The 65,577-nt window shown below is 37.5% G+C and overlaps 1 protein-coding gene across 1 annotated transcript; it reads right to left on the bottom strand.

Annotated features, from left to right (window-relative positions):
* Positions 1–8,553: 8,553 nt before the first annotated feature.
* LOC145772559 (protein mono-ADP-ribosyltransferase PARP14-like) lies at positions 8,554–58,358 on the bottom strand. Its single transcript, XM_082584421.1, has 36 exons — positions 58,256–58,358; positions 46,359–46,482; positions 45,410–45,485; positions 45,100–45,184; positions 43,149–43,253; positions 42,568–42,652; positions 42,229–42,377; positions 41,492–41,598; positions 41,144–41,267; positions 40,244–40,299; positions 38,512–38,689; positions 37,829–37,996; positions 37,096–37,169; positions 36,083–36,162; positions 34,907–34,937; positions 34,344–34,473; positions 33,497–33,693; positions 32,661–32,916; positions 31,967–32,178; positions 31,264–31,432; positions 27,205–27,337; positions 25,997–26,210; positions 24,720–24,827; positions 24,267–24,383; positions 22,722–22,823; positions 22,475–22,561; positions 21,911–22,159; positions 21,518–21,653; positions 20,302–20,550; positions 19,094–19,419; positions 17,358–17,509; positions 15,549–15,747; positions 15,169–15,316; positions 14,582–14,712; positions 14,201–14,387; positions 8,554–9,935 (listed from the first exon to the last, which is right to left on the bottom strand). The coding sequence occupies exons 1-36, from the start codon at positions 58,341–58,343 to the stop codon at positions 9,655–9,657; spliced, it is 5,313 nt and encodes a 1,770-aa protein (XP_082440547.1). The 5' UTR covers positions 58,344–58,358; the 3' UTR covers positions 8,554–9,654.
* Between the last annotated feature and the right edge of the window lie 7,219 nt (positions 58,359–65,577).

Here is a 65,577-nt window from a genome sequence, read left to right as displayed (position 1 = left end):
TCGGCACCAATTAAGAGCACTCAGCTCAGTGGCGTAGCTAGTGGGGCGGGGGCGCGTCTGGGGGCGTAACCGCCCCGGGCGGCACGTCTGGGGGCGGCGCTTTCAGACTACGATTTTTGATTTTGATTATAATCTGATAAAAAAACGCATTTCATTTTCACATGCTTTTTCTTGAAGGGGCGGCAAAATCTGAATCCGCCCCGAGCGGTACATTCCGGTACATTCCCTAGCTACGCCACTGACTCAGCTGACTTTTAACAAGACGCTTAATGGTATCCTTGAACTTGGACACAAAGATTGGCTTTTCCGATTTCTATTTCATTCTAATCTTCCGACACTACACGCAAACTTGGGCACAATAGCAGTCGGATGAAACAAATAGCCTAGGGCCCAGGGTTGTCCAAACTTTATGGGACGCGGGACGCATTCGGCAAGGAAATTAGATCGCGGGCCGCAGTTGACATTTTTCCTCTTATACACTGTCTCACCGTACCAGATGTAAAGTAAAACACGTACATGTGTAAATGAATCTTTATATTTATCATAAAAACATATTGGGGAATAGATTAAAGAAGCTAAGATGTGAATACTACGAATAAGAGAGTTTTGGAAATTTTAAGCAACGTCAGTAGACCAGGAAACCTTATAAATAACTGACAAGTATGAATAAGAATAAACCATAAATTTATTCGTAAAAAATATTTAAGGAAGTACGTAAAACGGTACAGTTTACTTAAAATTCAGTGAGATGGGTGTGCCTGCATTTTGGAAGCCAGCTCCTTTGTGTCAATGTCAACTGAGGTTAAGGCTAAACGAAGGCAGGCTTCGAGAGATGTTTGTTTAAGTAGATTCCTCTCTTTGGATTTAATCGACTTCATTGCGGAAAATGCTGCTTCACAAAGGTAGGTACTGCCAAACATTGACAGCAAGTGCAATCCAAAACGGCGTAAATTAGGATAATGCTCTTCAGAAAGAAGAGGCCAAAATTGAGTGATTGGCAGTGTAGCTTTGCTTAATAAAAACTGGTCACTTTGCAAGTCACACAATTCAAGCTGCAAATCGTCATCGGCTTCTGATATAGTTATAGTCAGCGGAGCATTGAATACATTGAAGTTTTTTGGATTTAGCCATCAAAAGTGATACATCATAAGAAGCAATGGTTGTAGAAGACGAAGGCTTCACTAATTGAAACATGTTTTCTTGACGCTTACGCAGGTTTGATTTGAGATCATTGAGTAGGGCTCGCCGCGCCTCACCAGTGTATTTATCATAGCCAGTGACATGAAGAGTGCTGTAGTGTCGTTGTACATTGTACTCTTTCATAACAGATATCATTTCATTACAAATTAAACATAAAACTTATATGCGGATTTTTATAAATTTACCATTTTAAGGTTGTTTTTCTAGGGTCGGCTTATATGCGAGGATATGCGGTAATTTTTAAAAGTTTTCTAGAAGAGGCGGCGGGCCGCATTGAAGGAGGTCGCGGGCCGCATGCGGCCCGCGGGCCAGGCTTTGGACAACCCTGGCCTAGGCCTACTTCTTTTTATTTCTTAAATTGAGTTTCATGAATATCCTCTACGTGTAGTTAAAGTTTCAATAAGCCACCTTTAAACACTATAGCCTACTATCTTTAGCCTACAACTTCTCCTGACTTTAATTGCTCGAAACTTTACATTTTCTTTTCTAAATTTTCAATACCGGTAGGCTACAAAATTTATCTTTAAAAATACCTAACAATAATTAGCTACCTAAATCTCAAGCGTGTAATAAATTCTAAAAACGATTACAACGTTAAAATCACAGTTTGAATTATGCTAAAGGCAGACAAGCCGATTGCACATGCAATCTCATTACGTACCATTACAAGCATAAGCACAGATATATGGCTGAGAAATACAATTGCAATATGATTGCTATTGTTTCATCAAACCTGCCATCCCCGCTTAGCAAGGAAATAGATTCCTGCATGGTTTCCTTTCCATTGTATTCTTTGTGTCAAGCGATCGTCGATGTCTTAAGAAATAAACAGTCCGTTGGTTGAATCAATGTCAAAAGTTGGGATTGTCGTATCAATCTTCTTCTTCATCGTGTGACACACGGCAGTAGCCCAGAGCATCATGCAAGCTCTTGCTCTATCGTTGAACTCGGCCAAATCCTGCGCAGAGCACCTTGCTTTTAGGTCAGGGCATTCGAGTAGATGTTGCATCGTTTGCTCCTGTCCGCATTTGCAGCTTGTGCTCCCCATGTAGTCTACTGAAATTATTTATGGAAAGTTAGGTGAAAGTACAGAATTAATCAAATAATTTTACATTAGTTGGCCTGCAGGCTAGTTTGAATTTAATTGCATAACTTACAAATGCATCTCACAAATTACAATTACAAAAAATGCATATTATCACTCGGATAACCTTGTGATAGTTGCTTTTTTCACAAGAGTGTATCATTTTTTAAAATTTATATTTGTTTCTCATCTTGCTAGCGATTGCATGCATACGATCTATCTAATCACATCTCTGTCTGGGGCTATTCATTTACCTCCAATCCCCGAATTTAATGTACATTTAAATATCAAGAGCCATGGTAGCTTGGTTACTGTCATCGTTATCTTAAAACCAGTTACTTGAATACTATAAGCCTACAACAATCATGAAAGATAGGTATTGAAAATTTCTGTTAAAAGTACTGACTAAGTAAATTATACACTATAGCCTACAGAGTCCAAAAAGCAGAAACTTAACTCATAGGCCTATTAGCAAACGTTATATTTGATTTGTAGTAGCCTATTGATGATAAAAACAGTTTTCTTGCAAATTTTGATAACATGAGGCCAGTTTTCGCTTTTTGACGTCTGTATTTTTACTGTCTTATATAGATCAATTATTCTAATCATTTTTTTACTAATTTGCTTCAGTTCAATTTTTTTTTTGAGAGGAGACTAACCTAAGCGCATTGAAAGCTACATTACACAAAAACACAGCTGGAGAGCTTCATAGGAACAACGGTAAAGTATAAAAATTAAGTTCAGTGAGCTACAAATAGAACTATGATAGGAAATGTTCTAGAAATAATTGCATGTTTACGATAGCTTTCCTTATTCCTACTGATCAAAGCTTTTCATGCAATTCATCGGATAAATCTGTGTGGATATCACGCGCTCGCTTCAGCTCAGGAAAGATTCATTCTTTTTGCAAATTGTATTGTTTTCAGTGAGCATGTTTCATCAGTTAATACGATAAAACGTCGTTAGTTTAACGTTGTAGACAGCAGATAAATGTCTTCAAAACACATTTATTGGAGAAAAAAAGGTCGTCTTAGAGACCTGACCTAAATCAAACTACCGTGATCTATACTAGTTAAATGAAATGAAGCAAACAATGGGATACAATGACTTCTCCATACTTGCCTTGATGTCTAGTTCAAGTCACTTCCACCTTCCAGGGAAAGTGAATGGCAAAGTTTGATGACTAGGGGATGTCCAAAGCGCAGCCGACGGAAAGAATGTAGGCTACGTATGCTACATTAATCTGGGCTCATAACCTACTTCAGTTAGGCAGAAAACAATAACAATTGTAAACAAATTGTTTAAATTATTGTAGTGCAACTAACCTCAAAGCAGAGAACTTTTAAAGTGTGGTTTCAGGAGAGAGTTTGCTTTTTTGTATCAAAGACAGGCAAGACACAACAATACAACAGAGTTGGGAATTATAACAATATATTTTACATATTTACAAATAGTTTTAACAGTCGAAAGTTTTCAGCTTAACTCAAGCCCTCATCAGGAATCTGAAAAAATTAAAAATATTTATAGCATTTTTGTAAATATTTTCAGATTCAACATTGGTGTATCCATTGCACAGTAGGCTATAGTCAGCGGCAAAATTTAGTGATTTTTTCTATATTAGTTTCATGTAACTAACCTATAAATTTCAAGTTTCTATTTTATTTATCTAAAAAGTTAGAACAGTTACTAACTACAAGGACGGCTTGCGTCAATTGACGTACTTTGACAATTATGCAGAAAACCAGGTTCCGCGAAGACGAATTTTGCTTCTTTCTACAGCTAATTGCACGTTATCAATTTAAGTCACCCGTAAAGAAATTTTGTTTCTTTTTATCGAAATAGGTCACCCAAAGTAATCCACATAAGGTAAACAGCTGCTGCTTACACTTAGTTGTGCGAAATAATCCCAGTTTCCAGCTGAGAAAGATGAACGTTTTTATTTGACATTTGGGAAAACAGAGAACATATGGACTCCACGCTACAGATCTGCAACAATCATCAGTAAGAGAAACGCAATTCAACAGTCTGTTATAGACCTATCATGCATTGGTAGAGTTGTTCAAGATAACAGTGGTGAAATGCATAGCTTAGCATTGTCTGTGAAAGTAGTTTAGCACAAAGGATACTAAAAGGATGTGTCTGAAGTTTATCTAAATTATCTTGTGACTTTTCAGACTCAATATCCCTATAGGCTACCTGCGAAAAGAATAAATTAGCTTATAGCAAAATGTCTAGTCAAAAATTTGCAGCAAGGCCGCATTAGAATTGTTGCAAAATCTTCTTTCAGACTGCTCTGATGACGATGGTTCTGACATTGAAACCGACGCAACAGTAAATGCTGCAATAACCAGTGTTCAGCAGACTGGAGTGTCAGAATCGTCAGATTCGAGCGAAGACGAGTCTGATTCACCTGGCCAAGCTGCATATTCTACTGCAGAAGCAGGAACAGACCTTGTTCAACAAAGAGATGGATCAAGACAGCAAAAGATTGCTGTATAACCCGCTACTCAAGGCCCCTCACAATACTGTATTTTTCGTCTTCAACTTGGGCCAACATGTAATTCAACCAGTTGAATAGTTTCTAGTAGCCCAGTTTCTTCATTTCGAAACTATTTGATGAACCAATGTTGAAAAACATAAGAAAATGAACGGCTGAAAAAGGACAAAGAAAAACTGGAGATCAGGCTAGGGATGTAACTTTGCATGAACTAAAAAAATTCATTGGCTTGGTGGTTGCTCGCTGCGTGATAGGAGGTTGCAAGACAGGTTTTAGGAAATCATGAAATTCCTGCGTTTCAACCTATAAACGGAGAGACGAAGAAATCTTGTACACGACAAGTTTGTACTCGCTTCACAACTTTGGAATAGTTTTATTTCTAACTGTCAAAAAGCATTCATTCCACAATGGAACAATACAGTGGAAGAACAACTGTTGCCATGCAAGGCACACTGTAAGTTCATACAAATATATAAAAAAAATTCTGGTTGACAGATGAAGTGGAAAACAATTCTTTATGCAACGGTATTCTTTACGAAGGCAAGATGATACCAGGGACCCAAATGTGAGTGTTCCAAGTGATGTTGTATTGAAACTTATGGCTCCAGTTTCCAGGCAGGTTACAATGCCACACACGATAATTTTTTGACGTTCCTTGATCTGGCATTGCGACTTGCAAAGAAGAGTGTAGGTGTGTAGCCTCGTTGGAACATTGCGCAAAAACAGGAGAAAAGTCCTAGAAAAGTAGGCTACAAGAAGAAAAAAGGAAATGCGCAAAACCGAAGTTTTTAGGCATGACGGAGAACCAGCAATTTACTCATTTTATTTACTAAAGAGGGAAGTCGCACCACTGACAGATATCAAGCTTCTATGCAACCAGTGCGTGGACGATGTGCTTCGAAAACATGCAGAATGTGTGCATAGCAAAATTTTTGTTTGAGTAAGAACTTATTGGTTATTTCAAACGGACAGCTTAATTTGAGTGTGTGTTCGGTATATTTACTAAAAATACAATAAACATTTATTGAAAGCAGATTTTAGAGTCGTAAGTGCACTTATGTGAATTTAATGCTTTAACTCTGAGCTGTCCAACATTCTCCGTCAATTGACGCATCCCGTCCTTCTAGGTATGTCAAAACCGACGTCCTTCTAGTTTTAAGCCAAAAACGTTTGACTGTTAAAACTGTTTTTAAATATGAAAATGTATTGTTATAATGCTCAACCCTATTGTATTGTTGTGTCTTGCCTGTCTTTTAAAATGTGCTCTCTACTAAAAAGGTACTTTTTCAACCTACAAAGTATCAAAGTCCCGAGTAGGCTATCAAGTTAAAAGTCGCAGCGTTGAATATTTGACAGATGAAACGTAGAAAAAAACGTCATGAATAACACAAACAAGACTACGTAACTTAACTTGCTTCAAATGGCAGACAGTGCGAACTGATGACCATTTTTCTTCTCATTTAGTATTTCCACCACTACGCACATATACGTGTGGTGGCATTATGTGAAAGTTTTGGATGAAAAACCACAGCTACGTGTTTCATGTAAAAGGTGGTCATTGCGTTGTTATGAATTGCTTGTATGATAGTCTATAAACAAGAATTATGTTGTGTTATAATTAGTTATCCTACATTCCAACCTTGTGCTTAAGCCGATATGCAAAGATAAAATTATTGTAATTGTGAGTTAATCCGACCCGAAACGCGGCCCATGCCTAGAAAACTTTGGGCACTCCTGGCGATTGAACTGTCGAAGCAAACCATGGATACCAAGAGAAATGCTTTAACGATCTTTTAATAAGCACTTTTAAAACTAGCATTACTAAAATAGTAGCCTACGCGCGAAAATGTTTCAATTAGTGGAATAAAATTAGTTTATAGATCAAAGAGTTTAAACAAATTAGCCTATCTTTTCATTGTCTTAAAAATGATTTGTAAACAAAAACATGCAGAAAAAAAAGCAGAGCATATCAACAAAGCAAATCCCAAGTAGTGGACCAACATGAAATTCACATGACGATTCAAATACAAAAAGTAACGTAAGCTAATAAACTTAAAAAAAAAAAAAAAAAAAAACGAAGACTAGTTTGCATAATAATCCACTTAGGCTATGCCACGACGTGCTAAAAGGCGGTTTTGAAAATATGATAGACCTGGACCCAATTAGCGTTTTTCAAAGTACTGTAACCTACCTATTTTCAATACACATATAAATTCACTGGGTGGGTGAATGCATTGTTGTATCAAATATTCTTGTGCAATTCTAAATAGACAAACAAAACAAAGTAACCTTAGCGGATTTAACATGTTTTATTACACAGAGATATAACATAATTAATAAAATATCAACTCAAACATTTTCGACACGTACGTGTGTTCTCATCAGGAATTATTTAAATTGGCAATATACATAATATTAAAAGTATAAGATAAATCTGAATATGCACTACAACTGGGTCTGTAACGACACCCCGGACTGAAAAGCACAAACTGAACAAGTGATACAAGACTTATTAGTTACAGTCGGGAATCGAACCAGGGTCGAACGATTAGAAACCGAACGCCTTATTCGCTACCGGTATACCACCATACTTGCTGGTTCAATTAAAGCCGTACCGATATTTAATTCGTTCGCTTTACTGGCGCTTTTGAATGCAAATTAGTTCAAATCTAACGTTGTTAGTTAACTTCTGGTTAGCTTTTGTTATTTAGTCAAAATGAGATTACTCAACTTATCTATTTTGCTTTACCTAATATTCATATTATATAATTTTATAACGTAAATTCTGTAATGTATTTCTACTACCACAGCAAACTCCGCATCAGGCTAAAACTGGTGGTTTGTATCCACATTGTAAAATAAACAACGATCATGGTGCTAAAAGCGAAAGACAATCTATCCATTTTATTGTAGCCTATGACGTTTTATGAAGCTAGTGAAAGTAATCCGGCAAGGATGTGCCATGAGAAACTTTCTACTCAACACTTCACGTAGGCTATTACTCACCAACATTTGTATCAACCATTGTTTGCGACTTTTAGAAAATACTATTTTCTACTGAAGTTGGCTACCCCTTTTGCTCTTTCTTCGAATGTTGTGTATAAGTTTAGTTGTTTGCGAGACGCAAACCAGACATACAAACAGACATTTGTTGACAAGGGCCGGGAAGCACTTAAACCCAAACTTAACAACTGAAAGTGCAATTAAAGAGCATATCACCTCTTGTGTAACGTGCACTGACAATGTCTCGATCGACCAATTTAAACTCTTCTCTAGAGGCAGATCTGAATTTCAGACTAAGATCATTGAAGCCATTATTTCAAACGAAATAATGCGTCTCTCCATAGACAGTAATTCGCCTGTGGCTCATCGTTCCTTTTGTGTGTGTTCCAATTGTTTGTCACATGTCTGCACTTTACACCTCATGTGATCTGTTTCCCGTCCTATAATTTACTCGTAACCATTCTTGTATCACTTGTTCAGTTTGTGCTTTTCAGTCCGGAGTGTCGTTACAGTTATATAGTGCATAGTCAGATTTATCAAAATTTTTATTTATGATTTTATTTTATGTATATTGCGGATTTAAGTAATTCCTGATGAGGACACACGTGTCGAAAACGTTTGATTTTTTTTTAATTATGTTATATCTCTGTGTAATAAAAAATGTTAAACCCGCTAAGGTCGCTTTGTTTTGTTTCTCTATGGTTCAACAAAGCAAACTCTCTACCAAAGCTTTATAATTCTAAATAACTTCACACAAAGTAGGAGAAAATACCTTAACACGCAAACGTACCTTCTATTGAAAACAAAATATGAACTGAGTAACTACGCCATGATGATGTTAATGCCAGTAGGCTAATCAGCACCAAGTGTCTTCTAGCAAAAGAAAACAAAATACAACGTTCGCTGGGGCGACTAAAAAATCAAAGAGAAGTACACTTTTTTAAAGTTATACAGAGTTTGAATGCTTTAGTGTACAAAAAATAACAACATCTTACAATCTAATCTCACGGATCCTAAAAATCAGTTTTCAAAATTCAAATAGAAAACCAATTATTTTACAATGAACTGATTTGACGTGGTAAAGTTAGAATCATCTGGAGCGTAAAAATGACCCAACTGGTTTCAAAAATATGCATTAAATACAAAATTGGAAAGATTAAAAAATAAGAGATTTTTCAAGAGCAGAAAGTTTAGTCAGCTTCGAGAGATAAAAACATGAGGAATCACTATCACACATTGCATAAAATGCGAAACTGAGTCGAACAAAGAAAAAGTTTAAAAACACTCGATATAATGAATTTAATTTACTGATCAAGAAGGTAGCGCCTATAGCCATATACACTACACCGACACTACACTATGTATACACTACACCGACACTACACTATGTATACACTACACCGACACTAACTTTGATAACGTTTTATCTGCAAATTGCTGAGGTTGAAGAGCACAGAGTAATGTTTTAGGGTACAGCTCTTATGCCACCTCAACTCGTGCACAATATCATAATTCCTTCAATACCTAAGATTGAAAACATATATTAACATTGAACAATATAAGTAGCTTCTTTCATCATAAGCTACCGCAATTTAATTTTTAGAAATACCATTGATCATCTGATGAAGTACAAAGTGTAAACAAATGATCACTATCAGGAAACAAGCTAACTAATATGGTAACATTGTAACTTTTCAGCATTGCATTTTTTGCTGTATCGTGTTTGTACGCATTTTGCAGTAAGATAAATTACTAAATAGCAAATCATTTTTTTATCGATGCAGCAAACTAAACCACTGGTATCATAAAAAAAAATAAAAACAATAGGATCACATTGTCACCATCACAAACGACGTACAATCGTAGCCCACTACGTCTTGTACTTTAGAATATACGCTGGATAGACGCTTGCGTCTTTGAACACCACAAACATGCCAGGTTGATTCATTTGATCCACGACACTGTCATATCGCTCGTTGTTGGCGGTATCCATGAAATGTGGCGTTCTGAGCGAGGGATCACCTTGGTGGAATTCTCCAGTGATGACTTCAGCTAAAAACATGCGGCAATATCGGTGGGCATCGGCTCGGGCGAAGCTTTGCGAATACTGACATGACGTAGCGAAGTAAACGCCTTTTCCGTACATTGTTGCTGCAAATAATCATATGCGATTAATAATAATGCTTAACTAATTATACGGTGCTGTGAAATTGATTGAAAATGAATGATCTTTGTCATTGTGGTTGAAGTGACTACCGAACGTTGATGAAGATAGGTTGAAGAGAAGACTCATTGATGGAGATACTGTACGCCGATTATTTGATTTTGTTGAGTGACACAGTGGAAGATCTGAGAAAGAAATTTGAGAAGTGGAAGGAGCCGCTTCAATCTAAAAGTATACATGTCAACATCAAAAAGACAAAAGTGGTAATAAGTGGAACGGAAGGGGAAATCACAAAGAGCAAAATCGACCCTTGTAGAGTATGTGGAAGAAGGGTGATAAGGGTGAATGTGACATAAGCAAGAAGATTGAAGAAAGAATGGTTAGTCCTGTTGAAAAGCTGAATGATGAAGTGGAATCGGTGAATGCCTTTTGCTATCTATGCGATAAGTGGAATGCCAGTAGTGGTTGTTAAGCGGCAGTGACTGCAATAGTAAGGTTTGGTTGGGTGAAATTCAGTGTCGAGAGTTGTTATGTGGTAGAAGATTTTTGTTGAAAATGAGAGGAAGAATTTATACTGCTGTAGTTGTGTAAGATCTGCAATGCTGTACGGAAGTGAGACATAGTGCTTATGGGAAAACGAATTGGAGGTTTCAAAAAAAAAACTAAGAAAACGATGGCGAGGGCAATATGAAGCTGATGGACAAAAGGAATACAGAAGAACTTATGCACTTGCTTGGGTTGAATGAGAATGTTGATAAGTTAGCGAAAGCCAATGGAGTGCAGTGATATGGGCGTGTTTTGATAAGGGATGAAGAGGATATTTTGAGAAGAACGCTGGAGTTGCGAGTGGAGGACGTAGAATACAAGGAACACTAAAAAAAACGTGGAAAAGACAAGTTAAGGAGGAAAGCAGCAAGGTTAACTTGACAAGAGAGGACGCTGTAAACAGATCGATGTGAAGGCAGCGTGTGAAGGGGATTGTGGCATGTGGAAGTGGATTCGGCCAACTTCGGCAACGGGGACATCACCGGATTAAAACTGGACTACTCCTACAGTGTGCAAATGCTTAAAATATATGTTCTGAGTTACTGCAAATTTGAAAAGAATCTAATTTACACTATAACAGCTCTTGTTGATGCAAAAAGGTTACAGACTTAATTATACTATATAGAGTCCAGTGCTCTTCAACCTTTTTGTCAACACGGAAGAACCCCTCATGTACTTTCGCGTTTGTCACGGAACCCCACTAAAAAAAATTTACAAATTACGAATTGCTTGGTCAGAAAATTAAATATTTCGTTATTACACTGTTACACTTCAAAAAATAATTAGACATTTCAAAACATAGACAGTTATTACAAAAGTTATTAAGTCAGACACTTAATGACTCTGTTGTTGTTGCTTATCTTTTATAATCTTCTTAAATCGTGGTTCAACGTTGCTTAATGCAATTCTCATACACATATCGACACCCTTCAAGCAACTTCTGTTTTTGTTCTTAATTGTTGTTAAAGCAGAAAATGCTGTTTCACACAAATAGGTATTTGGAAATTGACACAACAGTTTCAATGCTTCCTTTGAAATTTCTGTCCCTTCTTTGTACAGAAAAATCCAAAAATATTCCTTTCCGTTTTTTTCAAAGATTTTCTCCAAATGAATATCATTGCAGATATCCAGGAGTTCTTCATGTTGTTGGCAAGGGAAAACGAAAGGATTAACCACCCACTTTCGCAAACGGAAAATCTCAGATTCTTCTTCAGGAAAGTAGCGGTTGAAATTTTTCCTCAATAGCTTCAAATGCTCCAACACTAATTCCTTTATTTCAGCTGTATCTTCAACTTCGGAGTCCTCACTTAGAAATTCATTCAAAAACCGAAAAGGAGAATAATCATTTTTTGAAACTTTATTGGCCCAGCAGTCAATTTTTCTTTTAAAGCCATCAATTTGGCCAACTTGGGAAAATATATCTGATCTTTTCCCTTGAAGGCTGGTGTTGAGTGTGGACAACACATCGAATATTGAAGCCAGATATGCCAGCTTGCAAACCCATTCATGATCAAGAAAATTGGTAGCATATTCATGATTTTTTTCTGCAAGAAAAACTGATATTTCCTGTCTTAATTTGAACACCCGAGCCAAAACTTTGCCACGAGATAGCCAACGCATCTCTGTTTGCAGCAAAAGAGTGACATTATCTGACTCCATTTCTTCACATACTTTTTGAAAAACTCTTGCAGATTTGCCTTTGCCACCACATTTTATGTAATTCACTGTTTTCACAATTATATCCAAAACCATTTCTAGTTCCGTTTTTCTCTGCTTGTCAGAACTAAGCGGTTTTACAGCCAGAGCTTCACGATGAATAATACAATGTTTTAATACACAGTTAGTAGCAACTGCCTTGACACGAACACCAACTCCTGAAAAGCGTCCAGTCATCACAGCTGCCCCGTCTGCAGTTAGAGAACAACACTTTTCCCATGGTATTTCTTTTTCTTTCAAGAATTCGTTGAGCTTACTAAATACTTGTTCAGCAGTTGTGCTCACATCCAAGTTTAGGCAACACAAATATTCGTCAACAATGCTGTATGAATCAATATCAGGAATTCTTATATACACAAGCAGTTGTGCTCTACTCCCAATATCAGTTGATTCATCCAGTTGCAGCCCATAACATGGAACATTTTTGATTTTATATAAAAGTTGTTCCAACATATCTTCAGCCATATGAAATCCCCTTCTGCTTACAGTGGTATCAGACAGAGGTATGCTTTGTAACATGCGTTCAGTTTCCTTGTCAAGGAGCTCCTCTGCTACTATTTGCAACGCTGGTTTAATAACTTCCTCGGCTAAAGTAAATGGTTTCTTTGTTTTGAGAATATGATGTGACAGTCGATATGAAGTCAACAAGATATCTGGATTGGTTTTCACTGCTCCTAAGAATGACTCTTTTTGCTTGTGCACGCTTCTTTTCATATGTTTAAAAAATGAGAGTCTTTGTCGCGTACGCAGAATGATTTGTTTGTAAGTGTCTTTGTAATTTAGCCGGGACCATGGCTGAATTAGAAAGTCTGTTACAGCAAATCAAACATTCGGACTGAGGAGCTACATTCAAAAGTTGGTCATCCGGCAAAAAGAACCCGTATCTCAAATATGCGTCGTCCCATTTTCCAACCTTGACAATTGAATTACATTTGGTCCGCTTCGGCGGAGGTGTCTCTGTTACAACTGAACTACAAGGCTCATTTCCGCCCACACCTTCGCTGTTGCTATTCTTTGGCTTCATATAAGAAAATATGCTATTTTGTTTCATCTGGCTTGACTAAACAATAAAAATTTGGTTAAAAACTGTTTTTACTTTATTCTCACAAAGGATCAACAGCAGCTCAAGTCTCTACTCAGTCTGCTTGTACTTCTGTGATCTGTACACCGGCTACATCCTATGACTGTGATGCAACAATAACGTTATTGTTAATGGAATAACAATGAACAACCAGTGACACAACAATTATAGCAATGTTTTATTCGGTTGGTGACTGCAGTCAACCCCTCGTTTAACAAACTGGCCTACTTGAAGTGTGAATGAGGTGCAGTGATGTAAAAAATCGGAATGACGCATCAAAATGCTGAAGCAAGAAATCAATTTCCCTAAATAAAACAAGGAACCCTTGCGGAACCCTTAAAACTCACGGAACCCCACTGCATGTTCCGCGGAACCCTAGGGTTCCGAGGAACCCCTGTTGAAGAGCACTGAATAGACGATAAAAGTTACTAATTATGAAGCATTACGCAATTTTAAACAAAATTATGCTGCAAATATTCTAAAAAAGAAAAAATTGAAATATTAGGACATACAATACGAAAGAATTCATGACAAAGATCATTAATAGAAGGAAAGAAAATGGAAAAATAAACAAAGACAGAAAAAAAATGATGTGGACATTTCAACATCACAAAATAATCAACATGATGATGACACCCATGGCTTGATTGTTGATACCTCTTTCTTGCTCGACTGCATATCTCGAGAAATTGACCATTGCTGCTAAATCTTTCCGTTTCTTTATCCACAAATATGTTTCTCGGCAGCCGATGTGTAGCAAGAATTGACAGCGATAGACACGTGTTTCGCCCACGAGGCTGGGCATCAGTATCGCACCGTATTCTGCCACAAATTTATTCGACCACCGCTTTTACCAGTCAGTTTAACTCTTATCCACAAATGGTAACCTTTAAGTTTTGTCATACTTACCATTCTTCCCACAATGGCTTCGATCAAATCCGTCTTTGTAGATGCTTGCACAGACGTCTTCGGTGGTGCCATGGAATAATTGTCTAGTGACAGGAAGTGTGGACCCTTTCGCCTTCATTCGGGCTTCAACTTTCCGCTTTTGGGCTTGAAATTGATGGTAAAGCGTTGGGTTTTGAAGCCGCTTAAGCTGTCAAGAAAACAAAAGACATCTTTTAATAACTCTGCAAAACATCACTGAACGTAGAAATATTTTAGCAGTGGAGTAGTTTGGGTTCAGGTATGCGCAATTGAGCATCTTATTTATCAAGTTCAAGTAGTGATTATAGTATAAATTTAAAAAAAAAAACTTCCGTGATCATAACGGTCTCAACTCATGCTTACCGAAACAGGACGACGTATAGAGCCAGTTGCATTAAATATTGCCAGCACATCCTTGTATTCCTGACTGTTTGAAGCGACAAGAACGTTTTTGAATGGTTTGTTACCAATGTCTCCCCATTCGGGTGGAAAGTCTAATTTGTGGAGCAACAGTTTAAAAAAAGATGTTCAAAAATATACTTCATTATTTCAAGTAAAATTCATGCGTTAATTTATAGTATACCGACAACGATTAATATCTCCAATTACGTTTTCAGTTAAGAAAGCAAAATACAACGTTATTAAGAGTGCAAATAGCATTAAAGGTAATTGAAACCAAGACAATGCACCTCTCAGGCTTCTTCAGCAAAAGCACTGACTTCTACTTAAATAAAAAATAAAAAGTTTTTTTATACATCTCTAAATATGATGCTCGAAGGAAGATCATCTTGATTGTAGAGAAAAAATCAGCACGTTATTGTGTAAACGTTTTTCCTATCATCGCTACAGAAACCTTGAGGTTAATTAAAGAAACTTGAAGGCACAATGTGAGCAATTTGGAATTGGTAAACTGGCAGCAGATGCACAACGATGAAAAGGCTTGAACTCACTTTCAACGGAAGATTTTTGAGAACGAACAATTTTTGTGACGTCATTACTTTCCAGACTAGTTTCAGTCATCAACGTCAGGTTGATGGAATATGTTCGTTTTTTGCCTTCATTGAATACTATGATGTTGAAAGTGCTTTTTGGATCTTTCTGTAACAAAAAATTCAGCGTTTTTTTATAAATACCACTTCATTTATATCATGCCGCTGTATCGTAAGAAATTGTAAGTAAGTTTTAGGACCACAGATAAAGATACAAAATATAGCTACGTACAAATTTGGGGGTCATAAAATTAACTAAAAACCAATTGTAAAAACTGAAAACCGGTAATCTTATCGTGAAAAATGCTCTATCTTCCAGCAAGAACAAGAGTATAATTTACTTTATAAGCAGTTTCTATCTGAAAACTCGCTGTCAGTGAAAAATCGCTGAATTCATTGATTCTTGGGTCTCGATATTTCCAAATCACATTTTCTGCACATATAAGAGCTTGCTTGTATTCTTGGATAAGCTCCGTAGCTGAAGTGTAAGCTTCCATAACACCGTCTTTAAGTCCAGATATCACAAGCTGAATTGACGTGCTGGAAAAAATCATACTCATATGACTTTCACGTAGCCAGAGATGGACAAGATCACTAATTTTGTGATATGTGATCTTGAAGATCAAGATCAGATCCCCAAAAAAAACGTCATCTTAAAGATTAAAATCATTTTCAAGATCAGTTTTTGTGTACTTAAAAAAATGAAGTTTTCGATTAATGATGTTGCAAAAAACAAAGTTTACTACAAGCAACCTGGTTAAAGGTAATTGGTAGCCTATTGCTAACTGTTGCTTTTAACTACTCGATCGCTGGCCTAAGAATTGTAATACGTTAGTGACTTGCTATTAGGCCTATCGATAGCTGGCGTAGTTTACATAGAACCGCAAGGTCACACCCAGGGCTGAGGGTAATTACAGTATTAAAAAGTCACAAAATTTGCAATTAGTTTTATGCTTTTTATCAAATAAAAAAAAACACTCTTGAACTGCATCATTTTTCACCAAATTTTTGTCTAGTTCATACGGGAAGCTTCTATTCGTGTTACTAAGTATGTTCAACTTTCACTCGAATACATAAATGTTTATTGCATGATTTACCCATCTGGCAACCTTGATAGCCTACTGTTGTCTGCTATCAAAAACGTTCAGAGTTCTACGGTCAGATAAACCGCTCCGAACAAAAATAGGAATGCCATACAAACCAGAGGCAGCATATGTTATCATATTTAATGTTGTTTATGCTCAGACCCTAAACAATTATAGATCTGTTTGATTAGCTGCAATAAACCATTTTACATGACTAAAGTCGGCTGTAAAGTCCAGTTTTTTTAGCACTGCCATTCTACTGTAAACTTTTTAAACATCTAAAATTGGGTCAAAGAAAACAAACATTTTTTTAGAATTCACAAAACAACAAAGTTGAATCATTTTTTTTTTATCATACGTCAACATAAAGTATATACGGAAGTTGACTTCTTTATTATGACCAACTCAGAAAATTTTTTAAATTTTGAAATGACAACACTGACCAAATTAGATTGAAACTTAAAATCGAGTTTTGTCATGCTGACAATGGCTCAAAGTTAGTAATTGTCACTAATAATTTACTTTATACAGTTCGAGCTCTAAAAAAGTGCCTATATCGAGTTACTAGTCAGTAAGCTTTAATTTTAAAGTGATCATGATCTCATTGTTCTTCAAGATCAAAATCACACAAAAATAGTGATCTTTAAGATTAAGATCATGCCTATCTCTGCACGTAACTTAGGTTGAAATAAGAGTGCGGTTCATTCAATTATTTAACGCCCTAAGTACTGACTTATTAAAGCAAATCTTCATGGTCAAACTATTGTGATTAGTTGTAACGATTTCAACTACAAGAACTGAAGTAAAACGCCGACAAATCACACGTAGCATTCTATTTATCTGTAAAAAGTGGTTTATAACTGCGTACAATGCGTAATAATTTCATTAAAAAAGTGCTGATCGATCTCTATTCTAGTGTTTTAGCTTACTAATAGATCCTAACTGTCGCCTCACAAGCGTCGGTTTTTCATTTAGCATGTCTTCAAATAGAAAGTTTCATAGTTGGGACCGCACTGAAAGCTACATAAAATGTGAACTAAAAAATCATTAACGTTCCTCGCTTACCCAGCGGTTTGTCTTCTTCGTATCATGACGTTGTGCTTCTTCTCCAGAGCCATCACTTCTTCTTCGACCTCCTCTCCGAAGCTCTCGATATCAACATCTTTCGTCTTCCTCAAGCTCTTCTCTTTCACATGGTCTCCAATCCGTCTCCGAGCCTGTCAGAATGACAAATGTTTGTGAAGCGGATGGTGAATAGTGACAAGCATGGTACAAAGATTAATAAGAAACAGGGTGCGATTGGTAAAAAGTAAAAAAAATACAAAGTTGATTTCAAAGCTCAGTCAATCTTGGAAAAAACAGCATGGCCAAAAATCCAATATTTCTAAAGTCTTTTTGCAAATGTTTTATAAAGTGTTAATTTGCGCTTGTAATTTTCCATCCAAAATGTTAATAACCAACATCCAAAATGCATAAATAACATGCTGCGTTCTACTGATGCAAATTAAGCTAAACTATCACAAGATGTATAAAGTGACAATCTGCTTTTATTCCGACGTTTTTTCATCCAAAATGCATATTTCTATAAAGAAATATATTGCGGCTGGGGCCCAATATGTTTGGAATCCATTCTTCGTCTAAATTTCTTACATGTCATCCAGTCAAGTCATACTACCAGCATCAAGATATGTCTATGATGGAACAAAGTTGCGGCAACAATCATTGTAAATCATCAATTAGAAAACACGGGGTCTCACAACATTACACTGTGGCTCTTATGTAACAAAAACACTCCATAGAAAAACTGTCTAACAGGTTGGTTTGAGAAGTATTGTATTGTATATCCGCTAGAGATGCAGCGAACCCAAAACTTTTATCCGCACACCGCACCGCAACTGAATCATCTATCCGCACACCGTACCGCACACCGCAATTTATCTGGAACTTTGACACTGCACCGCACCGCACACCGCAATTTATCTGGAACTTTGACACTGCACCGCACACCGTAAATTACAAAATTTTCAGAAAATATTTTAACGCGTTATTTTTTAGAAAGTCAATTGTGGCAAAAAGCACCCATGGCATATAACTGGTACCGTAACCTACCAGTACAGTTGTGCACTAATTGACTAGGTTAACCATCTGGATCATATTCTCTTATCAGCAATGCATCTAAGTTCTAAGACATCATGCTTTTTCAAATAGAATGTTCCTGGATCCAGTATCAGGACTTTTGAACTCTTTTTGTAAGCAATAATGCAATTTTAATGTATGAGCTACACACACAAGAGTAAAACTTATAGCCTGAACTCACTGGGCTAACTGTTATATAGTAACTAATGCGGTAGTTGCGCTAGGCCTATAGCCTGGTAACTGAGAGCTGAGCTTATCATCTAGGATATTAACCAAAAACACTCGTACAGCTTCCCTGACAAGCCAGTCCCAAAACCCTGTCAACTGCAAGCCAATAAGCCATTGCCCATTTGCATAGCTTTCCAGCTTAGGGTTTCCGAAGGAAAAAACTGATCCGTGTTTCCAATTTAAATTTGAAGTTTCATAACTGATTTTCTTGAAAAGTTGAAAGTTTACGAAAGTTTAATTTCTTGAAAGTTTACGCGGCAAGCGGCGCGGCTTTGTCATTTCAACCTTCCACGCGGCGCGGCGCGCGGCAAAAAAGTCAAAAGCGGCCGCGTACGCGGCGCAGCGCGGCTTGCATCACTAATATCCGGCATCTAAATCATATAAGTTTTGTGGTTTCAGCTATCACACGGTAGGCTATGAAGACACTAACGGCAAACCTCGTTAACATTGCTTTGTGTGTTGGAACATAACAACATTCGAACTTGGTCCTCGGACGATGTTTGACTTTCAACGGGAATCTTAAACGTTGTTATCTTCTTGGGTTTTGGGGATACAAAAGGTTTTTGAGGACTCTGTTGTTTCGTCTGCGCCTGCGTTGTGTACTGTTGACCAGTCGTAATGTTTGTTTGAAACTCTTGAATGATGTTAGTGTCAAATATGACGACCTCAATTTTCTTGAGGTGTTGTGGTTTTGAGGCTTGTAAGTTTTGAAAGGCAGTCTGCATCGCTTTGGCTACAAGCGTGCTGCTTAGGCCGGCTTTTCCTGAAAAACAAATAAAAACGTAAGCAACAAAAATAATCACTTTTCTGCCTATGATTACAACGTTTATCCAATGAATGCGAATGTGAAGCAGAAAGATACGAATGGTTTCTTTATTTCACAGACGTTTTGCGTACCATGGTAATGCGCATCCTCAGGACGAATGACGTACAACATAAAATCACGAATTTTTTCACTGTGGTACGAGTGAAGGCAAGAGAAAAAGTTAATTTGAAAACATTATGATGCACTGGTTACATTATACGTGGGATAACATGAAACTTTCGAAAAATTTAGCACAGGCAGAAACAATGGAGACAAACAAACCATTCGAGACAATAGTAATTGTCGTGCTCACATACATAAAGTATTGAACACTACAGCTCAGTTACAAAAAACAATGCTTGATTCAACACAAAATAAAAACAACAAAAAAAATCTTCTGACAGGAAAAATCATTGCACACCCACAATAGTACTCAGTAGAGTTGACAGGGAGTACTTTTGAATCAGAATCCGGGATAATTTTAGGGACCGTTAACTTTTCCAGGAGGCCAAAAAGTTGAAGAAAATCTTACATGTTTTGTTTAGCAGTGCTTTGTTTTAGGGGCTTAAAGATGTTAGTGATTCCGGTTCAAATTAGCCTGTCGACGGCCCAGACAGTACTAATAATACAATAACTCAGATACTAAATTTGCAGGTATAAAAAAATAGACAGCAATTGTTCAAACTCGCAGAAGCCAGTTCAATTATTATCAACCAGTTTATCGAGAAAAATAGTTAGCCCTAGTCATACTTTGGTCGAAGATAGCTTGGCCTACAATACAGTTCATTTTGTAGCACATCCATCTTCAGCGTGGTTGAACACTAAACCATAAGCACTCACCGCTCCCGATAGCTGGAATAGCAACAGAACTCAGCTTCATTGTTGCATCAATCAGTGTGAGGATGCTGGTCAAAATAGGAATCAGCGCATTCGCGTCCCCGGGAGGAACAACGTGGACAAGGAACTTGCAGTTAAGATTTCCACCACTCGTTACACGAAAGTTAGTACCCGAATATTTGGGATTAGTTTGGCATTCGGTGACAATAGAATTCCCAGCTCTGTTGACAATCAGTTGCGACAGAGGACTGGCTATTAGGAAACAAAAAACATATCAGTTCAATCACAGTTCTCTAAGGTGTACGTTTTTGTATTTCTGACCATAAAAAATTGCAGTGAGCAGCGAAACTTGTACAGAAATCAACGCACAACCGGCGTCATTTTTTAGAGATAATGCACAAAACACAAAAAGACTATCAAAAACAGGTGAAGACCTTGTTTATTTTTTTAGAAGTCATGTGGAACTTGAAGGAAGATAAAACAGTGTCAGTGAAAGGACGTTACATTTGAGAAATTTGTGAGGCAATTGTAGGGGAATTCAGCTGTCAGTGTCTGGCAACACTGACTTAAGTCAAGTTTGCCAAAATTAAGAAACACTTTAGAGCTGTATCGAACCGAGGTCCAATGCAACTGCGCAGTTAGATTCTGCCGATGCACCACGTAACTCGACGAAAAAAAAACAAGCTTCATGCTCTAGTGGCGAAGGAATAATAGCCTCAGAGACTATGGCTACCACATGTGCAACTATACCCAATGCGTAGAAATAATATAATACAAACTGCACGTGGTTGAATCTACCAAATACAAAAAAGTATCTTATAACTGCTATAATCATTAAAGCGAGTTAATGCATTTGATGAGATGGATAAGATTGACGTTGCTTCACAGGTATATCAATTCTGGAAAATGTTTTGGAAAGAAACTCGCGCAAGCTAAGTCAAGTCAAAGTTGCTAGTGTCGTAAGTTATGTTATGACAAAGTCAAGTACGAAAGCGCTAACACAAAAAACCTGCTCGGGTTAACAGACAATTTTTTCGTGTACCACTGAAAAAATGCGCATGCCTAGTTTAGAGCATGTGCATTGTGCAATTGCGCATTCACTGCCTGCTGTAAAACAACAAAATTTTCAAACTAATCTAAACCGACTGTCAGGGAAATAAGGATGCAATAGAATAGAGCAATAATGATATAATTTTCAAAAAGAAAGAAAATAACATACTTATCAGTTCAAAATTGCCAGTGGTAGTGTTGACAACAGCATCACAGTGCGACTGCGATATGTCGCCTTGTTGCACCGAAACCACTGGAAGAATGGGAGATCTGGCTTGGCTACTGCCGAACACCTTGTTGAACTCCTACGAAGCATGAAACATTAAAAGTTGTCCAAACAGTTTCTGTTTTCAGTTCATGTGTTATGACACTCTTCAGTGGAATAAGTGTCTTAGATCGTAGTAAAGAAAAACCAAAAATCAGGTAAAGCAAGACATCAACAAGATAATCGTTAAATTTTTGCAACTTGCACAAAAAGTAATAATACAAGAAACAAAAATAAACTCCACAAATATTAACCACTGCACAATATGAAACAAAAATCTTTTTTTTTTTAACCTACGTTGATGGTGCTTTGGTCACTTGGGAATAGAATAATGTCCACATTTCTCAACTTGGCTCCTTTGAAGTTGTCGATTTCGCGTTTCAATGAGGAAGCTACTAGGTTGGTATTATAACCCATCCCGCCGGTGCCTATAGCCGGAAAAGCTATCCGTGAGTATCCGCTGTTTTCCGCCATGAGTAAGCACTTTTTGATGACACCAGGAATGGAATTAACTGCCACACGCTTATCCAACATGATGTGGTAGATCTAAACACGCAGACATACATGCAATATAACGAAACCAGTAAACTACGAACTCATAATATCAACCGTACTTGTGATGTAGAATAAAACAACAAATTCCTTAATGTCTGCGCTTTAGGAGCATGTTGCTTTTATTTTTAACTGTTTCAAGTTCTCAAATGCAAATTGTAACATACTCCTAACCAAGTAACACATCAGCGCTGTTTGAATTGTGGCAAGATGTGGTCCTCAACTTTGACTCCCATGCCAAAACCTTTTTTAGCATTGTAATTGGCAAATAAAAAAGTAACACTTGTTAATTCTTATTTAGAATCTTACTTTCTGACATCCGACACCAAACCCTGGTGTTTCAAGCACTTCACCCGACTGTAGCTGTGATGAAGCAGCCATTTGTTGACAAGTGCGCTGAAAAAAAGCAAAAATATGTTCATAGTAACCAAAAATGGAAAGTAATAATGGACACTATGATAAACGATATGTTAGGTAACTATGACACAAACACATATTAAACATTTTGTCTATCGTGTAATATACTCGTCTGTCTGCATCATCATCACTTTCATACCTGCAATAGCTTTCCGGCCTTTTTCAAAATAGCGATGGAAATGGACGAACCTTGTGCAGAGGCAAAGTGACTCGGTGGTGTACACGTCACAATGACATCAGCCTGATAACAAAAAAACAACTCTGGTACTCGCTATAGCAATAAATGTGATGCAAAATAGCAATCACGCCGCATGGATTAGGGCTAGATTTTAAATAACAAGAGAAACCAGCAACTCCGACAAGTAAATCGATCGTCGTTTTGTAAGGTTGCCAAAACAGCAACAGCAGGTTTTCCAGTTGATGTAGCGATTATGACGTAATACTCATCTTAACTTTCCTCACCGAGTTGTGCTCGTGTATGAGAAAGTGCTGCTATCATTACTTCAAAACAGGGTTGAGAAAAACCCGGTTTTTTTTAAAAAAGCCCAACCCACCCGGGTTTTTTTTAAAAAACCTGGGTTTTTTTGGGTTTTATTGGTTTTTTTTAAAAAAGATGCAAAAAAAGGTAGATTCATGCTTATTTCACCTCAAAACTACTTTTTACGAGTGAAGTGCCTTTCACTCACAGTACATGCTTGCATAACTCAATAAAATAATGCACTAGGGCTGTTGTTGCTTGAATGTTGCATCATCCATTAGTTTCAAGATCAAGTTGGATGTTGCATCATCCACTGATTTCTATACTAAGTTGATGCTACTGTGGTAGAAATCACATTATTGCATCATTTGTTTAGATTTGAAGGCAAGGAGCATTTATGCCATCATGTTTAAATATTTTTTATCATTTATATATATATTATATATAGTAATGGATGAGCAATTGAGCGATTGCGTGGCCAATTAGGCAAATGCTCTGAAACAGCCATGCGTTAGAATCCAGAACCTGTAATTGGTAAATAGCCTCCTAAATTGCATTTCACATCATATATACAGACTACAGTAAAGTAGTACTTTCACCAATTTAACTATAAGGCCTTCTTGCATAAATGAGTTTTAGTGTAGTATACACAAAATGACATTACTTGATTTTTGTGTACTGTGCAATATCCACTGCGTTTTCAGTTTTTCTTGGAAATTACTTCACAATCACATCCTTAAGTCCTAATTTAAAGTTTGTTGTAAGTGCCTTGTAGTGTATTTGTAAATTTTTTTAATTTTCCAATAAAAACTGGACAAATATGATGCTCTGGGTTTTTTTAAGTGGGTTTTATTAAAAAAACCCACCCGGGTTTTTTTGGGTCGGGTAAAATACCAACAACCCTGCTTCAAAATGCGCAAGTTGAATTGATATGATTTAGATGCGTATGGGGCCAAACATTAAACACTGGGCAACAACATGTGCCGGCCGTATCAAATCCATCGCGGGCCAAAATCCGTCTGCCGGTCGGACTTTGGACACCCTTGCTCTTAGAAATATAAACTTGCGTGAAAAGCTAAACTTAATCGCACAACTCTTTATTATTTGCAAGTTCTTAAATAAATTTGTAAGGGTTACTGGAATACTATCAAAAGCATTTATGGAAATTTGTTGCGTGGTAAAATTGGTTTATTTTAGCATATTTACCGTGTGAGACGCGATATCTTTCTGCAAAATCGATAGCTGAGGTGAAGATGGAAGCCTTGATGTGGATGGTCGTGGCTGTTGATTGTTGGTGGAAGCTGATCCACGATTTCCAAACATCTGTGACATGTACAACAGCTTGATTCAAGACATGGCTTTCAAATCAAATTGAGATAGAGTTTAATCGAAAACCACGTTATTGCCACAACCAATCACTGAGCATTACTACTACTCTCATACTGACTTTACTGTGGTACATTGCATGCTTCTGTTTGTAACCGCTGCAATCTGTCAAACTACTTAAACCTCTAAAATTGTGTCATTGCCAAACCAACAATCAGAAAAGTTTATTCAATAAAAAATCTTTTGATGGTTTTAAAAGGGTTTTGTATTTAATAACATGTTAATTATAATATTTAGTGCAATGATAGTATTTTTGCATATAAAAGGCTTTACCGTCTGCACAAAACTGAAGAAACTATGATTGTTGTTTTGTTTTATATTTGTGAGTGCTTTCTTGAACTCTTCGAGCACATCATCTCGCTGCATCTCAACCAGGTTAACCTGAAAAACACATGGTATTCATTATTAAACAATAGGATCAAACTTAAGAGCACTCGCGTTTACTTTGTAAAATTATCGCAGCGAAAAAGAAAAAAGCTAGCAAACATAAAGGTAGATTAATTATTATATGACTCCTGGATAAAAACGAAGATAAAATTTTTAAAACTGTCGACGAGTAAACTTGCAAAATTGTTGGTTAAATTTCCAATTTTGAAATTTTATTACTCATTAATACACTTTTTCGTTTAAAGAAAACTCGAAGAAAGTAAATTACTTGCCAATTTGCATAGTGAAACGGCACGTTAATAAACCATGGAAAGATTGATGACGTAGCTTATTGGGATAATCAAACTTTAAACAGTCAGATAAATGATCGAATAGTTCTACTTGTGAGATGATAGATGAAAATTCTTAAACTGACGAATAGTTCACCAGTTTCGGCACATAAAGAAATCAAATTCTGAACAGCAAACGACTTCGTTGATTTCAAAATAAATATACACTACTACTTGCAACAGCTACTTTACAACTGGCAATAACTTCCACTTTACAATCTATTCAATATCGGCTAGAACTCTACAATCGCCTTCAATATACTTTTCATTAAACTTCTAATTCCCATAATACACAACTCTAATAATAATTGTAAACAAATCACGCGGCTATTTATAACAGATTTGCTTGGACCAGAAGCTTCCAGAGACTAGGGTAAATATTACATCATAAAAATTCACTCTTCTCGTCAACAACAAAGAGTTTCCAGAATGTCACGTACACAACATTTTCTAGAAGCAGATTTCACAATAACAAATTGCGTAACAAAAGGTCACTATTGGCCAGTAATCGTCGAAACACCACAATAGAATACGCATTAAGATAGTTCACCCATTCTAGAACAAAAATGTAGCTTACCGCCCGAGCTACGCATATTGACTGTGACGGTAAGCCAAAGGTATAAGATAACTTACATTGTTACTTATGGAACAATCAATAACCACAAACCATACGGGAAAATGTGAAAGAAAATTATTTGCATTTGTCCATACTGATACAGTCTTTCAACATAAAATATGATGTACAAACACACAGTTAACATATCTTTGCCAGCTCAACAACTGTCAAGCAACGCCATTAAAGGTACGTTTATGAACACAGTGTAACCAACTGACCTCTGTGATACTGGACGAAGGGTTGTTATGGAAGTAATGCAAGACAGCATTTACAATCAAATTAGAACATGCTTTAATTGGCCCGCCGAAATCACCGCAACTAATTGCAGGAATTGCAATCGATTGTAAATCATTTCCGTTTGCTTCACCAAGACAAGCAGCAACGCAGTCTGACAAGCATTGTGAAGCAGAGCCTGCATTATCATTTGTCCACCTTCAAAACATAGCAATTGTTAATAAAATAAAACAAGAGTTGAAGTTTTTTGAAGTATTGTTATAGGTTAGTGATTACATAATTACGAAAACGATGAGAAATAATAAAAAAAGACACACAGAATCAGAGGTACGGATCATGCGCCTATTGCATCCTAATGGAATGAGTTTTTATTGATATTTATAAAACTTTATGAAATATTTAGAAAAAACAGCCATGATGAAAGCAAGTCAAAATTTTACAAGTAAATGGGTTAATATCAAATTTAACGTTATCCCCGACGAATACATTTATTAATATCTCTGCAAAAAATTGCTTTTTTAAATTCACCAAAAGGTCAAGTTGACAATTACAATTATTTACAAATTTAATAGAATAACATGCTCTGCATTGAGAATAGTGGGCTTCTTCACCTCAGGCTTGAAAATTTCATATTACAATAGTCCCCGCTTATTAAGGCCATGATTAATAGGCCCACCCGCTTATTAAGCCCAATTCAGTGCGTCCAGAATTACTCACGTTTATTGTAGTAAAAAAAAACGCTTTATAAGCCCAACTGTCGATTACATTTGCTTAAATTTGTGTAAAAAGGCGTCACAATTTACTATTTTTCGTCTTGCTTCGGACAAATTCATGCTTTATTACGCTGCTAACTCAGTTCTTATCAACTGTTGTCACAAACCGTTTAAGCTGAATCTCATTTCACTGGGTTATACAAAACATGGCCCTATGCTAAGACAACTCGCAAAAAACGCAATTTTTGAAATGAACCGATCGTTGTGTACAGTTGTTAACAGATTTAGCAACTATTAGCTTTAGTTCATGCGGCCATAGTTAATTATCAGGAAATTCAGTTTCAGTTTATTTTCAATCTCTAAAAACAAACGTTGTTTAGACTTTCAAACAATCAACGATTTTTGTTTGTGTGAACTTTACTTTATATATTACAAGTTGTTACATACAAAACACGGTGAAACCAACAGCAAAGACTTACACTGGCCCAGAAACGTGAATAATTTTTTGGCATGACAGCTTTCCACCAGAAGTAACGACAACACTTCCAGGTTGTAGCGTGCCGCCGACAATTCTTCGATGTGCTTCCATCTCACGTTGAATGCTGGCACCGCCTGCACAGAAAACAACAAAAGAAATAGAATAGATTGAAAAACCCAACAGGAAGTATCAAAGCAAATAAAAGCTTATGTCTTTAAATTATATCAGCGGACGTTTTGAAGCTGATTTTAATAAAAAAAACAAATTATCAACATCATTTCTGATGATAGACATGTTGTGTGCATATTGGGGTGTCCCATTTGTGGGTCGATGCTTCAAATTTTTTGCTTCCACTTTTTACGTGCTGTCTATCGGTGAGCAAACTGCAGTTGTACAATTTTAGCTCAATATCTCAACTTTTAAAAGTCCTCAGTTGATCTGGAACTTAAAATTTAGGCATATTTTACAAAAGGCATTTTTTGAGCTACTTCAGGATCCCTCTACAATCTACATTTAATGTTTACTTCAATTTTTTTACCAATGTCTTCTATCCTTCTTACTCTAACATATTTTAATTGAGAGAAGTCACCAAAATTCTGTGTTATACAATTAATAAAAAGATAAAGTTAGCCTGTTTCATAAATAAATAGTGTTGCCATGTGCTTTTGTAATTTGATCAAATGCACCAAACTAGTATCAAATTTGAGAAATTAACAAATAATTATTAACTGCACAATGTTACACAAACCGATGTGTAGCAATAAATTTGAACCATAGCGATCTTATACACAAGCTTTCCCGCAGTGCAGAATTGTAATAATGTCTAGAGGCCGATGAAATTCTGATTTTGAACTCCAGGCTAATTTTGTTTTATATCCCTTTGAAATGATAGGTTTGAGAAGCCAAAGTGTGATCATGAATCACAAATCACTGCAAAACTCCCAATTTCACGTTGAAAACACGCCAAAACTTCACCTGATTTCAGCGTTGCCAGATGCACTTGGGATTCCAACATAAGTTTCAAAATCTAGTTCATTATTTGTCTCATAACAACAACACAAAAGTAGCTCAAGATATAAAAAAACACTACATTTATTACTTACTACTATTACCATATCAATTACTACTCAAAACATCAGCTTATACTGGCAATTTTGACTAATGTCAACAATAGCAGACTGACCTTCAGTCAAACTTAAAGCTCACAAGTTGGCATGGCCTGTGTATACTATACAGTAATACAGTATACTGTAGGTTACCATGATTTGCACCAATAACGTCACCATAAAATCGCAATGACCAAATACCTAGTACGTGTTTACAGTTTACTGTACATTTCATCGCCTTGTTTTCTTGCTTATGTGATTTTAATAGGATGCAATTGCCAGGAATAGGTTCCTCATTTGGGCTACCTTTCACAATTGTTTAGAGATTCCCAATACACCTTTCAGCAGTGTCATTAATAACCGAAATGTTCTTAACAAAATCATGAAATTATTATATAGTATCATCATCAGCCGGTCATGCCACTGCTGGCAGATGGCCTCCACATACGTTTCCACACCATTCTGTCTTTTGCTGTTCTCATCCAGGTGATGCCAATCTTTTCTTCTATGTCATCTCGCCATCTTCTTTTTGGTCTCCCTCTAGTTCTTCTTGCATATCTTGGTGTCCATTCTGTGGTTATCTTGGCCCATCTGTTGTCTTTCATTCTTGCTACATGTCCCGCCCATTGCCACTTTAGGTTTGTTGCTGTTTCTATGACATCTTTGATACCAGTTTTGTTTCTGATGACTTTATTTCTAATCTTGTCTTTTCTATTTATGTTCAATATTATTCTTTCCATGTTCCTTTGTGCTGCTGCCAGTTTTCTTGTTTGCTGTTTTGTGAGTGACCATGTTTCTGCTCCGTATGTTAATGTTGGCAATATTACTGTGTCCATGATTTTTCGTTTTAAGCTAATTGGAATATTCTTGCTCTTTAAAAAAGTGTTATATTGACCAAATCTTCTCCAGCCTGATGTTATCCTTTGGGTGATCTCAGTTTCCATGTCGTTTCCTGGTGTTATCATTTTCCCTAGATATTTGTATTGATCAACCTCCTCTATCTTTTCTCCATCTATCAAAATACCCGTCCTTGGTTGTTTCCCTGCTATCTCGTTACACATTATTTTGTCTTTTTCTTGTTCATCTTCATTCCATCTCGTTTCCCTTCTCGATTCAGTTCCTCAAGCAATTGTTGCAGAGTACATTCTGACTGTGCAAAAAGGATGATGTCATCTGCAAATCTGAGATTGGTCAGCAGTTGTCCATTAATGACAAGTCCAGTCTCAGATTTCAGCCTCTTGAATATCTCTTCAACTGCAGCTGTAAATATAACAGGTGAAAGAGTGTCACCTTGGCGCACCCCTTTCTGAATCTTTATTTTATCACTTAATTTCTCGGTTCTGATTTGTGCAGTGCCATTTGTGTATGTATTTTTGATAATGTTTACTATTTTATCTGATATACCATGAATTTGAATTGCATTAAAAACAGAGGAGTGCTTGATGGAATCAAATGCCTTCTCATAATCAACAAATGCCATAAATATGGGTAGTTGGTATTCATTCATCTTCTCTAAGATCTGCCCAACTGCATGCAGGTGATCAATGCAAGAGAATCCTTGTCTGTAAGCTGCTTGTTCAGGGGGTTGGTTTTCATTTAGACTGCTGCTTATTCTGTTCTTGATGATTTTCATAAATAGTTTGTAAATATGAGAAAGTAGGCTAATGGGGCGATAGTTTGCAAGGTCTTTCTTGTTTCCTTTTTTAAAGAGAAGAGTAATTATAGCATTCTTTCATTGTTCTGGCACTTTTTCGGTTTCGATCACGTTGTTAAATAAGTTACAAAACTTTTCGAGTAGAATATACCCTCCTGCTTTTACCATCTCTATTACTATGTGGTCTTCTCCGGGTGCTTTTCCATTTTTCATCTGTTTGACTGCCTTTTCAACTTCGCTTTTCAGAATTGGAGGAATTTGTTCGACTGGATTTTTAGTGACAATGTTTTGTGTTTGATCATTATATAATGTTTGATAGAAATCAGCACATCTTTCAATTATCTTTTCTCTGTTTTATATAGTATAAAGGAGCCAATTAGTGGCCAGCTATCACAAGGTAACTCGAGCTATTCCATGTTGTGCTGGCCAAAATTCATTTTTGATGACTTTTTAACTTTGTTGTTAACTTTGTTTCGTCAATTTCATATTCTGCTCATCTGTCATGCAACTTTTTTAAATAGCAGATGACGAGGTTGACTTATAGATCTACAATGTTCTTGATATGGTATTCGTATGACATAAACCTGTAAGCAATTAATGTCTACTCTACATGCTCAATAAAGTAATGGTTTTTATGCATACTCATTAATTTTGCTGCATACACTTATTTCTTTTCCAGTGTTTGAAACGGTGGTATCAAACACGAGTTCTACAATGTTATTAGTCAAGCAATAGCATTCCAATAGCTCTACAATTTCTTTGTTTTGGCATTGTCCGATAAATGTTATTGTCTTACCTGCTTTTTTTACTTATGCACAATGTGCAGATTTTAACTGTTTGTAAAATACTCATATTTAATATTAATTTGATGTAACTGCTCAAAACTTGATCAAATTAAAAAAGCAAATGGCGACACTGTTTTTTAGTATGACATGCTATCTTAACATGCTTATCTATAACATGCTATGGTTGTGTTTCAAAAAGTTTTGACGACTGCTTCCAATTAAAATGTGATAGAGTAAGAAGGATAAAAGACATTGGTAAAAAAATGAAGTAAACCCTCTTTTGGTAAAAAGTGCTTACATTTGAAATCAATTGAGGACTCCTTAAAAATTGAGATATTGAGCTAAATTTGTACAACAACAGTTTTCTCATCAATAGGTACCACCTGAAAGGTTGGAGCAAAATATTTGAAACATTAATCCAAAAAAGCGGTGCCCTAGTGCATATCATAGCTAAGCAAACCATTGCCAAGAAACAATACATATCAAACAAGAATTTTATCACACAAACAACTCACCCTTTCGTAAGATAGCTCCAGCTATTCCAGCCGTGTGTAATTTTAAAGTTTCGTTTGAAGGATTCACGATCGCATCGCTGTTGTTGTCAGTAATGTCTTCTTTCAAAACATTGACAACTACTTTCGTTCTTGGTATCCCAACGCTGCACAGTTTGACCGATTTTTTTATCTAAAAATTTAAAGGTTGTCAAAAAAACAAGAATGGACGAAAGTTTCGATGAGAGGTGATATTATCTGTGCTGAATTAATTGGATATCATAACCGTGAAATTTCTCAATCATGATATAAATTAAATATTGATGATTATCACGATATTTTATCTGTATCTATTATGTATATATTTGCAACTCGTAGGAAACATCTGAAATTTATTGTGCAGTACAACTTACTATAGTGGTGAAACACTCTTCACAAGTCAAATCTGGAGTGAGTTTCTATGATATCAATAATACGAAAAATCCATAACCTGGTGAAGTGAATAATGCTTTCAAGAGAAAGCGTGCTATCGCTTCGACGTACCCCTCCCCCTTCTCGCAATGTAGAATAAAGGGCAAAACTGATTACTTTTTAGTGAAATATGTTTGTGATTCGAATTCAACTTTGGCCCAAACTATGAAGAGTTTAGTTAATCAGACAAAGGTTTTCATTCAATCTTTCTAACCTAAGGGTATTTTTGCAGAAAATGACGAAAGCTATCACTTACGGAAGAAGTCGCCATAAACGTAGAATTTCCTTCATTGGGAGAAGTCGGTCTAGCTTCAGTGTCAAGCTGGATCACGCACTTAGATACGGTTTGCGTGGTTTGCAAGAATTGTTCTCCTTTTTTACCGCAGAAATATCCAGCCATTCCGGGCTCTTCAATGACTTCCGAAGCGGTTATAATTGCTTTGTTTTCCTGTTGGAGCCACTGAACCGCTAAACGCACAAAAACTGGCTTATGGGTTTTTTGGTTAAATAAAATTAAAACAGAAATCGTTTTTGACAAAGTTCGGCCCACGTTTGTTTGACACAGATAAACATTTATTACAACTTCTCTTGATACCTTCATTCCTTAATCGAATTTTGAATCGATATAATGTATATCGAATTTACACAAGTTTAAGCATTGACTATGAAAAGCATCAGACACGTTATCATTGACTTAATTTTCACAAAATCAATTGTGTAATTGGGGTATTTAGTGCTAGGAAACACAGTTTAAGCTATCCAGAAATCGCGAATTCCTATCAATAACTCATACGACCTATGTACATCAATCAATACAAATCAGTAGCCTGTCAGAAAAGCAAGAAAACACAGTAGGCTACTTGAGTTGTTTATTACAGCTAAGCCATAATAAAAGTGGTTTCACGTATAATCTTTCAAACAGAAAAGACAGTAATATACTTATAACTTACCTTCAGAAACTGCTACAGCTTTTCCTTTCAAGGATAAGGTCCCAGTTTTCATTGAAGTCACTTGCCAATTTATGTCTTTCAGACGCAACTCAGCGCCAGATTCCTTGGGAAAGGTAGTGAGGAAACGAGCGTGCGAAGAATCGAGGCTAACAATTGTTTTCTTTTCCACATTGTCGTTGATGTGTTCAGAGATTTGACGACAAGCATCTTGAACCGAATCATTAAACCCAACCACAGTTATTGACTCAGTTTGTTTCTAAGGAAACAAGATTTAAAGTCATTGAAATGAAATGACCAAGTGGACAAGGTTCTTTGCCGGTGCGTGGAATCATAGCTCGACAACAGGTTAGATTAGATCCTGAAAACGTTGCTTTTCCTTGATACCAAACAGCGGGGGATGAAAAAATATGGCTGTCATGATATTACGGTTCGACGGTACCTCCTTTGAATGCGAGCATAAAAAGTTTGAAATCAGATATCTAAGGTTTGTGAGGCTAAACGTTTACACAGCTGCAATAAAATAATGTGATGTCATGTCTGTCGAACACGCCTGCTGCTTATCCCTAAATAAATGTTTTCAAATTTTCTTTTTTTTAAATTATATTTTTACACCATTATAGGTTGCATTACTAAAAATAAGAATTCCACCACACCTGTGGTTCTTATTTCGCAATCAGATTAATAAAAGGAAAATAGCATTCTCATCCCTTACGGCCAATGGACATTGACCGTACAATAAATCAAATTAGACTGACCGGAAGACCATACTCCAGCAGCAGCTCATAGATTCCAATTGTAATGTCAGAATACAGTACTGCATTCCACCAACAACTTACATCTTTATAAAGCCTGCATAGTGACCTTATAGTCTGTTCCAACCGCCTCCATTCCTGGCTTTGCACTACCTCGTCGTATTTCTTTTTAACAGCAATGGAATAGGCCACAATCAAGTCATTGAGGATCTCCATAGCTTGAGTGAGATCGCGTCTTTCTTTATACAACAAGACGGGATCGGGATCGCAACGCAGCACGGCTGAAAGCAGACACGTGCAAGAATAAAGACAAAATGCACTAACATGTATTTTTATATCGTTCTTTCTCACATTTGCTTACCTAGGTTTCAATAAAATTTTCAAGTTTTTAAATGTTATTGCAAAGTTTTTTAATTCAATATAGCAAATAATTGACAAGGCCAGTTGAAAAAACGTCCATCAATAAGTCAACGGTTCTAGATTGAATTATTTACAAAATTGTATCAGACATTAAGAATATAGCTTTCGATATGAACTTTAAAAATCTTTGTAATATTGCAAACAATTTCCATATTCTTTACATGACTGCGGTGACGCTGTGGCCTCTATAAATAATAGTAGCATCATCTATAAATAGAGGAGGACTCCTTGCCTAAGAAGGTCCAGTCGATGGAAGTAGAAGAGCGTAATTCACGTGGATGACCAAAGAAGAGGTAGTGCGATAACGTGCGGAGTGACCTCCAAAAAGGGGGACTTTGTGGCGGTCAATGTTCAAAATAGGAGTGCGATGGAAAGTCGCCATCAAACCGGATCGAAATTAACTGACGTCCAACCCTCATAATACTTGGAAACATAAGACGGAAAACCGTGTACCCAGCTTCTTTGAACAATCTCAGTGAGCCTAAACGATGGTACTGATAAACGATGATACCTTTGGTACTGCTAGAGCGAAACCTCAACTTTATAAGTTTGACGACATCTGAATCTGCTTCCTCCAAGACTTCCTTCAGGAACGATAGTTGATTGCTATCCAGGAAAGTCATGTTGCTTTCTTTAATGCACTATCGAAGTAATGAAAGACAATAATTGTTAAATCAGGAAAAAACTATTAGCAGTAAATATTTGTTTTAGAAACACGCTTTTTCTATGGCAGTTATGTGCTGCTTTTAGCGCTTTGCCAGGCAGCTTTAAACCAGGGACGTAGCCAAGGGGGAGGCATGGGGGGGGGGGCAATCGCCATCCCAAAATTTTATCTTGTTTACCCCCCTCAAAAATGTGTTTTTAATACTAAATACAATATTTCAATAACATTGTATTACATGTTGAATGACGTTTCATGAATGCTTGGCTGCATTCATTAGCTATATTTTTAAACAAACTCTTTATTTCAAACAACCAAATATTTGCCCCTCAGCAGTTGCTGTTACCCGTATAAAATTTTCTTTCCAGGTACGTCACTGCTTTCAGCCAAGGGCATATTACAGGCACTATTACCCTTCCGAAATCTTTATCTCGATACTGCTTGCTAATCAGAAACAAGACCCGGTGTCATTTTGTAAGGCCTTTGACATAACATGTTTTTGGCTAAACTCCATACTCCATAACCATTATTTGCATCGCTATCGTCAAAGTTGAGAGGTAGAGTCGGTGCTTGAACGATCTTAAAGTGACATATTTTGATCAGACTTACCAGCTCTCATTTAAATCTTTGCAATGCAGAAAAAATGCAGTAAGAAGCTTTTAACAAACATCTAACCTTTGCATTTAGTCGTTCAACAACAATTAACAAACCGTTAATTTTTTTCCTATTTCTGACTTCGCTTTGTCAACAGCATCCGTTCGCCCTTTGAAAGTCAACTTCCGAAATTCGCGATCGACTTTGATTTGAACTGACCCGCAGTCTTTTTCAACGTCACTGATGATGTCACATTCGAGTAAGAGTCTGCCCAAAACGTACTCAAAATTAGTCCAATATCGTCAGTGCATTTGTTTGCGCTTTTCAATCATAATTTTAAAAAACACACTTTATATAAAAATTACAAAACTACTTTTTGTCGTATCCAAAATTACGTCCCGTGGGTGAAGATTTTAAGTGCAAGGGAAGGCAAGGAGTCCATTCAAATCACATTTACGCCTGTCATTAAGTATTTAGCCAAATCTACCAAACAAAAGCCAACTTTGTCGAAATAATTTTCATCTACCTTCTGAGATCAGCCATGTTGCAAAGTTGCAGAAAGTAAAAAACGTGCTTAAGAGGATGCTAAAGTTTCAATGTTGGCAATTTAATTTGATTAAAGTTGTGTCAAGTTCTATGAACTACGTAAAAGCTGTGACTTACTGGAATTTCTTTTCAGTAAATTGCTGGTCGGCGCTGCTGTGGTCGCAACATTGTTTCAACCAATCGATGATGGAGGACACGTGATGAGGATAGCCAGTCACTTTTGTGCCATCTCTCAAAGTGTTCCATCTGAGAATAAGACAGCGAAACCGACTCAAAAAAACAACAAAAAAGTGTTCAAGCATGTTTCTGTTGCTATAGTTCAACTGAGAGCATGCCGATAGTCAAAAATACATTTTGCTGACAAGTGTCGTGAGGCAGAAAGTTTGTGGTTAGCCAGATAGAAGGACTTGGAGCTAGTTTTTTTGTCAGCTTCAACATACGATAGTTACCTGACAAAAGCTGGGTATGACTGAGCTACTTCGATTTCAGCTTTTATAAAATCAACTTCATCGTTCCAAACATACGCTCGACGGATGCTCTTCAATTTGTCAGCATTTAGCTGACAAGATTCTGTTTGAAATCTACTGAAAAACTCAACAAGTATGCTGGCACATGAGCTTTCGTACACGCCTTGGTCATTCTGCACACTCTTTTCCATACTCTGCAACGGAAAAGTCACATGGTAAAACCAACCTGTGCTCAACACAGACCATGACACAAAGTGACGTGTGATCTCTTTTCTTGTGATACGTTATGTAATATTCATGCTCCTAAAGTGAAAATTGTGAACATCTCGGTGCTGACTCTGCTAACAAAGTAACAACAAACTCAAGCGACTATGGTTCAAGTATGGACCTATAAAGCTAAATACAGTAGTACATTAAAAGTATAGCTTAATTCATAAAGCGGCATCTAGTAGATGAAATAGCTTGCAACTGACCACGCGTTAAGCACAACTGAAACAAGCTTACTGTCAACCTGGATGACATCACCTGGACCCTCACCAGTTGCTTCAGGTCTCAGGTATACGAAGTAATAAAGATCGAGCTTTGACAGAAAACTTTTGCAGTTCGAGAATAAGATAGAAATAGAAGCAGCACAATTCTGGGTCTGCGTGATTCAGAACCAGATGCAAAACTACCAGGTTTAAGCTTTCGAAGAATCGCAGTAACATCATCATTTTATAGACAAAGTACAAGAAATTTGTCAAAACTTAATGTCCCACGTCGATCTGGAACGCTTTTTTGTGGTAACTGAGCTGATCAACAAGTTCAATTTAACCATTAAGTCACTTTAACGCCAGTTTCAAGCATGTACAACCCACCTTTTTTGGAACAGGCTTTAACTTTGCCACCCAACGAAACGAAGTTCCTGGTGCTGCGGGAGGTTTACTTTCAAAGTCAAGATGCGCAAGATTGCTGATATTATTGCGCAATTCTTTGTAAGTACCTTGTGACCTCACAATGTATTCGATGATGTCGTTATCGCACTCGGGCACGTAATTGAACAGGTGAATCCCTTGCTCTTTCGGGGGAGCTAAGCATGATGGTACATGTTTAAGTAAGACTTGCCCCGGGATGTTTATACGAAATATTATATATCACTCTATTTTTTTTTCGTAGCCAGGCTAACGCTAATTCGTTGAAAATCTAGATTAATAGACGAAGACAGGAAAGCAAAGAAGCCAATCCACGTGTTCACTTTTAGGCATGCCATTAAGTGCAAATGCACAACCGCGTTCTCTTTACGCGGTGTCGAACTGGCGCCCTTTCGAGCGTCATGCGAGGCTTCTTAACCCTCAGCTTTGCAGACAACAGTCAAGCAATTTGTAGCAACTGATTGTTAGCCTGATTGGCATGAAATGCTTAACACGAACTGTGACTAGCGAGCCAAGTGATTTCGATTGATCATATGCGTATTGTAAATCCAAATAAGGTAACAAGCCCAAAACAGTTACATGCAAATTGCAAAAATAGTAAGTTGCTCACTGCTTGAAAAAAAACTATATTTGAATGGCTTTGTTAAGACATAATCATTAACATTTCAATGACAGATGCAGCGTCAAAACTTACTCTTCTCTAAATTACTACAAACAATGAAATTTTTGTCCTGTTCAGATACTACCAAGAAAAATAATACAAAGATGAAACCTAAAATTTGAAAGCACGAGCCAAAACAGACGAGCAAACACGCACCTTTCTTTTTCTGGGCAGCGCGCGGCGCTTGTTTCGGTTTGTTTACGTTTCGGTTCGGACCATACTTCAGCATCATGCCAAGGCCACCGTGACATAATGACACGCTCACTTCATTGTCACCAATTGTGATGGGGTCTTTCTTGGACTTTTGCACCACGTTTTCGGCGTCTGTTTCAGTGTTTGGAGTAAGTTTAAAGTTAAATCAGTAACTAATGAAAAAATTCAGTCACGAAACAAACTTAATTAATTTTGTGGACTTTGGGCTTTTCATATTGACCAAGTATCTAATGTAAACATTTTCCACCCAGAAAACAAAATATGCCAATACCAAAGATCTTTTCGGTGCCAGGCCAACTCGCGATTTCATCGCAGCCGTTGTGCCGACTATTTTGCGTATTGAAAATGCAATACCCACAACAGTAGTCAGGTTTATTTTATATATCTATCATTTTGCTCAGTAATCTAACGCAAGCTTTTGGTATTATCAACAACGGTGGACGATTGGGTGATTAAGAGGCACACTATTCTGTAAGCTTTCAGTAATGATGTTTAACTTTTAATAAATTATTATTAAACACGTTTAAAGAAAAGTTACAAGAAAAAGTTGTGAATCAAAATATGAGCAAGTATATCACTAGTTGAACAATTAACTATATTGAAATTTTAAAATGTAAACAACGGACCTCGAAAGTTGGCGAAATATACGACCGCTCTATCACGGTCCATGTTTCTTTTCACGGCTGTCACATCACCACCATTTGTTTTCTTTCGATTCATGAAAAGTAGCTTGATCATGTCGTCGGTGACGTCACGACCCAGCCCCTCAACCAACACACAGTCTGTTCGGCAGAGTTCATGAACCTAAAACAAAGAAACGAAAGATAAATATTCGTAACTTAATTTCGGGTGTTGAAAACAAAGAATCGTGTGACGTGAAGGCTCTGTTGAAGCGATCCGTCAGTCGCGGCATAGCCGTCCTATGATTTCTCTTTCTTTCTGTCGATTTCATAGCTGACACAGTCCTCGACGCAGGCGCGAATCTAAGAGTTTTTTTCGGGGGGGGGGCAGAAAATTTGAAAATCAATTAAAAAGAAAGAAAAAGCTAAACAGATATGAACAATGATACTACGACATATACGATATGCTAGAAAATAGACATTAAAACAACCATTTTCATCAATTGTGATGCCGAGGGACTAATATCAGCTGTTTAGAAGCATATCAAACCATTTGATGCGGAAACATACAATTTTTCACAAAATTTCGGGGGGGGCCCCGGGCCCCCTGGGCCCCCCCCCCATAAATCCGCGCCTGCCTCGACGTACTATGATGATTCAGTTAAATAGATCTCGTGCGCCTTGTTAAACTTTAATAAGGTGTTTGAGAGTTTTGACATTTGGTTGAAGATTGTGCAGAAATTAAAATCTTTGAGCTCCTCCTGGCCGTTTTCCGGGTATCTTTCCACTTAAAGACGCTCAATGATAACACATCTCAAATCATGTTTAACTCGACACCTTCCACAACTGATAACAACCCAAACAATTTACAAGGCTAAGCGACGGCGGTTCAAAACTCCACAGCTACAAAAAGCCGGTACAAATGCAGTTTTCCATTGCAAGGTATTCTAGGAACTAAGCAGAAGCGTTTCTTGGCCTGCGTTAGTGGCCAAACCCTCCAGATTTGTAAACCAATCTGGTATCAAATGAGCATTTTCGTATCCGAGAGCATATACTATACAAAGGCCGAAGGGCTATTAACTCTCAAATTCCAGTGCAATGAACACACTTAGCCGTGAAACATTGCCAGGTGAGCCGTAAAACTTTTTGCGTTTTTCGCAGTTTTCCTCTCTCGCGTATAAAGGGATGTGTTTTCATCTATTGCAATGTTCACTTTTGTAATTAAAAAAAACTGTGGAACACCAAAAACATTCAACAAAATTAAAGTTAGGTTACGGCATAGCCTAATAATGACAACAAGCACAATTTTTACTCATTTTTACTTGTTTTAGTGTGATATTTGGGTTTCTTTTGAAAAGCATAACTTTGGCATTCGAGTAGAAACTGACAAACGGCCAACACACATACACCCAGACTACTACTGTATTTGTAAGTTAACGCACGATTCTTGTGTTTGAAACAACAAACTATCTATCATTTTTCTTTCTTTTTTTGCTTTATTTCTATTGAGTGATAGAACCTCAAAATAATGTCATTGTCACAGTGGCAGGGGTTTACTCAGATAAAATCAGATGCGCTTTTTAGGACCATTGTGTTAAGCAAATAAGTCTTTGCGGAACAGCAGATGATATTCAGCGGATATCTGAGTTTATTAGAAGACTAGTTAGCCAAACTATCCAAATACCACTTTCTGTTTCGAAAATAAAAAAACATTTGAGTTAGATACGCGTATAGTTACCGTTGCTTTGACGTCAAGTGGTGCTCTTGCCATCAAATTGGCAAGTCCTTTAATGTCTGTAAAGTTAAAATGCAAATAAACTCAGGTTTAGTCAGAAGTATGAAACTAAGAGAAGTTGGCTACAAAGCATATTTGATTGAGAAATATTTACAAAACGATAAAATAAACATTTCGCAACAAAAAGCATGCTTTGTCACGATGTCCATGAAAAGAAAATGTTTTTTTATTGTTTGATAGAAGCCGAATATAAAATAAACACACAGCTTTATATTTAACAGTTTAACATCCATTTTACATACAATTTTATATTAGTACAGCATTGTGGTTCAAACAGTGATACAGTACTGTAGTTCAAAAAGTCTCATTATGTATTGTATTAATTTTGGTAGAAAGAGCAATTACTTTTGTATCGATTTTGTCTGTTTTTGTTTTTAAATTAACAGTCTTTGAGCAGGCAAAGACAGTCCATAAACAATCAATGATGATGATGACTACAATGTTGAGCATACTACACACTCCATTTTATAATACAAAAGTGACATTTCTGTGATCAGCACTCAACTTTAAAAATGTCTACTGTTCTCTAAATGAATTCTGAACCGTTAATTGAGTACAACATCTACGTACTATAACATTGGATATGGCTAAGTGAAGTGCTAGAGAAGAAAAGCGTGTAGAAGTTTGTAAACTTGATTAATTTACCGAACAATTCTGGTAAAATCTCGTCAACTACAGTGAGTTTCAAAACTATGCGTTGACTTTATGACTATTCGCAATACACAAAGTAACTAAGCAACGAAATTGGTCCTTTTCACATTGAGTTAACGTCTGCAGACGTTAACTCAATCAAAAAGAACCAATTTTGATGGCTGAGTACCTAACGCAAAGTTTATTGCTTACCCAAAGGACGAGGGCATTTGACGAAGAAAGAATTTGGCTCTAAATGTTCAGTAACCGTAAACTTAGTGGTATGATCACAGCATTCCAGTAATCCTTTCACCGCGGCAATGCTGGTAAACATTCCCTTAATTTTAAAAATACAACAATTAAAGGAGTTTCTACTTGAACATTCAAAAAATGAATATCATTTGACATCAATTAAAAACTATCGACAAGCGAAACTGCAACCAACAGAAACACAGGTATGCGGAACCTATAACGCAGCTCTTTCTGAGAAGACCAATGTTTTTTCACATGCTGAAGAATATTACGTCATATGTAAGTCATTTTAAAACAAAAATATGTCACCTTTACAATAAAACGGTCTTTACACAAAAGCGGCATTGGTTTTCGATACACTCGTAAAGGATTTGAATCAATCACATGTTCCGCTTGTTTCAATACGTTGTCAACACCTGGAAGGCAAAAGTATCATCAAGGCAAATTGGATAAAGCTGGGAAAAAATACGCATTCTCACTAAAATATGCATTTAAACGTTAGAAATTTCATGGCCAGCTATCGGAATATCTTATAGTAGTCTACCCACCATGTAGTCAGATGCTGTCGAGTTTCTTTTGTTTTGAATATTGTAATGTTTAGTGGTCACAACATATTCAAACGCCTGGGTGACTTAGAATTTAGATAACTTCTCGGTCTTGCGCTGCCTTCCTTCGTGCGCAAATTAAGTTTCTGCTACTGGTGCTTGCCGGGTTTGTTTTTAACAAACATTTATACCGCGTATGTACAAAACAAAAACATTAAATTGATCTATTGTATCTTATCATATTATGTTAGAATATACAATATTTTATCTTATGGTATGATTATAAAGTTGTACATGTACACATTGCTAGCAAATGTTAAAATCACACAGAGAAGTTCAGTGAAGGAAAAAAAAAGAAAAAAGAATGAAACAAAGTTACAGATAATTCTATTAGAATTCAGTAGACAGCACGTACAGCCGAAAGAATTAGAATGCACAATTGGGATGAAGTGCATTGGCAATTGTTTTATTATCATCTCATTAGTCTGCATGTTTACTTACTGCTTTTGTCTTTGAACTCGATCAAAACACCATCTACCAAAGGTGCCATCCCCACCACAGGTCCCCCACCGGAAAGGTAGTCGTTTTCAAAGTAAGAACGCAGCTGGTAATTGTCAATGTAATGAGGAATACCTTGGACCAAAATCGTCCTAAGAAAAGCATTTTTAACTTGAATAAACGTATCCGATTGCTTATATATATTTTACAAACAACTGCTGCCGTTTTTCTGATCTAAAACATGATCACTTTAATAGAAACTTGTTTTATTTTCGACAGCAGTTGCTTTTTATCGTCAGAAATGTAAAGACAGCCTGCTTTAGTAAAACTAATAATCATCACCTTCCCCCAGATCCACGAAAATTGTCGCTATTCCGCTGACATATTGTTGACCAGGAAATCTGCTCTGACGAAGCCACAGACACTTCTAGAAATGAAAGAGCCAAAATTACATACAGCAGTATTTCATTCATCTACTTTATAGAGTTAACTGATGCACGCACATGAAAAGCTGAGTATCGGTAGTTTATTCTTTGCATGGAAAAGCTCACTTTAAAATTTAAACTAGAAGCTGCGCTTACGTCAAAAAAAGAAACATTGCTGTTGGTGTGCTCCAAGTAAACCAACTGACATAATTTGCTGTGCAGTAGTTTATTTTAATCCTTTATTATAACTTTTCCAACCAACAGGGTCACCTAAATAATAATAATGATGACAACAATTATATAGCAAACCTGAATGGAGAAGCCTCTATAGACCACATTACCAAACTAAGCGCCCTCATAAAAGCCCTTTATTTTATCTTTGCATTAACAAGCAGATTATTTGTGTTTGGTATCTGGTAGTTCCAAGCCAGGACGTGTTTGCAGACTGAGGGGTGACATACAGCAGCATACGGTTACGTTGCAAATGGATTTCTTTACCTCTGCTTGGCATACTTCGATCTCTCCGCTCTCTACGTGGGGGATGTTCTCGAAGAAGTCTTGATGCAGGGCCTTCCCCGGACACATCGGCTTTTAACCTATCAGCTGAAATATCATTGACTTTGTAAAAGCACCAACATTGGGAAAACATAGAATATAAAACTACTCTAATGCACAATAGAGAAAGTCACACTTTGTAAACTTTAAACCAGTAACACCGAAGCCGGAGTCGACAAGTCATGAAGCGAACAGTCGGGGTTGTAGGCCTATACTTTTCGCCCTACTCCATACCACCCTGATTAGTTTGTCATCGTACCCAACATAAGGAAATCACTGATCCCCGAAAGGGGTCAGAAAACTGGAATGGCTGTTTCGGAAAATCACACTCGGCGAATCCAATTGGGAGAAATCCCATTTTCGAGATTACCTTCTTTGGAGAAAACCAATTCGGAGAATTTGTAGGGATTACTTAGGTAGGCCGTTTTTATGTTTACCTTTCCATACCCATAAAAAGTTTAGGCGATTAACTTAACCTATAACACTGGTAACAAGAAATTTTTACAAGACAAACTAACAATCATTTGCAAGCCAGCGCTATGTTTGGTCAAAATCAGTATTTTTTTGGAAGCTCAAACTGTACAAGATAGCTTTCAAGTTGCTGTATTTTTGTTATTGTCATAAGCGACTGTAACAGTGTAACAAGTATGAGTGCTAGACCAAGTAGCTCAAGACGAGGTTGATTGAACATCGAAACAAATTTTTTCTTCATATGCGGAGAGTAGGTACACATTTACCTTCTGATTCTGTAAAGCTGTCCACCAGCCACAAGCTTGCCTGGGCCAAAAAAGTTAATTTGTAACAGTATTTCGTTTTAAGGAAGCGATTGCCAGATTCCACTGATAGGTCGACCGTGGTAATGATTCATGTAACAAGTATGGATGGGCAATTTGGAATTGGATCTTTGCATGCATGACTTAAACCATTACGGCTTTGTCACCTTTCCTTTAGTTGGTTATGTCACTGTATTTTATTTCAATAATATCGTTTCTTCTGCATTCCGACAAAAAATAAATATACACAGTGTACAACAGCAAAAAAATGTACGTTTTATTGGGGAGGCTATAACTTGCTGCCGCAAACAAAACATTGACTTTATTATGCGTTTTCTTCATTTCCTATGGCGGAAATATATCGAATCGGATTCGATGTAGGTTGTAGGCCTAACTAAGCTACTCTAAGCTTGTTTATTTTTCCGGAGACCAAGCACATGGCCTACCAGAGCTGCTTCCCAGCGGCCAATTCTCGCGCCCGACAGAACAAACAAAAAATCCGTTAAAAAATTATGTTTACAAAAATCCGTGGATTGATATCGTGTTTTTGCGTTCACTCAGAAAAGAACAACGCAAAGAAAAGATGAAACATATTTTCTGTTATAAACATCAAACGCTGTTTCACCACTGCTTTCTTTTTTGGCTGAGAGTTTGTTTAATTAACCTCTATGGTTAATCATGAAATGCCATTTGATAATTCTTTTTCTTCTTTGGTTGAGACTTTTTCGCTGATACTTTACTCGGCTAAGCACTATTATAAGCTTTTTTTTTTTTTGCATAAACAGATGCCACTGTGGAATTTTACAATTCTACGAAAAAGGCGTTCTCCGAATCGGCTTCTCCGAAATGGATTCCCCGAATAGTAGCAAACCGTCAGTGAACAAGAACAGTTGGTTTAGAGTGATACGTTTACGTCGTTCGAGTAATTTGTGCGTGTAAAGCTGCGGTTCCATACAAGTTTTAAAAAGTGCTTAAACTTCTCAAATTAAAAAATATATATACACTGTTACACACATTAAATTTATGTTTGGCTAAGCAGTTAGAAGCAATGTCATATGAAGCGGTGCAATTTTACGTCTGAATCTTTTTTAATGTTGACATTCCTTTAGTACTCTGTATACCTTCTTTGGAGTCCCAAGCTAATCGCAAGTTAGTGGGGCAAGGTCTGATATCAGCAGCCAGCTGGAGAGCTCTTACCGCTGACTTCTGCAAGAAAGTGATTAAACATTGACAAAGTGACATGACAAAGCGGTAGAACGTTTTGCTAAATTTCTAGCAAAACTACAAAAACAAACGATTTACCACGAAAAACGACAAGTCTTCCCGGCACTGCAAATTGACAATGAAACCAACATTATGTGTAATTGTATCGTCATTATGTGTAATCTTTTTCTATTTATATCAAACACAAAAAATCTCCAATCGACTTACATGGTCACCATAGGAAACTATTGCATATCGGGTAGACCGTCCACGAGGAACAATAACTCGAGCAACAGAACCAAATCTGAAAAGAAAAGGAAACCGATAACTCAAGTTGAGGGGGCGGAGTTGACGATGTGCTCACTGCCACCATCGCGCTGGGCTACATTATCTCAGAGTAGGCCTACTGTGCCGTAGGTCCAAAGTCGCAATGCTACGATGGTAACTTTCTAGATTCATTTTTTCATTACTCCTCATGACACTTGTTTTTCTTCTTCTGGCTTTACTCCCACGATACGGAGTCGTCGGTTTCGTCGGTTTTAATACTAGTACATCATCACATTTATTCATCAGTGCAGTCTCACCAAATCAGGATCGGATCAGGCGAGTGGCCTCAGGGTGGGGGCGATTTTAACAAAATACAATGATGTGTATGTGTCCATATTAATCCGACCTTGCAAATACATCGTGAATAGAGTTACTTTTCTGTGTTTAAGGCGATCACCCCGATCGCCCCTTGGATCTGCTAGTGCTACTGCACGAAATTTACATTTCTTATAACGCCTATAGTGACTAAAAGTCTGGGACCAAGCACCATTGGTAAAACGTCCAAACAAACAAGTCATATTACTCTCTCTTTTAGCCATGAACCTCATCTCCTGCTTCACTTCAGGTTCTTCAAACATGTGAATGATAACTAGTGATGCACTGGAGGTAACATTTTGACCAGAGCCCGCAATGCAAGACGGTAAACAAGCAGCCCAAAACGAGATCGGGAACTATTTGTTCCAGCCGCACAACATGTGATAAGAAGCTTTGAAGACCGATCTATCAGTACGGCTAGTTAAGAGTGAACCATAAATAAAGCGTGGAGTGGAAAAACTTTACAAGAATCATAAGCTTTGTTTCTAACGTTGAGTCTGAATTATAAATTTGCTTCTAGAAACAAACAGCTTACCTTTCAAAATGCTCACGAAGTACATTCTCATTATACATGTGGTTTGGTATTCGAGTAACGTAAAGGCTACGTTGCTGTTGCCTTACGTTGGTTTGTGTGACGTTGGCATCTTCTTTTTCTTTGCCTTAAAGCAAACGCACATATTGAAATAGAGGAGTTTGGATTATAATTTTAGCAGTAATGGATTGATTTTTGATGCAGCAGAAAGTGATAAACTAGTGAAGACTGAAGTGAATAGTGAATACGTCTGGTCGAGTTAATCTCTGCAGTCACACTGTCTGCCTATGTGTGCAAAATTGTCACAGTAAACTGATTATTCCATCGTTAATAGTACTTCATGTACACAATTTTCGTTTTAGCCACAGGTGTTTTATCAACTATATATGCCAAATTAAAGCACAATAAGTAGCGCAGATACCGGTACTATAACTAACAAAAAAATAAAATATCAACCAAACTCCATGTCACAATCAATGTGTAAGGCGTCGCGTCGGGCTACTCTGCGTCTTGACAGAATGTGCTGTTTTCATTATGGAATTCTGGTGCGGTGTGTTATTATCGGTTATGACCTGAAGTAACCTTTGTATGAGAAATCTGTATTATGTAACGTATTTCTAGAATCGTCTGTAAGCATGCAATTCTGGAATGTTCTGTTGTTTTTCGTAATTTTTGAGCGTCGTTTGTCATGACGTCATAAGGTTGTTTATCAGTAAATATCCGATTGCGAAATATTTATTACAGTAGAATTCGCCTATAACGGCTTCGTTTATAACGTCAATTCGCCTATTACGTCACATTTCGCTCGGTCCCGGCAGAATTCCTATCTTTTACGTACATTGTAGTTCGGCTACAACAGCATCGCCTATAACGTCAATTCGCATGTAACAGCACCCTTTATTGGTCCCCAGACGTCTTTTGTTCGTTTATAGCGTCACTTTAAGCCATCACCTTCACCACGAACGGTCAGTTTGTTTGTTTGTTTTTCATATCTCTATCCTGCATTGCGGGAAAGCGGACTTGAGCGCTATGCATCGGTGTACGCCTTCCGACGTACACCTGACCCACGCTGCAGCCGACGGTAATGTCTGTTTCCGGTTGTCTACTCTACTTATGACTTAAATTAGGTACTACCCATTACTCGAAATCGATCACTGGGTAGAGGCAATTATGGTAAAGTTTCTTGCCCGGAGAAACAACAGCAAGTGCGGGTGGCTGGAGTCGAACATGCAGGCTCTCGACTGCGAGCCCAACGCGCTAACTAGAGCTCGACCGATATCACGTTTTCAGGCCGATACCGATACCGATATTTATGAAATTTTTAGGCCGATATCGATATATATCAATTACGAAAAATTTGTTCCCAACAAGGTTATTAAGCAACAAACCAGTCCAAGAAAGTTTATGCATTGGTTGCTGTCATAGGCGCCGAGTTTTCAAAATAGCTGGGCGGGCGAACACATACTGTCACGTCACGTCGTGATCACCAATAATAATGTAGAACTCCACTGTTGTTTTCCTGCCACCAAGGTCCAAGATCTAGGCTTCCTAGTTCCTACTACTATAAATTGCAAATATCTAGCGATAAACTGCGCTATTGAACCGAGCTTACATTGAATCTACAATAGAACAGTTAACGAAGGAGTTGAATTGCAACTAATGAGTGACAACCAACGGTTTCATCCGGCCAAACCAACACGTGTGCACTGTTCAGTAGTGCACAGTTTAATATCAGTGACGTAACAGACGCAACTGTGATGGTTGAGACGACAACATAGAGCATTTTAGCAGCAGAGTTAATTGATGACGTCGTTTGAGAGAAAATTACTCCTTTGAAGAACAATGCTACAGTTTTTACACCGATTTAACATCTGGCGATGTTAAAACGATGTAACAGCAGTGGAAATTGCGGTCAGACTTTTGCTGCGAATGAATTAGTTCCTCACAGGTTTGCGCAATTTACTTGATTTATAGCACTGGGCTTACGAGTGGCAGAGTGGAGACAAACAGCGCGGCTGGACACTTTTGCTCGTTTAACGACGAATCAACGTTGTTTAACGTTGCATGAATGTAACATGGCAATAATTGACGAAAACTAATCGCTTAATTAGTACGTCTAGTAGGGCCTATCATATGGCGACAAAACCTTGCGAATAAGGTAAGTAGGCTAGTATTAGAAGGTGGCAGATGGTTACAGAAATTTTTGGACTTAAATTGAATTACTTTTTTTTCTAATTCCTGAAATGTCCGGCGGGCGCGGCCCACCCGCCCGGGACTCGGCGCAGGTGGTTGCTTGCTTAATTACGCCGCATAACTTCCACCGAAAGAGGTCGTGTGGCTTCTTGCGTCACAATGCTCTGGGCACGAATCGGAAAACTTCTATAATGACGCTACTATTTTCTTCTGTGCAAAGTTTCACTAGGCTTTTTTCTTTGGGTTTATTTTTGCAACTTCTACAATGACGCTACTATTTTCTTCTGTGCAAAGTTTCACCAGGATTTTTTATTTATTTTTGCAACTTCTACAATGACGCTACTATTTTCTTCTGTGCAAAGTTTCACTAGGATTTTTTCTTCGGGTTTATTTTTGCGTGTCATGTGAACAAAAGTTAATTTTCCCTGGACCTTTTCTTTCTTACTGTAATACCAAAACTTGACAAATTTTGCGGCATCTTGCTGCGATAGCCTACTCGTATGATCTCATTTTGTAACGAATCTTGCCTTATCAATATCACTCGGAGATCAAAGCCAGGCATTGTGACGTAAGACTTGAAATAAGCTGTGCGTGGTTAGTGTAGAAGTACACCCGCACTCCCAACGATTCTTAGCAAAAAATTCACCTTTGTTACACTGATTCAATGTCATCAATCGTTGAAGCAACGTAAAACCCGAAATTTTTCCTGCTTGAATTGAAGCTAAGGGATACAGTATTAACATTTTCTAGATGCTCGCACTAGAATAGGCGGGAAATTATATTCTCACAGCAATTGTTTGTGCTATGTATCACGTTTGAGAAACTTGTGTTTCTTCTAAAGGCATGCATGGATGGTTTTGAGTGTGCTTTTGCTGGCCGATGTTTATCGGCGAAAAATAGCCGATACGATATATCGGCTACACCTGATATCGGCCGATACATATCGGCTGACCGATATATCGGTCGAGCTCTAGCGCTAACCACTCGGCCACTGCTGCCGTTGACAACGCTAACCACAGCAACGCTAACCACAGTCTTTTAATCCAGTTAGCGCTGCTGCTTGCAAAATTTCTTCCCTTTATTTTGCTGCGTCGTTCGCAGCAGGGACTTCAATTAACTGAATTAACTTTTTTCCCGCATGAAAAACTGTCACGTGTAAAAAGCAGCTCTACAGCTGACCTTTAAACAACTCAAAGCAGCAGTTGTACGTGCAGTACTGTATAAACTAGAAGCAGCAGTGTTACATACACAGTACAGTTGTCAAAAGAGATCTCTGAAGCTCTTTGTTTGCTGTATTTTCTGCTTGACTTTTGTCAGTTTGGTGGTACACAGTACTACTAAACCTGACTGGATTATACACCTCTTTCTTTAATCAAAAGACAGTTTTGGAATAGTTTGCGTTAGTTCGTCTATAACGTCAATTCGGCTATAACGTCAGTTTTTGCAATCCCCTAGAGGTGCCGTTATAGGCGAATTCTACTGTATGTAAGAGTCCTCTACTCCTACGTGACATTCTTTAGACTTCTGCTTGTTGACATTTATTGTAACTTGACAGAACAATGTGACATTACGTAACCTTCTCGATGTTACTAGACCGAAACAACTTTCTATAAATAGTGGTGTAGTTTGCGTAATGATTATTATTGAGTTGATTATGTGATGATGGGAGTTGTATTATGACGAGTTGATTATGGGAGTTGTGTTATGAGTTGTGAATTGGTAGTTGGTGCAGGAATTATTGTTGATTGAGAGTTGAAGTAATCGAATACAAGTAGATGAGAATTGGTGCTGATATAAATTGTGTTCGAAATTAGAGTTATTTGAGAAGCCGTTCGTTAAAGTCCCTCAAGAAGTTAGATTATCATTTCGCTAGCAGTACCATTCGACATTTAATTGACTGCTTTTCGGTTTGACCCATTAAACTACGTCATTGAACCTTTCCAAGTCTTTTTCCTGGTAAGAGATAGAAAGAAATCGTGACATTCTGGGGGCTCGTCCGGGAAAAACCGAAAAAAACCCATAGAATACTGAAAGATTTATTGAAAGGATAATAAATTAACAACAAGCTGTCAAAATGGCGGATACCGTCCAGCACGAGATGATTGAAGACTTACGGAGCATGGCTGAACGATTGGGGCTGAGTGACAATGAAAAGTCTCAGTTTGTGATGGAAGAGTATCACAAGATAATGGCCCAAAAAGCTCAGCGAGAAGCTGACGAAAGAGAAGATAGAAGAGCTGCTCGTGAAATAAGGAAAGCAGAACTTGAAGCTGAAGAAAAACGAGCACAGCGTAAAGTCGAAGCTGAAGAGAAGCGAGCACAACTTGAAGCTGAAGAGAAGCGGGCGCAGCGCGAAGCAGAAGAGAAGCAAGCACAACGCGAAGCAGAAGCTGAAGAAAGAAGGGCGCAATATGAATTGGAAAAGATAAGACTTGATTTAGAAAGACAAAAGCTGGACATTGGTGAGCGATATAATTCTACTAATGATAATGCTCGAGATGCTATTGTGGCGCAAGTTAGACGTCCAGATTTGCCATCATTTGTTGAACAAAAAGATGAGTTGGATAGTTATTTGTTAAGATTTGAAAGATATGCTACAATAGCCAAATTGGAGAAGCCGACGTGGGCTACCCAGCTAAGCATGTTATTATCGGGACAAGCTCTTGATGTATATTCAAGACTTTCGCAAGAAGAGGCCATGAACTACGACAGATTGAAGTTAGCTCTGTTAAAGCGATACAATTTTACCGAGCATGGATACCGTCAAAGATTCCGTGAGGCAAAGCCTGAACAACACAAATAGACCGAGAGCCTACGACAGAAGATTTCACCCCATAAGGTACAAAAGGTTTGACCCCTTGAAGTTACTGGGGTCAACCATGTCACTCACAAAAAGTATGGAAGATTGACCGCACCGGGTGGATCTGGACGCTAGAGCCCCCTAAAAAGCCCAAAAAGGGGGTTAATTTCACCCCATAAGATACATAGACCAAACTTGGTGAAAACGAAGTTCTATGTCAGGACATCACAAAAATGTCAAATCTAACAATATTTTTGAGTGGAAAGGTGATGTAAGACCCCCCCGAAAGTGACCCCCCGGGGGGTTAATTTCACCCCATAAGGTACATGGACCAAAGTTGGTCAAAACGAAGTCTTATGTCAGGACATCACAAAAATATCAAATCTAACAATATTTTCGGGTGGAAAGGTGATGTAAGATGCCTTCAAAGTGACTTCCTTTAATGTGACCCCCTCGGAAGGTTTATTTCACCCCATAAAGTACATGGACCAAACTTGGTCAAAATGAAGTCTTATGTCTGGACATCACAAAAATATCAAATCTAACAATATTTTCGAGTGGAAAGGTGATGTAAGATGACTTCAAAGTGACTTCCCATAATGTGACCCCCTCGGAAGGTGTATTTCACCCCATAAAGTACATGGACCAAACTTGGTCAAAACGAAGTCTTATGTCAGGACATCACAAAAATATCAAATCTAACAATAGTTTTGGGAGGAAAGATGATGTAAGACTCCCCCAAAGTGACCCCCCAGGAGGTTAATTGCACCCCATAAGGTAGGCTACATGGACTAAAGTAGGTTAAATCGAAGTCTTATTTCACGGCATAACAAAAATACCAAATCTAACAATATTTTCGGGTGGAAAGGTGATGTAAGATGTCATCAAAGTAACCCTAAGTGGGTTTATTTCATCATAGAGTACATGGACCAAACGTGGTCAAAACGAAGTCTTATAGGTCCTAGGACACCACAAAATATCAAATCTAACAATACTCTCAGTTGGGAAGATGATGAAAGACCTACCCAAAAGTGAATCTCCTCCTATAGTTTAATTTACTTCATCCCTTACTCGAACCAACCTTGGTGTAACGGAAGTGCTATGCCAGGACAGTACCAATGGATTAAATCTAAACATATTTTTATATAGGTTTTGGTGAAATACATTCAAAAGCTGTCCCATGATGCATGAAATGGAACTATAGCTTACTTTACAAAAAGTTTTTGTATAAATCATATTCAGTCAATCGAAAAACGGCAACAGGACACGACAATACATGGCTTTGTAACACCAAAAACAGAAAGTACATAAGAAGCATATAGGCTACAGTCATGGGCGCCGATCGCTCTCTAAGATTGGTGGGGACATTTACTAGGAAAGAAAGGGCAGACGAGCGAAGCGAGCTGAAAGATTGGGGTCTGTTCAACAAACAAACAAATAGGCCTACAGTAGATAGGCTACAAGTCTAATGCGATGTATTTTAATTGTCAGTGTCAGCATTGGACAGCAGAAGTCCAAACACTGCAACTCGGCAACGAGTCTCCGGCGAATTAAAAACGAAGTCCTTGGTTGATCCTTGGCTTGTAATGAAGGTTGATCGAATTCAAAACTTTATTGTGCACATAGCAGACCATTGCATGATTTGGCCGTTTCTGTGTCATGGTAGATCGTAACAAAGTTTTGATACATCGCAAAGTTGAAAATGAGCGTTCAGCTGAACACGAGCGGGCTGGTGATATGAGCAAAAGTTCCACTTGCGGAAACATTTGCCGAACAGCGGATGGTATCTTCTTGAATATCATTCGAAAATCTTGTGCAAGGGACTCTGTGGCAAAGAACTGAAGATAATCGTCTACCAAATGTGATTGTAGCTTTCCACTAAAGAGTGATTCTTGTAGAATTTTGTAGTGCTCAAGATCGGTCGACTTGAAATAGTCAGTAAGATTTTGCTGCGAGCTGTCAATGACTGCAAAATACTCTGACCGAGCGATCTTGAAGTTTAGGAGGTTGACCATGGCCATGTCCATACTGAAGACGATTTGGAACGTGACGTCTTTTAAAAATTGGGTAGGGTAAGAGTTTTTTCAATTGAAAAAAAGCTGCCTGCCAGCCTTCCAACTGCTGATTTTCCTATATACAATTTTTTGCCAAACCGGTAAAGACATTTCAGCAGCTCTTAACCTCAATGTAATAATAACTGAAAAAATAGCTTTTTTCTTATACAAAAGTAACACAAGCTACACTTACTGCACTACATGCTTGTACGACTCTTTCAAAGTAATTCTAAAACTCTGCACTGTGTGGCCCTGGCGTAACCAAATTAAATACAATTTGCGAGTTACACCAGGGTTTCTCTGCCTAATAAAACATTTCTACTACGGTTGGGGCTTCCTCGCATAAAACAAAAATGTTGTCCCCTCCTTTCAATATATTTTAAACGTTTGACTGGTAAAATTGTGACATTCGGGTAATATTTTCCCTTTTACGTTACAAAAATATTGTAAAAAGATGATGGGGACATGTAAAAAGATGGTGGGGACATGTCCCCACTGTCCTATAGGGATCGGCGCCCGTGGCTACAGTAGCCAGAAAATTGATCCAAGATCTTGATACGACCATTAATGTTGACTTACGGTAATTAAACAACTGACTATCCAAATAAGACGAAGAATAAGACGAAGAAAGTAAAAGCGACAGCAGTGACAATGAATAATAAAGAAACGACCGTTTACATTTACACAAACAATCTCTGTTTATGAATGAACAGTTACAATAACTGATTAGAGACATGAAGCAAATGGCATTAAACAAAAATTTACTACATTGGGTTTATTGGGTTATTTATTGTAGCAGCTGGAAAATGTTCATGACTGCCTGAATTAACGTTCCAAATGATTCACTTCGAAACGTTTTGATTTGGATAGTCAGTTGTTCGATTAATTCAACATTTAGTGGTCGTATCAAGAGCTTCGATCAATTTTCTGGCTACTGTAGCCTACATGCTTCTCATGTACTTTCTGTTTTTGGTGTTACAAAGCCATGTATTGTCATGTCCTGTTGCCGTTTTTCGATTGACTGAACATGATTTATACAAAAACTTTTTGTAAAGTAGGCTATAGTTCCATTTCATGCATCATGGGACAGCTTGTGAATGTATTTCACCAAAACCTATATAAAAATATTTTTAGATTTAATCCATTGGTACTGTCCTGGCATAACACTTCCGTTACACTAAGGTTGGTTCGAGTAAGGGATGAAGTAAATTAAATTATAGGAGGAGATTCACTTTTGGGTAGGTCTTTCATCATCTTCCAAACTGAGAGTATTGTTAGATTTGATATTTTGTGGTGTCCTGTAAGACTTCGTTTTGACCACGTTTGGTCCATGTACTCTATGGTGAAATAAACCCACTTAGGGTTACTTTGATGACATCTTACATCACCTTTCCACCCGAAAATATTGTTAGATTTGATATTTTTGTTATGCCGTGAAATAAGACTTTGATTTAACCTACTTTAGTCCAAGTAGCCTACCTTATGGGGTGCAATTAATCTCCTGGGGGGTCACTTTGGGGGAGTCTTACATCATCTTTCCTCCCAAAACTATTGTTAGATTTGATATTTTTGTGATGTCCTGACATAAGACTTCGTTTTGACCAAGTTTGGTCCATGTACTTTATGGGGTGAAATACACCTTCCGAGGGGGTCACATTAAGGGAAGTCACTTTGAAGTCATCTTACATCACCTTTCCACTCGAAAATATTGTTAGATTTGATATTTTTGTGATGTCCTGACATAAGACTTCATTTTGACCAAGTTTGGTCCATGTACTTTATGGGGTGAAATAAACCTTCCGAGGGGGTCACATTAAGGGAAGTCACTTTGAAGACATCTTACATCACCTTTCCACCCGAAAATATTGTTAGATTTGATATTTTTGTGATGTCCTGACATATGACTTCGTTTTGACCAACTTTGGTCCATGTACCTTATGGGGTGAAATTAACCCCCCGGGGGGTCACTTTCGGGGGGGTCTTACATCATTTTTCCACTCGAAAATATTGTTAGATTTGATATTTTTGTGATGTCCTGACATAGAACTTCGTTTTCACCAAGTTTGGTCCATGTACCTTATGGGGTGAAATTAACCCCCTTTTTGGGCTTTTTAGGGGGCTCTAGGGACCAGATCCACCCGGCGCGGTCAATCTTCCATACTTTTTGTGAGTGACATGGTTGACCCCAGTAACTTCAAGGGGTCAAACCTTTTGTACCTTATGGGGTGAAATCTTCTGTCGTAGGCTCCCAGACTAAAAAGCCCAGGTCAATTTATTGAACGTTTAAGAAACCTTTTGTTAAAATGGTTTGAACTTTCGGGGGCCGATCAATCATTGGACGGATTGGCAAACCTTATAGTTAAGGAACAATTCACAGATTCATGTTCAAAAGATCTGTCTGTTTATTTAATGGAGAAAAGTCCAAAGATTCTAGAAGAAATAGCCAGTGTGGCGGAACAGTATTTAGTTGCCCATGATGAGAAGTTGTCGACCGAAGAGATGTTGTCATTCGATAATGACGAGGAGCAAGCAAATAATTTTGAAGGAGGTGCTGTTCCAAGAGATGTGCGTTGTTTTAATTGTAATGGCTTAGGTCATAAGGCTGTTAACTGCCGGAAGAAGACTAACAGAAATCATCAGGAATCGAGGAAGTGGTGCAATCGTTGCAATAGGCAAGGACACGAAGCGAAGGAATGCAAGGACAAGTCGTTTTTCCTATCCAATCAGTCTGGAAAAGATAAAGACACGGACGTTTATCGATGCGGTTGTGCGTTAATGATTCATGAACCAGCGCTTGAGGAGGAGAGACCGGATGAAGATGTTTGCGAAAAAATAATACCTGAAGATTACCTACCTATAGTGAATGGAAAAGTTGGAAACAAAAAGGTAAAAGTTTTACGTGATTCTGGTTCTACGGGTATAATGGTGAGGAGAGATTTGGTTAAAGACAGTCAGTTAACGGGAAAAACTGGAATTGTGATGTCGATAAATAACACTTCAATCCAAGGACCGTTAGCGAAGATATATATCGAAACTCCATATTGTAGTGGGACTGTGAAAGCGTTATGTTTACAAAATTCTTTAGTTGATCTTATAATCGGAAATGTTATTGAGAGAAATTCTGAAGTTACTTGTTATTCTTGTGGCAAGAATGGTCACTTTGCTCGAGATTGTTCTGCAGATAATAATCAGCGACGATCTCACGGTCATGGATACAATGAGCGCGAGGAACCGAGGGGAAGAGGCAGGCGACGACCATTTGGGGTTTGCTATAGATGCGGTAGACGCGGACACTTCGCCAGGGAGTGCGTTGCTGACGGCGGACATTCGGAAAACAGACGTTGCCGTGACAACCACTGCTACCGATGTGGGGAGATTGGACACATAGCCAGGAGCTGCCCTTTTGATGAAAAGGCTTGCTACAACTGTCATAAAGAAGGTCATCTCGCCAAGGACTGTCTGGAGAGGGGGTGTTTCCGATGTAGGAAGATGGGTCATCTCGCTCGCCGATGCACTGAAGATGTTGAGGACGTTGGAGACTTTCGCCGAAAACGTGACTATTGTTTTGAGAAAAGCTATCGTTGGTAGATCATGCAACGATGGACTTATGAAAATTGATTTATTGAGTAATTAATTGTTTTGTAATATGTTTTGTATTGATTGTGTTGTTATATTGTTTGCAACAATATTCTAAGGGGGGGCGTATGTCACAATCAATGTGTAAGGCGTCGCGTCGGGCTACTCTGCGTCTTGACAGAATGTGCTGTTTTCATTATGGAATTCTGGTGCGGTGTGTTATTATCGGTTATGACCTGAAGTAACCTTTGTATGAGAAATCTGTATTATGTAACGTATTTCTAGAATCGTCTGTAAGCATGCAATTCTGGAATGTTCTGTTGTTTTTCGTAATTTCTGAGCGTCGTTTGTCATGACGTCATAAGGTTGTTTATCAGTAAACGTCCGATTGCGAAATATTTATTATGTAAGAGTCCTCTACTCCTACGTGACATTCTTTAGACTTCTTTAAGCTTCTGCTTGTTGACATTTATTGTAACTTGACAGAACAATGTGACATTACGTAACCTTCTCGATGTTACTAGACCAAAAAAACTTTCTATAAATAGTGGTGTAGTTTGCGTAATGATTATTATTGAGTTGATTATGTGATGATGGGAGTTGTATTATGACGAAATGATTATGGGAGTTGTGTTATGAGTTGTGGATTGATAGTTGGTGCAGGAATTATTGTTGATTGAGAGTTGAAGTAATCGAATACAAGTAGATGAGAATTGGTGCTGATATAAATTGTGTTCGAAATTAGAGTTATTTGAGAAGCCGTTCGTTAAAGTCCCTCAAGAAGTTAGATTATCATTTCGCTAGCAGAACCATTCGATATTTAATTGACTGCTTTTCGGTTTGACCCATTAAACTACGTCATTGAACCTTTCCAAGTCTTTTTCCTGGTAAGAGATAGAAAGAAATCGTGACACTCCACTATTATGTTAATCCATTGTTATGAAGTAATTCCGCCAATTGTAACATCATTGTTCAAAAAACATTTTACCGAAATGGAAGGCGATAGTAGCGCATCAGCGTCAACACATTTAATGGCCACCTCTGTCGTATACATAATATCTTGTTTACGGAGTGTGTTGGCTTTTTGAAAATATGCATTCAAAAGTAGAAAAAGGAGTAAGAATATATCGAGCGGTTAAATTAATGATTAACACTCTATCTCTATCTACAGCTTTGACATTTAATGCAGATGCATAATAAACCACAGAAAATCTCATGTAGTAGTAGTCTATGATCAAAATGAGTCGTGAAAACCACTCTCGGGTTGTACATCTTACCTTGCGGATCATTATAAACTTGAAGATCTGGGTAACTCCGGACTTTCGAACGAGGAGTACGACTCTGTTGGGGGGTTGATGCCGGCATATCTTTCTTGTTACTTGGAACATCTTTCTTGGGTGTAGACTGTGGGTTGGGTTCTTGACAAATGCTGGCAATTCGAGGCTTCGTTAGCAGAATTGTGTGAAGCGAGTCTTTAAATTCAAATTCAATCTTTGCATTTTCGAGAAGCAGTTTTACATCTATCAAAGGTTGGAAAATTTTAAAATCTAGGTTCCAAGATAAATTACAATAAAAAACAACAAAATGGCTAATCTGCTCTCTTGCAAGTTCTTGAACTAACGGTTCATAGAACACTGGAGAAAGCGCTTGTGCACTACGCTCGAAAATATATCTAAACAATAAATACTATTAACATAGTACAAAAAGTGGTCAATGCCAAGCAGAGCAAATTACATCAAATATAGTTATTACTTTCTAAAGCCTCTACACTACAGCCTGTTTCACCCTAAAAGGGGGATCATCAGAAGGTCCTTATTCAGATAAAGTTGCACTCTTCTAGGGTGAAGTAGAGGCTTTAGAAAGTTAATCACTATACAGCGCAGAGTGCACGCAAATGTGTCTTGACAAGACAGTGGCATACCTCTTAAGTAGTTTATAACCTCTTATGGCTTTGCATTTATATAATAATTATAAGTTTATCCGCAGCAACCAACAAGTCCCTACTGTTAACCTACTACTAGCTATCACGTGTAGCAGTAAATTTTAAAATTAAAATAAGCTAAACTTACGGTCAGCCGTTTTCAAAATAACAACTATTACAGACTTCTTCAGTGACTGATCATCATTTTGAAAATATGCGATCTTTGCAATAGCGTTTCGGTCGTCCAGTTTATCCAGTATAAGTTTTTTTGTTTTCACCAAACCAAAGTCTTCTGGAACAGCATTGATGTTAACTTGATACCTGTGGTCTTCAGCCATGTTGAATTCATTTGACACAACATAAAATACACCCTTTCAGCAGTTATTCTCACAATTGTATTCTCAAAAGACCTAAACATTAAAAATTGAACGAGGCTGTTCAACAGGCATTTAGTTAAATAACATGATATACGTTCTTCTGGTGCAAACTGAGCTGAACTATCACAAGATGTATAAGGTGATAATCTGCTTTTATTCCGACGTTTTGTCAATCAGACACGACTGACTTCTTCAGGGGTTCAGGTCAGGTTGTGACTACCTGTTCAACATGGCAAAACACATGACCATGCTGGACAGGTAGTCTGTCCTGGTCAACCTGTGGCAGGGCCATCTCACCGTAAGACTACTTAGCGCGAAACGCAAATTCCACTTTATCCATTGAGTGCATCTTGCCTTTTACAGATACTTGTATTTACAAATGTTTACTTCTTATCACAGTTTTTTCACTGGGCACTTGCTGTAACGCAAAACTTAACCAATATGTAACCTAATTGAAACAATAAACAATTTGAAGAAAAATTTTTTAGAAGACAATCAAGATGCGTTTGGTCGATACGTATGGCCATATATATTTTTGAACACTCCTAAAACGTCTTGTTAATTTTTGTACAAAAAATCTTTAGAAAATAAGAAAGCTTAAATCCTAAGTTGTCTGAGTTGCTTATTCTTATGGTAATGAGTTACATGATGGGTCAAACGTAATGAATGATGTTCACATGTTACATCGAATTGATGTTACCATGCTGAACATTATTATACACTTCTCAGCTTGGAAGTAAAAGGAACCAATAAATTAATTATTTGATAGGGTAGTTGATTTGATAACAGATGTTCAAGGTTCAAGTCAAACAAGGCACTGGTAATAATTGGTCATGCTGTGATAAGGAAGTGCTCATTGGATTAGTAAGACTAATGAAAAGTCTAGACGTTGCATATTATACAGTAAATGTTCAATGCAAGAATGAAGTAGAGTTTGCAACAAGTAATTTCATGGTGACATGTACCCTGCATCAGGTCGAATGCAGTCAGTTGTCTTGCAACAGTTCAGCTGCGACAGAATGCTGTATACCCATAAAAATGACAAAAACAAAAATACGGTACATAATATTAATATGCATCGTATAGAGTATTAAGAAATATGTAACCATCAGGGATTGTTGGGCCACAGGAACTTTAACATTCTCAAATCTGGCCCTCCGGGAAAAAAGTTTGGATGCCGCTGAATTAAACATATATATACTTAGGGATGGGCAATTCAGAATAATTCACTATTCCAGAATTATTCCGGAATACTAAATCGAATCCAGAATCGAATCCAAAATACCGAATCCTATTAACTTCTGGGCTCCAGCAACGCAAAAAGTAAAAAAATTCATGCAATGTTTATTTGCAAATTTGGACACAAAAGGAACACAATCAAAGTAGATGTTTATTGTAGTGCAACACATCAAGGGCTACGGCATTCCAAATTACTGCAAGACAAACGAGAGCCGTGTTGCCAGATGCTGCTTGACACCAAAAAGTAACTAAAATTTCACCAGCTATTTAAAACACCCTAAATAAATCGATTTCGCCTAAAATACACATGGTTTTTAAGACGTAAGACACTGCCATCACGCATACGCAAACCTCTTGCAAAACGTTTTCTATGCGAGCAGGGATTATTCGCTAAAAAATTAAAAAAACTTTTTTGAAAAAATTGAGTGGGGAAAATTTCACCAAAAAGTTGTCTGGTTTCAAAGTCAAAAAGCTTGGCACCAAAGACCTTTAAATTTCACCAGAATTTTTTAATTTGGTATCCTACTTTCCCATCTGGCAACGTTGAACGGGAGCGCAGCTTAGTTGCCGTCAAGCCCGCACTGGAAAAGCATCGCTCGGTAGAAGCTGATTGGCAAGTATGCTGAGATATTTCAGAGCCAACTCCTTTAGCAGGGACATCTGCTCAATTCTATCGCAGAGTCGCATACGCACGTGAATTGAAAAAAAGCATTGCACAATTGTGCATGTGTACAAAGCGTGAAGAAAATTGCGCGCTTAGTTTCTTTGATTGCTTATGCGAGCGAGTGACGTAGGGATGCATGCGCCGTGCGCGCAACCACTTGCAAAATGTTTTTGAAAGTGCGAATGGTGTCAGTGCAAAGAAAAAAGAGAGTAAACCACACTTTTTTCAGTGCACTGTCTCAAGCTGACAGGTTGGACAAGACTTATGCATATCTTTAAAACCGAATCCAAGCCTTGAAGCAGCCGGCGGCCATGGCCGCTAAGTAGTGCTTGAATGACCGCCGGTGCTACCTCCTCAGTCGGCCAATTTGGCCGCTGATTTCTTCAGCTAATTATTTAATTTTGCAATAGAATGATTGCGGATTGTGCGGAAACATTTGGTATTGTATCGAAAATATCCAGCTGCGATCACCCGCTATAAGTCTTGTTTGTAATTCCCTGCTTTTATTTTAACAAAGTGTTAATCCGAAGTGCTAATTTACATTGGCTGGCAATATTGTCGTTTTTATGTTGATTCAATGTTGTCGGAAATCGTTGTTAAAAAGGAGAATTACCCAGACAACAAAATTCGTCATTTTTACCCTGATTTAACCACTGCAAACGTAGAATCAATGTAAAAATGACGGATTTTGTTGTCTGGGAAGGTTAGTTGACATCCGAGGGGAAAACACGTGTCTTCAGAGTTGAGAAACGTTTCGGCTGTGGGTTAGTGACTTCACAGTTCACACCCTAAATGGTGACATCATAACGGTATAAATGGTCAGGTTTTATGAAAGGCGGTATGCAGAGCAGTTGAAACAATTTAGTGTCGTTAGATGGTCCCGCAATACCGGATTACAACCCCGATAAAGCAGTTATTGCGTGTTACAACGATTCTATAGCAGGACGCCCAGACTTCAATAACACTAGTCACTAAGTGATCATTTTGGCATTGTTGCAAGTTTAATTCTATTTACTTGTGCTATCGTTATTTTGGCCTCCAAGCACGCAGATTTGGCCGCCGAGAAGGAGCTTTCGGTAGGCCACGATGGCTGCCGGACAAAAACACGAGTTTTAAGGCCTGGAATCTTATTACCCGGTTTTATAGCCATTTTGGATTCGAATAGTTTAGGATCCGAATCCTTCTGGATTCGGTATTCTGAATTGCCCATCCAGTAGGCTATTGCTTTACCATTAAATTGAAATCTATTCATATATACTCATCTTGGCAACTTCTTAGCAACAGTTAAATATTACTTTGCTAATGGAGTGGGTGTTGTTTACTGAGCAAATATTAAACAAACATCATCTTATTTTCTAATTAGTATTCTAAAAAAATGTTGAAGTGGAGAAAATGGTTACAAATATCAAATATATATTACAAAATCAATCGACATTCAGCAGTGGGTGTAATTAGATATACAAGTTAATCATTAATTCAATGTTTTACTTTGTAAAATCAATGCAAAATTTAACTCTTTTGTACTTGTTGTACAGTGCACTAGGCTAAAGAGTAAACAACAATTCTCTTGATAAATATATACTCAATTTCTTAATAACCAACATTCCAAAAGTGGGCTATAATTTCCAAATATAGACTTCCATTAAACAAAATTTCAACATCCTACATTCAATGTTAACATGCCTTTCATTATCACACATCAACAAGAAACTTTCAATATAATGTGTTTGACCTTCACAATTTTATCCATGAAATTATCAAGTATTGTTCAATGTTTATTTCAAACTAATTTCGTTTAAACTTTAAAAATATAACAACTCTAACATAAATTACAATTTTGTGGTATTTGGCGTGTTTTTGTGGTTTAGTTGGGTGAAATTCAGAGTGTCGAGAGTTGTTATGTGGTAGAAGATTTCCGTTAAAAATGAGAGGAAGAATTTATGCTAGTTGTGTGAGATCTGCAATGCTGTACGGAAGTGAGATATGGTGCTTACGGGAAAACGAATTGGTGATTTTAAGAAGAACTGAGAGAGCGATGGTGAGAGCAATGTGTGGTGTGAAGCTGATGGACAAAAGAAATACCGAAGAACTTATGAACTTGCTTGGGTTGAATGAGAATGTTGATAAGTTGGCAAAAGCGAATGGATTAAGATGGTATGGGCATGTTTTGAGAAGGGATGAAGATATTTTGAGAAAAGCGCTGGAGTTGCAAGTGGAGGGTCGTAAAAAACAAGGAAGACCCAAGAAAACGTGGAAAAGGCAAGTTGAAGAGGAAAGCAGCAAGGTGGGCATGACAAAAAAGGACGCATTAGACAGATCAATGTGGAGGCAGGTTGTGAAGGCAATTGCGGCACTTGGAGGTGAATCTGGCCACCCTCTGTAACGGGGACATCTCCGGATTAAAACTGGAGTACTGCTAATACTACTACTTGGTGACCACTGATCCATTCTCAATTATGAGCTTCTCGTAACTGCACTTTCATAATTTAACATTTAATTTCGTCTATTCAGAGGTGTTTGTTGTCCAAAACATTCATCTTTGTTGTTCAAAAGAAGAATACATTCATCATTTATCTTCATTTCTATAAATGATCTTAGCAAGAAGTTTTGTCTTATTGTATCTGAAAATTCTCATGACCGAATACTTTCAGTATAATGGAATTAATACCACGAAAGAGTGCTCAATGCTAAGCAGAACTAATGATGAAATCCTAGCAAACTATCAAAAATAATTCTGAACCAACAGAAGATTTTTCACCATAGTTTAAGTTCAACCTCATAGCCAAGTAAGACTTCAAATAACCGGAACTTGAGATTATCTTTTTTGCACACTGGTTGTAACTCAGGATCTTCTAAAATTAACAGTGCTTGGATCCACATACCTTTGTGAAACTACATATTCTACTGCAGTTGCCATCAAGACAAATTGCAAGCTGAGAGTTGAACTTAAGTTACATTGCACAATTTCCGGAGTTACACCTTGCATTAAAAATGAAGTTACTGAAAAGCAATCTCACTGATATGTAACTAATGCAAAGGAATTTATTCTCACACGAGTCAGTTCAATCATAAATAGCTAAAAATCGATTTCGATCAGCTAGTAGCTAGATCATCTTCAGTTAAGCTGAAAGCAAACAGTACAAAAAATCAAATCATGAAAGTGCGAAGGAATGAAAAACGTTTTATTCTTGCTACGTCAAAGAATTGATGGAAAAACTAACAATCAAAGGCGAAATAAAAGGAAATGGAACAAAGAAGTATGGTACAGAATAGTACCATCACAAGCCTAACTAGGAACACATCAATAATACGGAAATATTGGTTAAAACGATAAAAGTATGGTATAAAGTCTGCGCTTTAACTGAAAAGGCGTCTATACTAGCAAATATACTATAGCGAGGAAAAGAATTAACTGGATCAAACGATATCCATGAGGTAACCTGACAACTGCCTGCACAAAAAGCTTTTTTCTCACTAAAAATGATCACACCTTTTGTTAAATAAACCTTGTCACCTCCTCCTTTTTCAACTCTTATGGAGACTGCTTAGTTGTAATCTATTCAATTACTTATGACGTAACAATTATTGTTTTTTACCATTTGAATTTATCTTAGTACAGTTGTAGGACTTGTAGGATAATATCTACTTTTACAATTTGCAATTTTAGTGAGAAAAAAAACTTTTTGTGCAGGCAGTTGTCAGGTTACCTCATGGATAATGGATATCGTTTGATCCAGTTAATTCTTTTCCTTGCTATAGTATATTTGCTAGTATAGACGCCTTATCAGTTAAAGCGCAGACTTTATATATACCATACTTTTATCGTTTTAATCAATATTTCCGTATTGTTATCGTTGATGTGTTCCTGGTTAGGCTTATGATGGTACTATTCTGTACCATACTCCTTTCCATTTCCTTTTATTTCGCCTTTGATTGTTAGTTTTTCCATCAATTCTTTGACGTAGCAAGAATAAAACGTTTTTCATTCCTTCGCACTTTCATGATTTGATTTTTTGTACTGTTTGCTTTCAGCTTAACTGAAGATGATCTAGCTACTAGCTGATCGAAATCGATTTTTAGCTATTTATGATTGAACTGACTCGTGTGAGAATAAATTCCTTTAGATTACAAGACATGTAACCGAGTCATTCATATCAAGCATTGTTGTGGGTTTGACACCTGTCAGAAGATATTTCATTTTCTTGGATGGATATGTAACTATGGTCAATATTTCAACAAAAACAAAATTGCTTTTGGCGCTACACTTCATCAGAATGGTGTACGGTCGATTGGTCGACAGACATTTGGTCGACAGGACGTTTGGTCGACAAGACATTTGGTTGACAGGACATTAGGTCGACAGAACGATTCATTTTAGGGTTAGGGTCAGAGCTAGGT

This window comes from Aplidium turbinatum, chromosome 6 (genome assembly GCF_918807975.1).
Source record: "Aplidium turbinatum chromosome 6, kaAplTurb1.1, whole genome shotgun sequence".
NCBI classification, from domain to species: domain Eukaryota; kingdom Metazoa; phylum Chordata; class Ascidiacea; order Aplousobranchia; family Polyclinidae; genus Aplidium; species Aplidium turbinatum.
This window is presented reverse-complemented; position numbering and strand designations above follow the sequence as displayed.

What these genes read in the sequence shown, in the direction of transcription:
- LOC145772559 (XM_082584421.1), bottom strand. Translation starts at nt 58,343, where the DNA reads ATGCCGGCATCAACCCCCCAACAGAGTCGTACTCCTCGTTCGAAAGTC. An exon ending in TCTTCAGTTTTGTGCAGACG is followed by an intron (nt 24,384 to 24,719) that starts GTAAAGCCTTTT and finishes TACATGTCACAG; the next exon opens with ATGTTTGGAAATCGTGGATC. An exon ending in GTGACCAAAGCACCATCAAC is followed by an intron (nt 21,654 to 21,910) that starts GTAGGTTAAAAA and finishes CATGCTTCGTAG; the next exon opens with GAGTTCAACAAGGTGTTCGG.